The sequence below is a fragment of the Callithrix jacchus genome, chromosome Y, assembly GCF_049354715.1.
Source record: "Callithrix jacchus isolate 240 chromosome Y, calJac240_pri, whole genome shotgun sequence".
Lineage (NCBI taxonomy): Eukaryota > Metazoa > Chordata > Mammalia > Primates > Cebidae > Callithrix > Callithrix jacchus.
Window position 1 is genome coordinate 14,271,987 of NC_133525.1, and position 72,089 is coordinate 14,344,075.

The 72,089-nt window shown below is 40.5% G+C and overlaps 1 long non-coding RNA gene and 1 pseudogene across 3 annotated transcripts; one reads left to right on the forward strand and one right to left on the reverse strand.

Moving 5' to 3' along the window:
* Window positions 1-16,205: 16,205 nt before the first annotated feature.
* On the forward strand, window positions 16,206-54,876 carry LOC128931153 (uncharacterized). 3 transcript variants are annotated; one of them, XR_013531848.1, is made up of 9 exons: window positions 16,206-16,416; window positions 24,290-24,365; window positions 27,425-27,666; window positions 36,605-36,721; window positions 39,195-39,291; window positions 42,369-42,561; window positions 43,820-43,919; window positions 45,106-45,208; window positions 54,766-54,876. It is a non-coding gene; the product is annotated as an uncharacterized LOC128931153 (long non-coding RNA). The 3 variants fall into 3 exon arrangements; XR_013531847.1 differs by having other exon boundaries at window positions 27,478-27,666; XR_013531849.1 differs by lacking the exons at window positions 24,290-24,365; window positions 27,425-27,666.
* A 13,704-nt stretch (window positions 54,877-68,580) lies between these two features.
* Window positions 68,581-69,833, reverse strand: LOC128931150 (actin-related protein 3 pseudogene; annotated as a pseudogene).
* Between the last annotated feature and the right edge of the window lie 2,256 nt (window positions 69,834-72,089).

Genomic DNA, 72,089 nt, shown 5'->3' on the forward strand with positions numbered 1-72,089 from the left:
ACCACATAATTGGAAGTAAAGCACTGCTCAACAAAGGCAAAACAACTGAAATCATAACAAACAGCCTCTCAGACCATAGTGCAATCAAGTTAGAACTCAGAATTCAGAAACTGACCCAGAAACACACAGCTTCATGGAAACTGAACAACTGGCTCTTGAATGTTGACTGGGTAAACAACGAAATGAAAGCAGAAATAAAGAAGTTCTTCGAAACCAATGAGAACGAAGACACAATGTGCCAGAACCTCTGGGACACATTTAAAGCAGTCTCTAGAGGAAAGTATATAGCAATAAGTGCCCATATGAGGAGAATGGAGAGATCCAAAATTGACACCCTATCATCAAAATTGAAAGAGCTAGAGGAGCAAGATCAAAAAAACTCAAAACCCAGCAGAAGACAAGAAATTACTAAGATCAGAGCTGAGCTGAAGGAGATTGAGACACGAAAAACCCTTCAAAAAATCAATAAATCCAAGAGCTGGTTTTTTGGAAAGATCAACCAAATAGACAGACCACTAGCCAGACTGATTAAAAATAAAAGAGAGAACAACCAAATAGATGCAATAAAAAATGATAAAGGGGAAATCACCACAGATTCCACAGAAATTCAAACCATCATCAGAGAATATTACAAACCACTCTATGCACATAAACTAGTAAACCTGGAAGAAATGGATAAATTCCTGGACTCCTCTGTCCTGCCAAGCCTAAACCAGGAGGAAGCTGAAACTATGAATAGACCAATAACAAGGTCTGAAGTTGAGGCAGCAATTAAGAGCCTACCACACAAAAAAAGCCCAGGTCCAGACGGGTTCACAGCTGAATTCTACCAGACACACAAGGAGGAGCTGGTACCATTCCTTCTAAAACTATTTCAAACAATCCAAAAAGAGGGAATCCTTCCCAAATCATTTTATGAGACCAATATCATCCTGATACCAAAACCCGGCAGAGACCCAACAAGAAAAGAAAACTTCAGGCCAATATCCATGATGAACATAGATGCAAAAATCTTCAATAAAATATTGGCAAGCCGATTGCAACAGCCAATCAAAAAACTTATTCATCATGATCAAGTAGGATTCATCCCGGGATGCAAGGCTGGTTCAACATATGCAAGTCTATCGACGTAATTCACCACATAAACAGAACCAAAAACAAAAACCACATGATTATCTCAATTGATGCAGAGAAGGCATTTGACAAAATTCAACAGCCCTTTATGCTAAAAACCCTCAATAAACTTGGTATCGATGGAACGTATCTCAAAGTAATAAAAGCTATTTATGACAAACCAACAGCCAATATCATACTGAATGGGCAAAAACTGGAAGCATTCCCTTTGAAATCTGGCACTAGACAAGGATGCCCTCTCTCACCACTCCTATTCAATATAGTACTGGAAGTTCTAGCCAGAGCAATCAGGCAAGAAAAAGAAATAAAGGGTATTCAAATAGGAAAGGTGGAAGCCAAATTGTCTCTATTTGCAGACGACATGATAGTATACCTAGAAGACACCATTGCCTCAGCCCAAAAACTCCTGAAACTGATAAACAACTTCAGCAAAGTCTCAGGATATAAAATCAATGTGCAAAAATCACAAGCATTCGTCTACACCAATAACAGACTTAAAGAAAGCCAAATCAAGAGCGAACTGCCATTCGCAATTGCTACAAAAAGAATAAAATACCTTGGAATACAACTCACAAGGAACGTAAGGGACCTTTTCACGGAGAACTACAAACCACTGCTCAACGAAATCAGAGAGGACACAAACAGATGGAGAAACATTCCATGTTCATGGTTAGGAAGAATTAATATCGTGAAAATGGCTATACTGCCCAAAGTAATTTACAGAATCAACGCTATCCCCATCAAACTACCATTGACTTTCTTCACAGAACTGGAAAAAACCACCATGAACTTCATATGGAACCAAAAGAGAGCCCGCATAGCCAAGTCAATTCTAAGCAAAAGAACACAGCGGGGGGCATCACACTACCGGATTTCAAACTATACTACAAGGCTACAGTAATCAAAACAGCATGGTACTGGTACCAAAACAGAGATATAGACCAATGGAACAAAACAGAGGCACCGGAGGCAACACAACATACATACAACTATACAATCTTTGATAAACCTGACAAAAACAAGCAATGGGGCAAGGATTCCATGTTTAACAAATGGTGTTGGGAAAACTGGCTAGCCATGTGCAGAAAGCAGAAACTGGACCCCTTCCTGACACCTTACACTAAAATTAACTCTAGATGGATTAAAGACTTAAACATAAGACCTGGCACCATAAAAACCCTAGAAGGAAATCTAGGCAAAACTATCCAGGACATAGGAGTAGGCAAGGACTTCATGAACAAAACACCAAAAGCATTGGCAACAAAAGCCAAAATACACAAATGGGACCTAATGAAACTCCACAGCTTCTGCACGCAAAAGAAACAGTCACTAGAGTGGATCGGCAACCAACAGAATGGGAAAAAATTTTCGCAGTCTACCCTTCTGACAAAGGGTTGATATCCAGAATTTACAAAGAACTCAAACAGATTTACAGGAAAAAAACAAACAAGCCCATTCAAAAGTGGGCAAAGGATATGAACAGATACTTTACGAAAGAAGACATATATGAGGCCAACAGTCATATGAAAAAATGCTCATCGTCACTGGTCATCAGAGAGATGCAAATCAAAACCACATTGAGATACCATCTCACGCCAGTTAGAATGGCGATCATTAAAAAATCTGGAGACAACAGATGCTGGAGAGGATGTGGAGAAAAAGGAACACTTTTACACTGCTGGTGGGAGTGTAAATTAGTTCAACCATTGTGGAAGACGGTGTGGCGATTCCTCAAGGCCTTAGAAATAGAAATTCCATTTGACCCAGCAATCCCATTACTGGGTATATATCCAAAAGACTATAAATCGTTCTACTATAAGGACACATGTACACGAATGTTCATTGCAGCACTGTTTACAATAGCAAAGACCTGGAATCAACCCAAATGCCCATTGATAATAGACTGGATTGGAAAAATGTGGCACATATACACCATGGAATATTATGCAGCAATCAGAAATGATGAGTTCGTGTCGTTTGTAGGGACATGGATGAATCTGGAGAACATCATCCTCAGCAAACTGACACAAGAACAGAAAATGAAACACCGCATATTCTCACTCATAGGCGGGTGATGAAAAATGAGAACACATGGACACAGAAAGGGGAGTACTAAACCCTGGGGTCTATTGGGGGGAAAAGGGGAGGGCCAGTGGGAGGGGGAGGTGGGGAGGGATAGCCTGGGGAGAAATGCCAAATGTGGGTGAAGGGGAGAAGAAAAGCAAAGCACACTGCCATGTGTGTACCTACGCAACTGTCTTGCATGCTCTGCTCATGTACCCCAAAACCTATAATCCAATAAAAAATTTAAAAAAATAAAATAAAATAAAATAAAATAAAGTTAACGTAAGAATGACATTCCTACTAAATTTAAAACATGACAGGCCATGTAATAAACTGCCTTTGAATGTATGCTTTGTAAATGTAAACTTATAAAATATTTTTGGCCTAAAATCTTTTTAAATTAGTTTTCCCTTTGGAGATAAAGACTCACTGTGGCACTCAGGCTGGAGTGCAATGTTGAAATCTCAGCTCCCTGTAGTATCTGCCTCCTGGGTTCAACTGATTGTCCAGCCTCAGCCTCCCGAATAGTTGGAATTACTTCTGCACACAACCAAACCTGGCTAATTTTTGTATTAGTAGAAACAGGGATTCTCCATGTTGGCCAGAAAGGTCTCAAACTCCTGACCTTAAGGGATCCACCTTTCTGAGCCTCCCAAAGTGCTGGGATTACAGGCATGACCCATTGCACCTGGCCAACTTTAATTATTTATTTATTTTTGTTCTTGTTGTTTAGAAAGAATCTCATTCTGTCGTCCAGGCGGACTGAAGTGGAATAATCATAGCTCAAAGGATTTTCCCACCTCGGGTGAGTAGCTGGGACTATAAACATGCACAGCCATGCCAGACTAATTTTTATTTATTTTTTCTTTTTTTCAGAGAGATGAAGGTGTTCTGCTGTGTTGCCCAGTCTGGTCTCAAACCCCTGGACTCAGCAATTCTCTTGCCTTGGCCTCCAAAATGCTGGGATTACAGGTGTGAGAAACCACACCTGGACTTTTAACTGTTTATGTATCTCCTGTAGGTGTTGGTAAAAGATTTTGTTGTGTTAAGGCTAAGTTTTTAAATGGTTATATTTCTACAAATGAGTGTTTTTATTTTCCACTTTCTAAAATAATCATCCAAAAGATACCTAAATAAACATAGAAATAGTCTCACTGTTCCAGAGAATTTAGAATTTGTTTACATTAGCTATATGTCATTTCCTCATTTCCTCAGAGAATTCATCCTCTCTAATATTTAGACCTGAGAAAGTGGACACAGCAATCATATGGTCCATAGTGGAATGGTTGGTCTCCCCCTCGTTAGTTCTTACTTCTCAGATTTTCTGAGAAGACTGAATGCAATAATGTGGAAACATCCTTAGCATATAGAAGGCACTCCCTAAATATTGCTTCCTTCCCTTCCCCACTAACATGTGCTAGATACACAATTGAAACTTTTTAATCATGCCAAAGCTTGAAATTGGATTTTTTGAATAAATTCAGGCAGTCACAAATAGGAGTGCACATTCCTCCATTTACTTAATTCCCTAATAGGTAAATAAAGGTTGTTTTCCTTCTATTTCTTTTCAATAATTTTATTTTAAAGGTCAGTGGGAAGAAATGAAGCTCTTGATGAACAAAAGGAAAAAAAAAGGATGAGTCATTTGAAAAATTTTTATTCCCCTTCCAGATTCTTATCCCCCACCCTTCAGCTCCTAGTCTCACATCACTCCTCAATTTCTCCACCTCACTCCCCACCTCCCTGCCACCCGAAGCTGTATTTTTTCTCCAGGTTCATATCCAAGTCACATCTACCGCCAAAGAATAAACATTCACATAATATTTCAGAACAAGTTTTAGCACTATTCTATGAAAGTAATACCTTTCATTCCTCTGTTTAACAAATACAGATGAAGTCCACAGTTGAAATTGAGATCGTCATATGTGGATCCAGTCACAGATGGGATGGTGACTCATTTCTGGACTTAGTTCACAGTCACGGTGATGATTGTCATTCCTAAACCCAGCCAATAAAAAAATGTTGACACTCATGCCTGAGCTTAGGGCGATTGGTCAGATAGAGGGTCCATAATAGCCCGAAGGTCTCAGAGAAGATTTACATGCCCAAGCATAACATGTGAAGCCCTCAGGTAAAAAGAGTGTGTCATGAGAAAGCCCAGCACAGAGGTGAGATAGTCACCCTCATATGCAGACTTAGCAAATAAATGATAAGGAATTTCATCTCAAACCCCTAAATATACACAGCTTACTGTTGAGGTTCTGAGTGTCACACCCAAATGTAGTTGAAATTGGGAATTTTGACTCTCTCATGTACATATAATCCACAGGTAATATAGTGACTCTTGGACCAAGATTGAGCACCCCAGTGATGCTATGACTACCTTACCAGGCCAATATTTGCAGATGAAGTTAGGGCACTAACAGCAAGAGTTGACTCTCATATCTGAATTTTGGACATTTGCAAGATTGTAAGTTTTATCCCTGGACCTTCTCTCAGGGGTAATTGTGGTTTATACTTTTGCCTAGCACCTGATTTGTTTTGCTGTGCCTAAGCTACAGATATGTGGGTCACACATTTATGTGCTATGACTCTTCTGCCTGGGACCTGCCCTCAGGGGCAACTTTGATGTATGTCTCAGCTAGTCACCTAGGTAATGTAATTCTCTCTTGCCTGAGCCAAGAACAAAAAAATGCATTGTGACATATTTCAGAACCTAGAATGTAACCTAGGTGATTTAACTTTCCTCTCTTGCCAGGACCCTGATCTTGGTGGATATTGTGGCATTTTATTGGGACCAACACCTATATGATGTGACTTTTCTCTGTTGCCTGTGCCCTACTTAAACCAGGATTGTGACATATCACTGAGCAGAGGACCTGGAAGACATGACTGTTTTTCCTGCATGGTCTCTGTCCACAGGAGGGATTGTAATATACTCCTGGGCTAAGATTCAAGATGATCAGACTCTATTACTAGTGCCCTGTCCATAATGGACATTATGACATATCACTGGGCCCAGCACTCAGGTGATGTGACTCTCCTGCCTTGTCCCTGCAAACAGGTGGAATTGTGACATAATCACCAAAGTTCACAGCTTGATGATTACTCTTATACATAGGCACAGCCAATAGAGAGAAATTTTTATGTTTTCAACTAGGCTTAGGGCAACAAGTAAGGTCATGGGTCTTTTAGTTGTAGAAAGATCAGAAAATTATGACACTCATGTATATTCTATAAAGCACTTTCATGACACATAGAGTGTCATCACAGGACCTAGCACACATGTAAGATGATGACTCTCATAGGCACACCCAGATGATGGCTGGAATTTTCATCCTCACACATAAACAAATCTTCCACATGAGGTCCTGAATATCACACACATAGACAACAGTTGGAACTGTTACTGTCATATGAAGATCCAGGCACAGATGACATACTGACTTATTTCTAGATAAAACTTAAAGGAACCCTAATGACTCTGACACCTGTACTTAGCCAGTAGAAGATACATTGACTCGCATACCTAGGCTAAGGGCAACTGATAAGATGTATGGTCCATGTCAGCATGAAAGTCTCAGAACAGATTGTGACTCCCACACAGGTTTCAGCACATTTGTAGGATGTGACTCCTGTACCAGGACACAGTCACAGGTGGGATTGTGACTCTCATGCTCAGATTCAGACCTCTGTTGAGATTGTTACTGGCATAGTTGGGCCCAACTCACAGGAGGAATTGACTCTTGAGGAGGGACACGTTTGGGATTATGAATCTCATCCTTGGATGTTCCACAGGTGTGCTTGTTACATATACTAACTGATTTGACTATCTTGCCTGGGTACAGCTTACAAACTGCAGAGTAAAATACAACTGAGCCAAGGACCTGGGTAATGTGATTCTCTTGCATAGGCCTTGTCCTCATGGAGAATTTTGGCATATCTCTGGGCCCATCACCTAGGTGATGTGACTATCTTCTTCTGCCCACAGGGGAGTTGTCACATATCACAGGGCCCGTCACCTAGGTGAAGAGACTCTCCTCTTTGTCCTGGATCCCTGAACCAAGTGAGAATTGTGGCATATTGCTGGGGCCTGCACCCAAATGACACAACTCTCCTACCTGAGCAATGCCAAGAAGAGGCATTGTGACATATGTATGGCCCATCACCTAGGGGTTGTGACTCCCTCTCCTGCCTAGATCCTGTAAAAAATGTGTATTGGACACATTACTTGGCCTATCACCCAGGTGATGTCTAAGACCAGGTTTCAGCACATCTGTAGGATGTGACTCCTGTACCAGAACACAGTCACAGGTGGAAATGTGGCTCTTATGCATGGAGTAAGATTATTGTTGAGATTATTACTGGTGTACTTGGGTCCAACTCACACTCATATGCACAGTCAGCCCACAGTGACACTCAGATGAGTCACAGTAAGTGACTCTGTCTGGGTCTTGCCCAGAGGAGGCATTGTGACATATTGCTGAGCCCAAAACTCAGCTGATGTGACAAACCTGTAGGCCCTAGACACAGGAGGCATATTGATGTATTCCTGGTCCAGTATTTAGTTATGTGATTCTCATGCCTAGTTTATGCCTACAGTTTAAATTATGAAATATGCTTATGTTTAGCTCACAGGCATGATAGTAATTCTTACACATGGACCTAGCCAATGAGAGAGATTTTAATGTTCATAGACAGACTTAGGGCCACCTGTATAGTCTCAGGTCCCCTCCTTGTAGAAAGGTCACAGAGAACTATGACACTCCATAAAGTGCATATCCTATTAAGTTCTTGTGTGATACATATGGAGGGTCATAACAGGGCACAGAACACAGGTGAGACACAGTTATGAGGCTGTGACTCCCCTACCAGGACACAGGTAGATTTGAAGCTCTCATGCACAAATATAATCCAGCATTAAGACTGTGATCACATACTTGGACCCAACTCACAGAAATAGTGAACTCTGACACCTGGAGCTTGAGGGTATATGGTGTTGTGAATATCATCCCTGGACCCCCTCAAAGGTGTTTGTAACATATACAATTTTCAATACCTGGGAAATTACTCTTTCAGCAGTCTGCCTACTCTTGCCTCAGCAGTCTGCTTGGGCCAAGCCTACAGTTGGGACTGTGACATATACATGGGCTGAGTACATGGGTGATATAACATTCCTGCCTGGGCCTGCCTTCATGAGAAAGTGTTAAATATCTCTGGGCCAATCACCTGGTGATGTGACTCTTCTTTCTAGGCTCATTTACAGAAAGCATTCTGACATATCTCTGGGCCCATCACCTAGGATATGTGACTTTACACTCTTGGCAGGGGTTTGCCCATTGATGATTGTTATATATTACTGCACCCATCAACTAGGTGATATGACTCTCCTTTCTGAGTTAAACCATAATTAAAGGGGGCATTATGACATTTTGCTGTACCCAGCATCTAAGTGATGTGACTCCTCTTTTCTGCCTGGGCATTGTAACATATCACTGGGCCAAGCAGCCAGGTGATGTAACTCTCTCCCTGGGTCCTGCCCACAAGGAAAATATTAACATTTGTTTCCTCACATTCAGGTGATGTAAACTTCTGCATGGTCCCTCCCCATATGTGAGACTGTGCCATATACCAAGGCCCAACTCATAGGCATAATGCTTGTTCTTTTACCTGGACCAAGGCAATAGAAAATATTGACTCTTCCACCTAGGCTTAAGGAAATGGGCAATTTACTGGGTCTTTTGTCTTGTGGAAAGGTCACTGATTTCAACACTCATACATATTTTATAAAGTCCCTGAGTGGCATGGAGAGTGTTATAACAGGGCCCAGCAAAAAGGTGGGATTGTGACTCTTATAGGCACACACAGCTAATGGTAAGAATTATTACTTTTTCACGTGGACATAGCCCACTCACTATTGAGGTTCTGAATCTCACAGTCAGAGGCAGTCAAAAGTTGGAACTGTGACTCTCATATGTAAATCTCTTTCACAAATAAAGATGATGACTATCAGACAAATATTCAGCACACATGTGAGGCTGTTACTCTCCTACCAAGATAAAGTCTGCAGGTGGTCTTGGGGCTCTCACACATGAGTCCAATTCACCATTGAGATTCTGACTTGCATACTTGTTCCTAACTCACAGGTGTTCACTCTCATATCTGGTGTTGGAACCAGTGTGGAATTGTGAATCTAATCTCTGGACATTCCTGCAGGTGTGATTGTGACATAGACCTTTAGTCCAGCTCCTGATATTTGACTATTTTGCCTAAATAAAGCTTACAAATGGGACAGTGACATACATTTCACCCATATAAGTTGGGAATGTGACTCTTCTATCTTGGTCCTATTAGGGAAAATTTTGACATATCTCTGGGCCTATCACCTAGGTGACATTACCATCTTTTTCTACCTGGGTCATGTCCACAGGAAAACTTGTGGATGCATAATATAGCCTATCATTTAGATTACATGACTCTTCCCTTCTGCCTGGGCCTTACTTCCAGTAGGAAATGTGATATATCACTGGACCCTGCACCCAAATGATGTGACTCTCCTGCCTGGATCCTGCCTACAGTGGACATTGTGACTCTCACAGGTAAATTCAGCAAAAAATTGGGATTGTCACCTTTACCTTCAAACATAGGCACAGCCCACTGATGAGGTTATACATCTTACATGTAAATGAATACCAGGGTTGGAGTTGTGACTGTCAGATGTAGATTTGGTCACAGGTTAAACTGTAAGTCATTTTATGACACAACTCACAGGCACAGTGTTATTTCTTCTACCTGAATCTATCTAATAGAAAAGATGTCGGCTCTCCCTGTTAGGCTTAGGGCAATGGGTGTGGTTCTGGGTTTTCCACTTGCACAGAGGTCACAGAGAACTGCAACAATTATGCATACTATATAATGCCCTAGGGGGAAACAGGGAGTGTCATAACACAGCTCAATTTCATAAGAAACCGAGGTTGTTATTTGCATATGCACAACCAGCTGACAGAATTGTCACCCTCACACCTGGACAGATCCCACTGGTGAGGTTCTAACTTTGACTTGTGAACATAGTGCACAGTTGAAGTTGTGACTGTCACATGTGGGTGTGACCACAAGTAGGATTGTGACTCATTTCTGGACCGAGATTGCAGGCATGATGATGACTCCCACCTGGAGCAGCCAATAAATAAGATGTTGACTCTCATTCCTGGGCTTAGGATAATGATTGATATCATAATCACACGAAGTTCTCAGTGTAGGATTCCAATTTCAAGCATATTGTGCACAGCTCTCATATGGCACACACAGTGTCATAACAGGGCCAAAATTACAGAGAAAATTGTGATGCTTATATGTATACACAGCCATATGGACACAGATCACTCTTGAGGTTCTGAATCTCACACCCAGAGGCAAAGGAAAGAAATTTTGACATGCATACATGCATCTTGTCAAAAGGTAGAAGAGTGGCTCTTTAAGACCAAGAATTAGCAGCATGGTAAGTCTGTGCCTATTTCACAGGAACACTGTTTGCAGGTGGGAATGGAGCTCTCATGCACAGATCCTCTTCAGTGTTAAGACTGTGTCTTATGTACTTGAATGCAACTCATCAGAAGTGTTGACTCTCATACCTGCAGCTAAAAAATATGTGGGACACTGAATCTTATTCCTGGAACTTCCTGCAGGTATCATTGTGGCATATACTTTCACTGAGCGCTTAATTTATTTTACTATTTTGCTTGGATCCAGCCAATAGTTGGAATTGTGACATACACCTTGGTCAAATACTTACATGATGTAACTCTCCCACCTGGACCTTCCCCACAGAATGCATTGTGACATATCTTTGGCTTGTAACCTAAGTGATGTGACTCTAATTTCCTGCCTGATTCTGGCCTCCACTGAGAATGAGAATTGTGACATATTGCTGGGCACAGTACCTAGGTTATGTGACTCTTCTTTGCTGCTTGTACCTGCATTTAGAAGGGATTGTGACACATTTTTAGGCCAAGAACCTCAGTGATGGGACTCTCTTGCCTTAGCCCTGCCCTCAGGAAAATTTATGACACAACTCTGGTCTATTTCAGGAAAAATAATGACATTACCCCATGTCCTGCCTGGGCCAGTTCAAAGGGGTCATTGTGACATATCTCTAAGAACATCACAGTGATGTGACTTTCTCTTTTTCCAGGGTCCTGGTCCCAGTAGAAATTGTGACATAACACCAGGCCCATACTGTAGGTTACTCATGTAACTCTTCTAACTTGTCTGGTTTCTGCTTACAAGAAAGACTGTGTCATATGGCTGGGCCCATCACCTAGTAAATGTGATTCACTTTTTCTTCCTATGCCCTGTCATCAGTGATGATTGTGACAAATCTCTGTGTGAGACAAAATCTCTGATGGAAAAAATCAAGATTTTTTCTTGCCTGGGCCTTGCTAACAGAAAGCATTGTGACATATCACTAGGCTCAGCATCGAGGTAATGTGACTCTTATTGCTGCCTGGACCCTACTTACAGAAGAAATTGTGACATACAACTAAACCAAGAACTCAGATAATGTGACTCTCCTGCCTGTGCCCTTTATTTTCCTGCCTGATCCTGACCTCCATTGAGAATTACAGGTAAGGTCACATCACATAGGGGATTGTGAAATATCACTGGGCCTAGCACCAATGTGATGTGACTGACTCTTCTGTCTTGTCCCTGCCCACAGGTGAAATTAGGACATATACCTGGGCCCATATTTCAGGCATAATGATGACTCTTATACATGGACACAGCCAATAGGAGGTATTTTGACTCTCATAGCCAGACTTCAGGCCACAGGCAATGTCATGCCTCTTACTTGTATAGACTTCATAGAGAATTACAACACTCAGGCCTATTGTATAAAGCTCTAGACTGATACAGAGAGTTTTATAACAGGGCTCAGCTAACAGGTAAGATTGTGACTTTCATATGCAGACCCAGCTGACACAATCTTAATACTCACACATGAATAGAGCCTACTAATTACTTAATCTTACACACAGAAAACAGTTGCAAGTTGGAATTGTTACTCCTATATGTGGATCTGGTCACAGGTGGCTTGGTGACTCCTGAACCATCAGTCAGCAGACCTGTGAGGCTGTGACTCCGTGACTAGAACACAAAATCTGCAGGTGGGATTGGGGCTTTTCTGCACAGTTCTTATCCATTGTTGAGACTGTGACTTCTGTACTTCAACCCAACTCACAGGAGGAGTTGCCTCTCTCACCTGAAGCTAGGACTTGTGTGGGACTGTGAAACTCATTTCTGTACATTCATGAGTGTGATTCAAACATATACCTTTGCCTGGAACCTGAGTGATTTGACTCTTTCTGAGACCCAGCCCACAGATAAAGTTGTGACATAAACCTGGATTAATCACCTAAGTAATGCGAAACTTTTCCCTGGGCCCTGCCTATAAAGGGCATTTTTATTCATATCAGTGAGACCAGAAATCACCCAGGTTATGTGACTCCTCTGCCTAGACTCTGACTACAAAGGGCATTGTTACTTATCTCTGGGTCCATCACAAAGGTAATGTGACTTCCTTCTACTGCATTGGTCCTGCACTTAGAGTGCATTGTGACATACAGCTAGCTACTGAACCCAGGTAATGAGACACTCCTGCCTGGGTTCTTTCTACTGGAAGCATTATAGCACATCACTTAGCACAATATGTAGGTGATGTGATTCTGCTCTCTCACCTGTCCTCTGCCCACTGAAGTGATTGTGACCTATCACTGAGCCAAGAACCAAGGTGATGTCACTCTCCTGCCTTGGCTCTGCTCATGAAGGTCATTGTGACATATATCTAGGCCAATCATCTAGGTGAAGTGAGTGTCCTCTCTTACCTAAACTCTGTCTACAGGAAAGATTTTGATAACACTGGACCCAGTACCTTCTGCCAGAGTTCTGCACACAAGGAGGATTTTACATATCCCTGGACCAGCACACAGTTGATGTGCCTTTCCTGCTGTCTCTCTGTCCAGAGTTGGTATTGTGTCATGGGATCTGGGGCCAAATCACAGGCACAATGATGACTTTATTATTGTTACTATTTTGAGACACAGTCTCACTTCGTTGCCCAGGCTGGAGTGGAGTGGCATGATCTCAGGTCACCATACCCTCCACCTCCTAGGGTTCAAGTGATTTTCAGGCCCCAGCCTCCTGAGTAGATGGTATTTCAAGCACACAACATGTTTTTTTGTTTTGTTTTGTTCTGTTTTCTTTTTCCTAGAGACAGGGTTTTGCAATGTTGGGCAGACTAGTCTTGAACTCCTGACCTCAACTGTCCCACCTACCTGGGCCTTCCAAAGTGCTGGAATTACAAGTGTAGGCCACTATGACTGGCCAATGGTGACACTTATACCTGAAGCCAAGACAGGTATGGGATGGGAAATTATCAATGAAACTTTTTACAAATGTTATTGTGAAATATACATTTGTCCAACATGTGAGTGATTTGACAATTGACTCCAGATTGGGTCCAGCTTACAAATAAAATTGTGACACATACCTGGGCCAAGAATTTAGTACATATGACTTCTTTGAATGGGCCCTGCTCTCAGATAGTACCATCACACAGAACCCAGAACCTAGGTGATATACTTTTTTCTTCTACAAGGGCCTTGCTAACAGTAGGAATTGTGACATATTGCTGTCCCCAGCACATAGGAGGATGCCAAGAGAAACCAATTGGCACAGTGAAGCTCCTGCTACATCAGAACTGATACAGAAGCTGGCTCAAAATGGTACTGAGGACAAAAGGCCAAATGTCCTGCTATGGATCTTACATAGGCCCCTATCTCATGACTACCCTATGCACCCTCCCAGCTTCATCCGCCATGACCCTGCCACAGAACAGCCATTATTTTTTTTTTTTGAGACAGAGTTTTGCTCTTGTTGCCCAGTCTGGAATGCAGTGTCATGATCTTGAATCACTGCAACCTCTGCCTCCCAGGTTCAAGCGATTCTCTTGTCTTAGCCTCCCGAGTAGTTGGGAGTACAGGTGCATGCCACCACACCAGGCTAATTTTTGTATTTTTAGTAGAGATGTGGTTTCATCAAATTGGTCAAGCTGGTCTGGAAATAGTGACCTAAGGTAATCTGCCCACCTCAGCCTCCCAAAGTGCTGGGATTACCGTTAGTTTTTAAAGAGGGCACAGCTTGATGTCCAGGAATATAGAGAGGTCAGCCTAGACAATGAGTATGCAGTAAGTGCAATAAGCTTCTCTCATCACAGTGACCACAACGTCGCCAGGGGATGGATCCCTGAGGCTGGGTGAAGCCCTCTGCAACAATGTGTTTGTATGGTAGCTCCAGTCTGATCTCTCAAGGAGGTCGACAGGGTGGTCTCCAAATGCCAGGATTTGCAGAGGACTGACCAAGATAAAGAAAGTTCAGGCAGAGTCCTGGAGAACAAGCAGGGGATCACAGCCTTAGGCCTCCCAGGACCGTGTGCAGGTGAGTTTCCCCCAAAGTCATGACCCCTGTGATATTGAGGATAGGCCTGCCTGTGGGTCCATAGGCTGCTGTCTGAGCTGAGGATCATTGCCACAGAGAGCAGAACCCCACAGCCTCAGGGGCTGCCTGGAAGTGGGTGCTTCTGTGCCACTGTTGCATGTCTGGGTGCGTATGTCACTCTGTCTCCTCTCACCCTATCTGTCTTTCTCTGTCTGTGTGTGCATGTGCCTGTGTGTTTGTGTCTGCCGATGTCTGTGTGTGTGTTGGAAGAAATGTGACCTGTTAGCTAGAGGGTGGATGCTTGCATGATGACCTCTCTTTGGTAAGCTTTTTCTTTGGCATCTCTGCCTGGGTAATTTGGCTGGTTGTCAGTAATTTTCCCCACAGTTTAATTTGGGATTTGTGAAGACCTGGGTACCATGGGGACCTGCTTGTTTCATCTAGGTTGAGCAGCAGGAGAACATGGTGGCCTTTGCTTTCTAGGAGAGGTGGTGTTGCATTTCATCTGTACTTTCTGTCTCATTCTTGATGAACATCTGTTTCCTCTTCTCCTTGGTGGGATTGCCTGTCAGCCCTGAATCTTGTGGCTGCCACAGATGTCAGGAAGCCAAAGGGATTGGGTTTTGGCTGGGTGCAGGGGCAGTTGCCTCAGGGCTACCTAGTCAGTGGAGCAGTGGGAGTGGGGTGTACTTTGCAGAAACTTCTCTTCTCCTCCAGCAGGCATCCCTGAATGTGGCTTAGACTGCAGCACAGGTTCTCTCCTGGTTCCCAGGTGTGCTTGCTTTTTCTTGGGGAGTCTCCAGTGCCCTCTGGGTGCATGCCTAGACATCATTGACAATCTCGCCATCAGAGGCTGACTCCATCTTCTCTTGAGGGACACCAGTTCCACGTGTGGTCACATTTTCTCTACCTTGGACATGCCTCTGTTCCTGTTTGCACAGGTCCTAGACAGCAGTGTGGGGAATACAGAAGCCCCTGGGCTTTGCAGATTGGGCTGGCCATTGCTCCACCCAGCGAGGAGGAGGATGGAGGAAGTGAGTTCTTGGGTCAGTAAATTTTAAGCTGACATCTCTCATTGAGGCCCGTGGAATCTCTTTGTGCCCCAGTGAGTCCCTCCCCACCTCATCAGATTTTCACCCCATTACTGCTGACCCAGTGGGATCCTCCATCAGATCGGTAGAGGAGTCTGGAGATCCCAGCCAGCGCGCTGAAGCTCCTCCTCCACTGAAACCAAACCAGAAGGTGGCTCAAGGAGGCGCTGAAGACAGGAGGCCCAGGGGTCTGGGCCTGGATCTAGCATAGCCCCTTCTTTCACGCCTCACCCTGCCCTCCCCAGTCCTCATTCACCGCTGCCTTGCCTGCTGTATACTCCGCTGCCTCAGCACCGCGGCATTTTTGAAAGGGGCCACAGTCTGACTTCCAGAATTAACGCACCAGTTGGCCTAGCCAATGCACATGCGCGAGGGACACGCGGATTCGCGCGTCACAGTGACCCCCACCGTCTCCTGGGAGATGGGACACTGAGGCTTGGTAAAGCAGGTGAAGCAGGAGGCAACAGTGGGTCGGTGTCGAGGCTCCCACCTGACCTCTCCAGGGGGTCGACAGGAGGTTTCCTGGATGCCAGGAAAATGCCAGGGGTGGCGGAAAGTGACAGGGATGAAGAAACCTCAGGTGGAGTTTCAGAGAGCGGGATCTCAGCCTCAGTCAGGCCCAGACGGTGTGTGGGTGAGTCTCCCCAAAAGTCATTACCCCTGTGATCTTGAGGAGAGGCCTGCCTGTGCCCATTGGTGCTCGCTGACCTGAGGGTCATTCTCCCGGAGAGCACAGCCTGGAACCCGGCAGCCTCTGGGGATGCATGGGGGTGGGTGTTTCTGTGCCACTGCTGTATGTCTGTGTGTGTACGTCTCTCTTTCTCTCCTCTCTCTCTATTCCTGTTTCTCTCTCTCTCCCCGCGCCATCTCTTCCTGGGTCATTTGGCTGGTTGTCATTTTTCTGGCTGTTCAAATTTGGGTTTGTGAAAGCTTGGGCCACCTGGGGAGCTGCCTCAGACACGCAGGGGTTGAAATCTCCTCCCCCTTGTGAGCAACCTCTTTTTTAAGATCAAACTGGCACACCACACCTAGGGACAAAAGCCTCTCAAGAGCTCATTGTCCTCTTGCAGGAGGGATGCAGACTGAGGTCAAAGGAGGTGGTTCTAGATGGTTCTTACTCCTCCAACCCTTTTCTCTCATTGAGAAATGTTGCCCCACGGTGACACAGGCTTGGAGAAGAAGTCAGGAACAGGACGTGGCAAGCATCTCTGTTACTCAAATGCTGGCCTTTCAGGCCAGTCACCCTTTGGGCAGTCCTTCTTCCTGAATGCCATGGCGGTGGCATTGTGCTGTATCCTGCCTGGGATCTGGCCTCTGTTCGGTCCTCCCTCTTGCTGTCTGCCATGTATCTGAGGGGTCTAGATCCTCCTTGGTCTAACTCAATGTCTTCAAGAAATAACACTTTTGAGTTCATCAGGTTGAAACTTTTTAAAGATCTGTTTAATGACTGTTTTTTTCTCCAAACCTATTTCTATAGATTGGGTAGCCATGATGATCCTGGAGCTCTGGTCTTCATAAGTGTCTCAGATATGGAAGCTCCTTTGGTCTCCATGTCCCACCTGATGGTTGCCGGTTTTATTTAGGATGTGCAGTAGATGACCATGGTGGGCCTTTGCCTTCTTGGAAAGGGGGTGTTGCCAGTGGGGATTGCACATACTCCTGGACCCTGCTCCCAAATGATGTGACTCTCCTGCCTGGGCCCTGCCCACAGGAGATTTTCTGTCTCATTCTTGAAGCACATGTGCTTCCTCTGCTCCTGGGTGGGACTGCCCCCCACTATTTAATCTTTTGGGTGCCAAAGATGTCAGGGAGCCAAAGAGACTGTTCTAGTGGGGTGCAGGGGAGGTTACCTCAGGGCTACATAGTTGTTGCTTTGCTGGGGTGGGGTGTACTTTGCACAAACCTCTCTGCTCCTCTGGCAGGTATCGCTGAATGTGGCTTTAACTCTGGCACAGGCCCTCTCCTCATTCCCAGGTGTGCTTCAGTTTTCCTTGGCTTTCTTTGGTGGGGTCTCCACTGCCCCCTGGGCACATGCCTGGACATTATTGACCTCACTATCTCCATCTTTTCTTGTGGGAAGCCAGTGCCACGTGTGATCACATTTGCTTTACCTCAGACTCACCCTTATGCCTGTTTGCATGCGTCTCGGGAAGGAGTGTTGAGATGCGGGAGCACCTGGGCTTTGGAGACTGGGGCAGGCCATTTCTCTGCCATGGGAGGAGGAAGGAAGAAGTGGGCTCATGGATCAGTGAATTTTCAGCTGACACCATGTCTTGAGTTACGTGGAATCTTTCTGTTCTCCAGTGAGGTCCTCCCCACCTCACCATATTGTAACACCATCCCTTTTGACCCAGTGGAATCCAAAATTGGATCCTTAGAAGAGTCTGCAGATCCCAGCCAGCACCTTGAAGCTCCTTCTCCACCAGAAACCAAACCGGCAGATGGCTCAAGGAGGTCCTTAGCACAGGACTCTTAGTTGTCCAGCCCTGGGTCTTGCACAGTCTTTTTTCCCCTACCTTCCCTTATCACCCCATCCCCACTTGGGCCATCATATTTCTCACAGTGTCACCATGCTGGAGTGCTGTGGTGTGACCTTAGCTCTCTGTAACCTCATCTCCTGGGTTTAAGTGACTTTCATGCCTCAGTCTCCCCAAGTAGCTGGGATTACAGGTACACACCACCACACCCAGCTAATATTTTGCATTTTTAGTGGAGGCAGGGTTTCACCAGGATGGGAGGATGGTCTCAATCTCCTGACCTCATGATTCACCCACCTCATCCTCACAAAGTGCTGGGATTACAAGTGTGATCCACCATGCCAGGTCACCACTGCCATTTTTAAAAAAGGTTGTATCCCGACTTTCAGGAGTGGAGTGTGAGTAGTACTAGCCAATGTTCAGGCACAAGCCAGTCTCCTCTTAGCGACCCCCACTGTTGCCCTGAGGGATGGGTTCCTGAGACTTGTGGAAGCAGGAGCCCTCCATCACAGTGAGTCATTGTCGAGTCTCCAGCCTGACCTGAGATGTGGTCTGTTTTCTGGGATCTGCCAACAGAGGGCATGGTGACATATTTCTAAGTCTAACACACAAATGCTATGACACTTTTGACTGAGTCTTGCCTACTAGGAGAATTGTGACATATTCATTCACCCAGTACCTATGTCTTGTTAGTCTCCTTCTTACCTAGGCCCAGCCCACAAGGGCAATTGTGACATTTTACTGCACTGAGCACCCAGGTGATGTTATTCTTCTGCCTAAGTTCTGAAAGAATTTTGACTTACTCTTGGTTCAGCACCCAGGTGATGCAACATGTTTTTCAGTCCACACCCACAGGTGTGATCTTGACATATACCTTTACCTAGCACCTGAATAATTTGCCTCCTTTGCCTGAGCTAATCTCACATATAGAATTGTGACATACACCTAACACAAGCACCTAGGAGATGTAACACTTCCTCTTTTGTGCTGACCTCAAAGGAAATTGTGATATCTAGCTGGGCCCATCACTTTGTGATGTGGCCCATTTCTTTTCCCTGGGCACTGCCCCAGTGGGGATTGTACATATTGCTGGATCCCGCTTCCACATGATGTGACACTCCTGCCTGGGCCCTGCCCACAGGAGGCATTGTACCATATTTCTGATTTTATATCTTAGTTTGTGTAACTCTCCTCTTGTGCCCAAGTGCTGCCCTTAGGTGGGACTGTAACATATGCCTGGATGATGCACCGGAGTGATGTGACACTTTTGCCTGAGCCCTGCCCTGAGGGGATATTTTTACATACTGCTGAACTCAGCACCTAGGTAATGTGACTCCTATCCTGCCTGATCGTCATCACATGGGAAGTTGTGACATATCCATGGTACCAGCTGCAAAGTGAGGTGATTCTCCTCTTCTGCCCGGGTCCCACTTACAGAGGGTATTGTAACATTTTCACCTGGCTCAGCACCAAAGGGATATGACTCTTCTACCTGACCCTTTCCCACAGGAGATAAAATTATGTATTTCTAGACAAGCACCCAGGTGATGTGACTCTTCTGCCTTGTCACTGTTCACAAGCAGGATTGTGACCTATGTTTGGATCCAGCTCACAGGCATGATGACACATTTTATATCTGGACCTAGCCAACGAGAAAGATGTTGACACTTATCCCGCAAAACAGGGAATCAAATAAGATTGTGGTTCTGTACCAGAATAAAGGCCTCCGAGTGAACTTCAGCTCTCATGCATATTGTATAAAGTCCTCCAGGGGCCCAGAGTGTCACAATAGGGTCCAGCATAGGTCATGAATCTCAAAACTGAAGACAGAAGTTAGAATTGTGACTCTAATGTGTAAATGCAGTCCACAGATTGGCTGCACTTTCAGACCAGAATTAAGCACACCTGTTAGGCTGTGGTTTTTCTACCAAGACACAATTTGCAGGTGTGATTGGAGATCCCCTACATGAATGAAGTCAACCATTAAGATTGTGATGCATGTATTGAGACCCAACTCGCTGGAGATATTGACTTATACCTGAAGATGAGACAAGTCCCAAATTATAAATCTTATTTTTGGATTTTCCTAAAGGTGTAACTGTGACATATACCTTTGCCTTACATCTGAGTGATTTGACTCACATTTGTAGGCCCCGGATGCATGCAGACTGAATTGTTACACATACATGGGCCAAGCACTTAGGTGATGTAAGTCTTCTGCTAGAACAGGGCCCTGCTCTGAGGGAGGATTTTAACATATTGCTGGACTCAGCACCTAGATGACATGGCTCTTCTTCCTGGTCTCTGCTCAGAGTTAAAATTGTGACATGTCTCTAAGCCTAAAACACAGGTACGGTAATGACTCTCATGACTGGACCAAGACAATGTGAGAGATTTTTACTCATCCAGGGTCTTCTACTTGTACAAAGTTCACAGAAAATTATGACACCCACAGATGTTATATAAAGCACTTAGGTTGTACAGTGAGTGTCATAACAGGACCCAACACAGGATAAGAATGTTACACTCCTACATACACCCAGCTGATGGGATTGTCACCCTCACACATGGACAGAGCCCACTGTTCAGACCCTGAATCTTACCTGTAGGCACAGTCTACAGCCGGAATTATGCCTGCCATATGTGCATCCAGCCACAAATATGATGGTGACAAATAATATTTCTGAACTCAGCTCACAGGCATGGTAATGACTTTCATACCTGAACCAGTCAAAAAGGAAATACCGACTCTCATGCCTGCCTTTAAGGCAATGAATAGTACCATGGGATTATACCACCACAAAAGTCTCAGAGCATATTGAAACTCTGAAACTCTCAAACTTTCTGGTACAGAGAGTGTGTTAACATGGCCTAGCACACAGGTGAGATTGTTACCCTTGTATGTACACTCAGCAAACAGAAAGAATTGTCACCCTCTCACATCAACATGCCCCACTGCTGAGGTTCTCAATGTCACATCTGAAGGAAGTTGAAAGTGGAATTGTGACTCTCATATGTTGATCTGATCCACAGGTAGAATAGTGACTTTCAAACCAAGATTCAACACAACTGTGAGAATATGGCTACCACACTGGGACACTGTTTTCAGCTGGAGTTGAGGCTGGATCAACTCCACCACTGAGATTCCGTCTTACATACTTGGGCACAACTCACAAAAGACATTTGCACTCCTATCTGAAGCCTGGAAATTTGCAGGATTGTGAATCTCATTCCTAGACATACCTGCAGGTGTAATAGTACAATGTACCTTTGCCAAGCATCTGATTGACTTTACTCTCTTGTGGAAGCCTAGCCATCAACTGTGAGTTAAGCTTCTGACATATACCTGGGCCAAGCCCCTGGGTGATGCGACCCTCCTGCCTACACTTTTCCCACAGTGGATTTTGTCACATGTCTCTTGGCCCATCAACATAAGTAATGTGACTCACTTTCCTTCCTATGCTCTGCCTGCACTGTGGATTTTGACATATCATTGGGCCCACTACTTTGGAATATGACTCTCCTTGATTTACTGGTTCTTGTTAACAGAAAAAAATGTGACATATTACTGATCCCAGCACCTAAATAGGGTGACTCTTTTTGGCTGGCTGTGCCCTGCTTCCATAAAAACTTTGAAATAATACTGGGCCCAGCACCCAGGTAATGTAATTCTCCGGCCTGTGTCCTGCCTACACTGGGCATTCTGATATATCACTGAGTCTAACATCCAGGTGATGTAACATGTTTGGGGGACCTGCCAACACAGACGTTTGTGAAAAAACTCTGGCCCAGCACCCAGATAATGTGACCCTCTTGTCTCTCCATGCACAGGTAGAATTGTAACTTATACCTAGGCCCAGCACACAGGCATGATAATGTCTCTCAGATGTGGAGTCACCCAATTGGAGAGATTTTGACTCTCATAGGTAGGTTTAGGGCAGAAGGTAGAATTCTGGTCAGCTACTTTTAGAAAGGTTACAGAAGGCTCTGACAAACACACATACATTGTGAAGCCCTTGGGTTGTACAGAGAGTATCATAATACAAATCAGAACACAGGTGCTATTGTGACTCTCATAAGCATAACCTGTAGAAAGTTAGGATTGTCACCATTATACATAAATGGAGCCCACTAGTGAGCTCATGAATCTCACATGCAGATTAAGTCCACAGTTGCAATTGTGGCTACCATATGTAAATCTGGTCACAGATAGAATGGTGACTCAATTCTGGACTTAGTTCACAGGCACAATTGTGACTCTAATACCTGGACCTATCTAATAGAAGAGATGTTGACTTTAGTAGCTAGGCTTAGGGTGACAGGTAATGTCCTGGGTTTCTTTCTTGTACAAAGGTTGCAGAGTCCTACAACACTCAAGCATATTGTATAATGCCTGCAGGTGGCAAAGAAAGTTTTGAAACAGGGTCTATCACACAGATAAAATTGTGACTCTTGTCTGCACACTCATGACAGGATAATCACCCTCCTACATAAACACAGCTCATTTTTGAGGTTCTGAATATAACACCTGGAAAAAAATGAAAGTTGAAACTGTGACTCTCATATGGATTTCAGACCATAGGTAAGATGATGACTTTTGTATCAAGATTAAACACCCCTGTGAAGCTGTGTCTTTCCTATTAAAACACTGTTGGCACATGAGGATGAGGCTTTCTTGCACAGATCCAGTTGAGATTATGACTTGGGTACATGGACAGAACTCATAAGAGGTGTTGACTGTTGTATTTGGAGCCAGCCCAATTGCACTTTTGTGAATCTGATCTCTGGATCTTTCGGTGGGTGTAATTTTGACATATGCCTTTGCCCAGTACCTGATTAATTTTACTCTTCTTCCTGGGTCTAGTAAGGTATTTGGATTGTGACACTTACCTAGGCCAAGCACTTCAGTGATATGACTTTTCTGCCTGGGTCATTCTCTCAGAGGGAATTTTAAAATATTTACACAGAAATCACCTCTGTGATGTGACATTCCTCTCCTGCCTGGGTTTAGCCCACAAGGGGGATTGTGACATATTTATTGTCCCATCACATAGCTAATATGATCCATCTCTCTTGCCTTGGACCTGCTTACCTGGGGGATTGTGACATATTACTGGGCCCAGCACCTAGTAGATGTGGCTGTCCTTTCTTGACTGTTCCTTTTTGCCTAGGATTGTCACCTTCACATATGAGTGCAGTCCACAGTTGGAACTGTGACTGACAGCAGGCTGAATGGTGACTAATATCTGGAACCAGGTCACAAGCATGGTGTTGACTGTTGTACCTAGACCAAGCCAAAAGAAAATGTTGACTATGGCTAGGCTTGGGGCAATGGATATTGTCCTGGGTTTTCTGCCTAGAAATATCAGAGGACTATTAAATGCTAGCATATGGTATATTTCTCTTAGGTGGTACAGAATATCTCAAAATAAGGCTCACCACACAATTTAAATTGTGACTCACATGCAGGTCTGGTCAAAAGTTAAGTTTGTCACCCTCACATATGGACAATGCCCACTGCTGAGGCCCTGAATCTGTCATAAATGCAGTTCACAGTTGAAATTTTGACTGTTGTATATGAATTTATTCACAAGCAAGGTGATAACTAATTCCTGGACCCCGTTCACAAGGACAGTGATGAATTTTATACCTGGACACAGCCAATAAAGGAGATGTTGTCTCTTTCTGGGCTTAGTGAAATAAATAAAATTGTGGGTCCATGTAAGCATGTGGGTCTCAGAGAGTATTGTGACTTTTACACATACCTTACAATGCCTTCAGTTGGTACAAAGAGTGTCATAACAGGGCTCAAAGCACAGGTGAGATAGTTACTTATGTATGCACAACCAGCCAACCATATTTTCACCTCTAGAAATGAACACTGTCTACTCTTGTGGTTCTAGGAATTTCACATCCAAAGACAGTCAAAAGCTGGCATTGTTACTATCATGTGTGAACTCTGTACAAAGATAGGATGGTGACTCTTGGGCCAAGATTTGGCACTCCTGTGATCTTTTGACTCTTTTACAGTGTCTGCAAGTGGGGTGTCATGTATGGATCCAGTTCATTGTTGAGGTTGTTACTTGCCTTTTGGACAAAACTCCCAGTAAGTATTGACTCTGAACCTGGAGCTGGGAAAGGTGTAGGATTGTAAATTTTATCTCTTGACTTTTACACAGGTGTAGTTGTAACATATTCCTTTACTCAAACCCTGATTGGTTTTACTTTTTTGCTGAGGTCCAGGCTACACATTAGATTGTGAACTATACCTGGGTTGAGGGCCTAGATTATGTGACATTTCTGCCTGGGCTCTGTCTGCCCTCAGTGGATATTGTGACATGCCAGTCACCTAAGTGATATGACTCTCCCTTCCTTTTTAAGCCAGTCCAGAGAGATTACTGTGAGATATCTTTGGGCCATTACCTATGTGATGTGACCATTTGTGTGTGTGTGTGTGTCCTGGAGTAGTTTACAGGAAAAATAGTGACATGTTATGGGGCTCACCACCTAGGTGATGTGACTGTCTTCTGCCTGGAACATGTTTACAGACTAGATTGTTGACATATTGCTTTACCTAGCACCCAGGAGATGTAAATTTTATTGCCAGGGTCCTGCCCACAGAAAAAATACTGACATATCACTGGCCCAGTACCTAGTTTATGTGACTCTCCCTACTGGTTCCTGCCCACAGGAGAGATTGTCACATGTAATTGGGTCCAGCTCACAGTTTTGAGAAAACACCATCTCTACTGAAAATACAAAAAAATTAACCAAGCATGATGGCGATTGACTGTTATTCCAACTACTCAGGAGGCTGAGACAGAATCGCTTGAATCTGGGAGGTGGAGGTTGCAATGAGCCAAAATTGCACCATTACACTCCAGCCCGGGTGACAGTGCTAGACTCAATCTCAAAAAAAGAAAAAAAAATTTAAATTGCACTGAATTTCTGACAGCAGAAACCTATCTGGTTACATTTTTTAAAATTATAAAATAATAATAGCCATCATCAACTTAAAGTATAACTAGGGTTAAGAATACCCACCATTTTACCATCACCACCAACAACTAAACTCTGTTATAGCTAACAAGCTAATTCAGTAAAGTTGCAAGATACCTTAACAGGAAAATCAGTGGGATTTTAATACAATAACAACACAAAATCTGAAAAGGGATTAAGAAAACAATTTCATTTACAATGTTATCAAGTAGAATAAAATACTTAATTTATTAAATAGAATAAGCTTAACCAAGAATATTAAAGATTTGCATGCTGAAAACTACCAAATGTTGATGAAAAAAAATAAATATTAGAAAATTGGAAATATATCCTGTGTTCATTGATTCTAAAAATTAATATTGTTAAAATATCTACTACACAAAGTAATCTACAGATTAAATATTTTTAATCAAAATTTGAATATGTTAAGATAATGTAGAACAATTGTAAAATTAGTATGGAGTCATAAAAAGACCCCAAATAGCCAAATAATAAGAAGAACAAAAAGACTGAAAGCCTCAAACTTTCTGCTTTCAAACTGTATTACAAAGTAATAGTCATCAAAATAGTATAGAACCTATATAAAAACAAACGGAACAGAACAGAGAACCCAGAAATAAACTCACACATACACAGTCACCTGATTTCACAAAATTAGGAAAAGATAGACACATCAAGAAATAGTGTAGAAAAAACTAGATATGCACATACAAAAAGCAAACCTTTCTCATATCATCACAAAAATGACTTTAAAATGAAGACTTAAACATAAGAATTGAAATCATGAATCCCCTAAAAATTAAATAGGGAAAAAGCTGTTCGACACTGGACATGGCAATGATTTTTTGGATTCTACACATAGAACACAAGCAACAAAAGCAAAAATAAAAAAGTGAAACTATATCAAAGTAAAAAGTTTCTGCACACTAAAGAAAAAAATCAGCAAAATATAAAGGCAATATATTGGATGGAATAACATATTTGTAAACCATACATAGAATAATATGTTACTATCCAAAATATATGTAATATGAATCAATACAAAACACACAGTAGAACAAAACAAAAACCTATTTCCTTATTAATTGGGCAGAACATCTAAATAGTCATTTTTCCAAAGACATACAAATGGCCCATAGATATATAAAAAGATGCCCAACATCACGAACCATCAGAGTAATTGAAATCAAAGTCAGCTTGAGATGTCACCTTATTGTGGGGTTAAGGAGAATTATTATCAAAACATACAAAGATAAAAAGTGTTAGGGTGCAGAGGAAAGAGAATATTTTTACACTGTTGCTGAGCATGTCCACTGGTGCAGCCATAATTAAAAAAACAGTATAGAGTTTCATTAACATTTTTAAACTGTAAGCACCACTAATCTCAATTCAGAATATATAGCCAAAGGACATGAAATTAGTACCGGTAAGGACATCTGCACTCCTCTAATACAAATAAATTAATAAACCATGTGAGAAAGATAATTTCACCTTTAATATTGAAAGTCTTATTTACAACAATATTTATAAACCTTGAAGAGATTATGCTAAGTGAAATAAGTGAAATGAAGAAAGAAAAATACTGCACAATCTCATTTGTGTGTGGAATCCTAAAAAAAAAAGAAAGAAAAGAGATAGACTACAAAGGTAGTTTCCATGGGCTAGGGCGTGGGGAAACCTGGGGAGATATTCATCAAAGGGTGCACATCTTCAGTTATATAATTAAAAAACTGCTGGAGGTGTAATGTGCAGAATAGTGACTATAGTTAATAATAATTGTACTTCAGACTTGTTACAAAAATTGATCTTATGTTCTCTCACCACACACATAGAAAAGTATAAAGCAACTGTGTGAAGGCATAGATATGTTTACTAGCTTTATTGAGATAATTTAAAGATGTATACACATCTAAGCACTCTATTGTACACCCTAAATATATACACTTTTCAATATACAAATCATAGCTCAATAAATATGGAATAAAAATAAGAGTAATCAGTACGTAATATCCAGCCACAGGTAAGCTTTCTTTACAACCCTCTTGGCCACTGTTTCTGGCTTAACCTAAGAACAGCAGAGTGCTTCAGGCCCCTTGACTACTCTGACGCTCCTCCCACTGTTCCTATAGCTGGGGAAGATGTAATCTTTCCAAGGATTTTTTTCAGTTTTCAGGTCACACAGATAGGACATAAGGTGTCCCCTTGATCATTGTCCACAGCCCCGTTTGGCTCCAGAAAATATGTGCCAGGGCATCCTGAAGAGGACCACAGTAGCCAGCCTGGGCAAGACTGCCTTTCACCGCATGCACTCCCATCGTTCTGGCTCCACAGGCATCCTTTATGGCCATAGCATCGTCCCTCTTCACATTATCAGTAAAGGCTATGTCACTGCAGAAGATACTGAGGAGGTAAATGAAAAAAAATTGGCCTCTGTGTATTAGAGTAATTGCCACTAGATCACCTGTTTGCAGACAGGATCACTTTTTATCATTACCGTTGTAAAATCTGTGGTATAATTAGATGAGAAAATAATCTGAAGCATACTCTTTGAATCCCTGAAGTTGGTGTCAGTAAGTTTTATTCAGAAATTTACTTTAACCATGACTTACATGTTATGTCCTTGTAGATCACGGCAGTCAAAATTGAACAATTGTTAATGGAAATTGTTTAGCTCAAAATTAAGTGCGACCTTTGTGTCCTTGAGCATGGACAGGAAGTAAAACTTGGAGAGCCTGTGTTACCCTTTCACATTCGCCTTGGCAGTGATAGCTGTGATGGCTGTGAACTGCAGCAGGTTAGAGCTCACCTTTGTTTTGATAAGAAAAACAAATTGCTTATTGGTTCAACACAAAGTAAGGAGAAAAAAGAGTTGGAAATAAGAAAATAATTAAAGAAAGTACAAGTAAAATATGGTTCTCAAAATACATATTTTGAGATAGATGAATAGACATTGAACCATCTAAAATATACAGATGGAGCTGGAAAACGTAGGGAGTAGATCAGAAGTGAAGAAACGTTCCCAAGAGATGACTCTCCTGCATCTGTTTATTCTGAAATTACTGACAGCAACAAAGGTCAGAAAATGTTGAAGTAGATTGTTTGGAAAAAAGATGGCCTGGGGAAGGATGGGAACTTCAATCAGCTTTAGCTTCAAGAGGCACAGCTTGGGGACAGGCATCCAACTTCAGCTGAAGATGTTTGCCTTCTTCAAAGCAAAAACAAACTTGGACAAAGCATGGGAGAGGTTTGCTGAAAATTTTCCAGAAACTAAACCTTAAAAAGATGACACAGGGACCAAGCCCTGATTAAAGGCGACTCTAGAGAGAAGGTTAATTGTAGAAAAAATTTCAAGCTTTTTAAAAAACAGTTTGGAAACTCTTATTTATTTTATATTATGCAGAATTTCCTTCACAAAACAGTCTGTGGTAAAGGGAAACTATCACAGTTTACCACTCCCTGATTCAGAAATGTGTAATAAAGTTTTGTTTGCAGCTTTTAAAATCATTTTTTAAACCAATAAATAGTGACTGAATCAAGTTTTAAACTAAGTGGACTAAAGTTCACAAGGTACAGATGAGTTTAATCAAACTTCATGATTGTATCTTGTTATTTACAACATCCATATAAGCAAAAAACCATATGAGCAAAACTCATGTGCCGACTATTGACTTAAATGTACATTTGTCTTCATCTCCCTATATTCACAGTAAGATGCACAGCAAAAGAAGCATCAAAAGTTTCTAAAAATAAATCTGACTTTATGCATCATTGTTTATGGCTTTTAGAACCTAGTTAAAGAACCTCTTGTACTTGAAATAGCATAAATGGTATTACTGAAGAACTAATGAATAGGTGACATATTGTAGAAAATTAGTTATTGTTGTTTTCTGTGAAGATTCTGTTTATTTGTGCTATATATTCAACATTTATATTTGGTTTGTTTCATAGCTAACAAGATATTTGATATGAACAACTGGGTACAGTGTTGAAATGGTGTCCTGACATTTGCAGATTCCATAAATGTTATCACAAGTAATAGAGTTGTGCCAGAGAAATCTGATATCTAGTACAGAAGAAATACTTAGGACCTCAAGTTTAAGATATTTATTGAAAATGTCCTCAACTGCAATAGTAACATTATCACATTAAAAAAACATTTTCAATAAATTCTGGATTAAACAAAAATTCAAATTATACATTTTATGGAGTTAGGGAAGTGCTAATAAAGTAGAACGGCAATTGAAGCCAAAAGATCTGAATTCATATGAATAGTTTTACCCATGTTTATTATATGTTAAAGAAAACAATAATTCATACTATATACTATTTACTGCAGTGAAGTATTTTAGAAATTTGTACATAGTACGTAATTAATTTTCCAATGATAAAAAAGTAAACACATTTTACAAAGTATTACAATGTGGTTTCTTTTTATTTATTTATTTATTTATTTTAATTTTTTATTGGATTTTAGGTTTTGGGGTACATGAGCAGAGCATGCAAGACAGTTGCGTAGGAACACACATGGCAGTGTGCTTTTCTTTCCTTCTCCCCTTCACCCACATTTGGCATTTCTCCCCAGGCTATCCCTCCCCAGCTCCCCCTCCCACTGGCCCTCCCTTTTCCCCCCAATAGACCCCAGTGTTTAGTACTCCCCTTTCTGTGTCCATGTGTTCTCATTTTTTATCACCCGCCTATGAGTGAGAATATGTGGTGTTTCATTTTCTGTTCTTGTGTCAGTTTGCTGAGGATGACGTTCTCCAGATCCATCCATGTCCCTACAAATGACACGAACTCATCATTTCTGATTGCTGCATAATATTCCATGGTGTATATGTGCCACATTTTTCCAATCCAGTCTATTATCAATGGGCATTTGGGTTGATTCCAGGTCTTTGCTATTGTAAACAGTGCTGCAATGAACATTCGTGTACATGTGTCCTTATAGTAGAACGATTTATAGTCTTTTGGATATATACCCAGTAATGGGATTGCTGGGTCAAATGGAATTTCTATTTCTAAGGCCTTGAGGAATCGCCACACTGTGTTCCACAATGGTTGAACTAATTTACACTCCCACCAACAGTGTAGAAGTGTTCCTTTTTCTCCACATCCTCTCCAGCATCTGTTGTCTCCAGATTTTTTAATGATCGCCATTCTAACTGGCGTGAGATGGTATCTCAATGTGGTTTTGATTTGCATCTCTCTGATGACCAGTGACGATGAGCATTTTTTCATATGATTGTTGGCCTCATATATGTCTTCTTTCGTAAAGTGTCTGTTCATATCCTTTGCCCACTTTTGAATGGGCTTGTTTGTTTTTTTCCTGTAAATCCGTTTGAGTTCTTTGTAAACTCTGGATATCAGCCCTTTGTCAGATGGGTAAACTGCAAAAATGTTTTCCCATTCTGTTGGTTGCCGATCCACTCTAGTGACTGTTTCTTTTGCCGTGCAGAAGCTGTGGAGTTTCCTTAGGTCCCATTTGTCTATTTTGGTTTTTGTTGCCAATGCTTTTGGTGTTTTGTTCATGAAGTCCTTGCCTACTCCTATGTCCTGGATAGTTTTGCCTAGATTTCCTTCTAGGGTTTTTACGGTGCCAGGTCTTATGTTTAAGTCTTTAATCCATCTGGAGTTAGTTTTAGTGTAAGGTGTCAGGAAGGGGTCCAGTTTCTACTTTCTGCACATGGCTAGCCAGTTTTCCCAACACCATTTGTTAAACAGGGAATCCTTTCCCCCTTGCTTGTTTTTGTCAGGTTTATCAAAGATTGTATAGTTGTAGATATGTTGTGTTGCCTCCGGTGCCTCTGTTTTGTTCCATTGGTCTATATCTCTGTTTTGGTACCAGTACCATGCTGTTTTGATTACTGTAGCCTTGTAGTATAGTTTGAAATCGGTAGTGTGATGCCCCCCGCTGTGTTCTTTTTGCTTAGAATTGACTTGGCTATGCGGGCTCTCTTTTGCTTCCATATGAAGTTCATGGTGGTTTTTTCCAGTTCTGTGAAGAAAGTCGATGGTAGCTTGATGGGGATAGCGTTGATTCTGTAAATTACTTTGGGCAGTATAGCCATTTTCACGATATTAATTCTTCCTAACCATGAACATGGAATGTTTCTCCATCTGTTTGTGTCCTCTCTGATTTCGTTGAGCAGTGGTTTGTAGTTCTCCTTGAATAGGTCCCTTACGTTCCTTGTGAGTTGTATTTCTAGGTATTTTATTCTTTTTGTAGCAATTGTGAATAGCAGTTCGTTCTTGATTTGGCTTTCTTTAAGTCTGTTATTGGTGTAGACGAATGCTTGTGATTTTTGCACATTGATTTTATATCCTGAGACTTTGCTGAAGTTGTTTATCAGTTTCAGGAGTTTTTGGGCTGAGGTGATGGGGTCTTCTAGGTATACTATCATGTCGTCTGCAAATAGAGACAATTTGGCTTCCTCCTTTCCTATTTGAATACCCTTTATTTCTTTTTCTTGCCTGATTGCTCTGGCTAGAACTTCCAGAACTATATTGAATAGGAGTGGTGAAAGAGGGCATCCTTGTCTAGTGCCAGATTTCAAAGGGAATGCTTCCAGTTTTTGCTCATTCAGTATGATATTGGCTGTTGGTTTGTCATAAATAGCTTTTATTACTTTGAGATACGTTCCATCGATACCGAGTTTATTGACGGTTTTTAGCATAAAGGGCTGTTGAATTTTGTCAAATGCCTTCTCTGCGTCAATTGAGATAATCATGTGTTTTTTGTTTTTGGTTCTGTTTATGTGGTGAATTACGTTGATAGACTTGCGTATGTTGAACCAGCCTTGCATCCCCGGGATGAATCCTACTTGATCATGGTGAATAAGTTTTTTGATTTGCTGTTGCATTCAGCTTGCCAATATTTTATTGAAGATTTTTGCATCTATGTTCATCATGGATATTGGCCTGAAGTTTTCTTTTCTTGTTGGGGTCTGCCGGGTTTTGGTATCAGGATGATGTTGGTCTCATAAAACGATTTGGGAAGTATTCCCTCTTTTTGGATTGTTTGAAATAGTTTTAAAAGGAATGGTACCAGCTCCTCTTTGTGTGTCTGGTAGAATTTGGCTGTGAACCCGTCTGGACCTGGGCTTTTTTTGTGTGGTAGGCTCTTAATTGCTGCCTCGACTTCTGCCCTTGGTATTGGTCTATTCATAGTTTCAGCTTCCTCCTGGTTTAGGCTTGGGAGGATGCAGGAGTCCAGGAATTTATCCATTTATTCCAGGTTTACTAGTTTATGTGCATAGAGTGGTTTGTAATATTCTCTGATGATGGTTTGAATTTCTGTGGAATCTGTGGTGATTTCCCCTTTATCAATTTTTATTGCATCTATTTGGTTGTTCTCTCTTTTATTTTTAATCAATCTGGCTAGTGGTCTGTCTATTTTGTTGATCTTTTCAAAAAACCAGCTCTTGGATTTATTGATTTTTTGAAGAATTTTTTGTGTCTCAATCTCCTTCAGTTCAGCTCTGATCTTAGTTATTTCTTGTCTTCTGCTGGGTTTTGAGTTTTTTTTATCTTGCTCCTCTAGCTCTTTCAATTTTGAGGATAGGGTGTTAATTTTGGATCTCTCCATTCTCCTCATATGGGCTCTTATTGCTATATACTTTCCTCTAGAGACTGCTTTAAATGTGTCCCAGAGGTTCTGGCATGTTGTGTCTTCGTTCTCATTGGTTTCAAAGAACTTCTTTATTTCTGACTTCATTTTATTGTTTACCCAGTAAACGTTCAAGAGCCAGTTGTTCAGTTTCCATGAAGCTGTGCGGTTCTGAGTCGGTTTCTGTATTCTGAGTTCTAACTTGATTGCACTATGGTCTGAGAGGCTTTTTGTTATGATTTCAGTTGTTTTGCATTTGTTGAGCAGTGCTTTACTTCCAATTATGTGGTCAATTTTAGAGTAGGTGTGATGTGGTGCTGAGAAGAATGTGTATTCTGTGGATTTGGGGTGGAGAGTTCTGTAAATGTCTATCAGGTTTGCTTGCTCCAGGTCTGAGTTCAAGCCCTGGATAGCCTTGTTGATTTTCTGTCTGGTTGATCTGTCTAATATTGACAGTGGAGTGTTAAAGTCTCCCACTATTATTGTGTGGGAGTCTAAGTCTCTTTGTAAGTCATTAAGAACTTGCCTTATGTATCTTGGTGCTCCTGCATTGGGTCTATATATGTTTAGGATCGTTAGCTCTTCTTGTTTTATCAATACTTTTACCATTATGTAATGGCCTTCTTTGTCTCTTTTGATCTTTGTTGCTTTAAAGTCTATTTTATCAGAGATGAGAATTGCAACTCCTGCTTTTTTTTTTTTGCTCTCCATTTGCTTGGTAAATCTTCCTCCATCCCTTTATTTTGAGCCTTTGTGTATCCTTGCAGGTGAGATGGGTTTCCTGGATACAGCACACTGATGGGTTTTGGATTTTTATCCAATTTGCCAGTCTGTGTCTTTTGATTGGTGCATTTAGTCCATTTACATGTAAGGTTAATATTGTTATGTGTGAATTTGATACTGCCATTTTGATGCTAAGTGGCTGTTTTGCCTGTTAGTTGTTGTAGATTCTTCATTATGTTGATGCTCTTTAGCATTCAGTGTGATTTTTGAATGGCTGGTACTGGTTGTTCCTTTCTATGTGTAGTGCCTCTTTTAGGAGCTCTTGTAAAGCAGGCCTGGTGGTGACAAAATCTCTGAGTACTTGCTTGTTCGCAAAGGATTTTATTTTTCCTTCACTTCTGAAGCTCAGTTTGGCTGGATATGAAATTCTGGGTTGAAAGTTCTTTTCTTTAAGAATGTTGAATATTGGCCCCCACTCTCTTCTGGCTTGTAGTGTTTCTGCCGAGAGATCTGCTGTGAGTCTGATGGGCTTCCCTTTGTGGGTAACTCGACCTTTCTCTCTGGCTGCCCTTAGTGTTTTCTCCTTTATTTCAACCTTGTTGAATCTGAAGATTATGTGCCTTGGCGTTGCTCTTCTTGCAGAATATCTTTGTGGTGTTCTCTGTATTTCCTGCATTTGAGTGTTGGCCTGTCTTGCTAGGAGGGGGAAGTTTTCCTGGATGATGTCCTGAAGAGTATTTTCCAGCTTGGATTCATTCTCTTCGTCCCCTTCTGGTACACCTATCAAACGTAGGTTAGGTCTGTTCTCATAGTCCCACATTTCTTGGAGACTTTGTTCATTCCTTTTTGCGTTGTTTTCTCTGATCTTGGTTTCTCGTTTAATTTCATTGAGTTGTCTTCGACTTCAGATATTCTTTCTTCTGCTTAGTCAATTCGGCTATTGAAACTTGTGCATGCTTCGCGAAGTTCTCGTATTGTGTTTTTCAGCTCCTTTAATTCATTCATATTCCTCTCTAAGGTATCCATTCTTGTTATCATTTTCGCATGTCTTTTTTTAAGTTCCTTAGTTTCTTTGCATTGATTTAATATGTGTTCTTTTTGCTCACAAAATTTCTCATTATCCACCTTCTGAAGTCTAATTCCGTCATTTCGTCACAGTCATTCTCCATCCAGCTTTGTTCCCTTACTGGTGAGGAGTTTCGGTCCTTTCTAGGAGGCAAGGTGTTCTGGTTTTGGGTGTTTTCCTCCTTTTCTCGCTGGTTTCTTCCCATCTTTGTGGGTTTATCCGCTTGTCGTCTGCGTAGTTGCTGACTTTTCGATTGGGTCTCTGAGTGGACACCCAGATTGTTGATGATGAAGTATTTCTGTTACTTGGTTTTCCTTCTACCAGCCTAGCCCCTTCGCTGTACGACTGCTGAGGTCCACTCCAGGCCCTGCTTGTCTGGGGTACACCTCTAGCAGCTGTGGCACAGTGAGGGATGCTACCCGTTTCTTTTTCTGCTATCTTTGTCCCAGGATGATGCCTGCCTAATGTCAGTCTTTTGGATATAGAGGGGTCAGGGAGCTGCTTGAGGAGACAGTCTGTTCTTTTTAGGAGCTCTATTTCTGAGCTGTGAGCTCTGTTGTTCATTCAGGGCTGTTAGGCTGCTATGTTTGATTCTGCTGCAACAAAGCTCATTTAAAAAACCCTTTTTTTCTCAAATGCTCTGTGTTGGGGGGTTTGGCTTTATTTTTCGACGTCCGTTGAGGTGTCCTGCCCAGCTAGGAGGCAGACTAGCCACTGTTTGCCTGCCTAGTCTCCGCCCTGCTGTTGTGTGATTCGCCCTGTTCCTGCAGGCTCTGCTGTGGTCTCCGCCACACCCTGCGGTGGAGTCTCTTTGTTGTAGAGTGTTGCCTCGGCAGCGGCAGGCTGCGTCAGCAGTCGGTGTGTATCTCAGTGGGGACGGGTTGCCTCGGTAATGGGAGGCTGCGTCTGCAGTGGGCGTGTATCTCAGTAGGGACGGGTTGCCTTGGCAACGGCTGGCTGCGTCAGCAGTGGGCGTGTATCTCAGTTGGGGCGGGTTGCCTCGGTAGTGGTGGACGCCCCTCCCTCACAGAGAGTCTCGGACCGTCTGCTCGGGATAGTTTGACATCGCGGTTTTGTTCATCCTACTGGGTACCCCAAACGCTCTGTCCCTGCAATCCCCTGGGCTGGCCTACTGTCCAAGTCTCATTCAGTCTCAAGTCCAGCCCTCTCAAGTCTCAGGTTTCCGGTTCAACAGGGCACCCGGACAAGCGCGCCCTGTGGGGATTGCTGGGTAGGGCCGGCCACCACCACCCTGGCTGCCGGCTTCTCCAGGCAGACTTACTGCCTGGCGTCCCGTGTCTTTTTTATACTTGGGAGTTTCTCCGTTCTGTGGGCAACAAAGATCAGTCTGGAAATGCAACTCCGACTCACCTGTTTGTGGATTCAACAAGAGCTCCAGTCCTGGGTTGTTCTCACAGCGCCATCTTGAGGCCTCTCTTAGTGAACTTTTTTCATTTTCTTCCATGAGTGAAAACATAGTTTAGTTTTCTTTTGCTTCTTATGGCAATACTGGTAATTCATATTTTTCTAAGAGATTAACTATGTCACTGATATTTAAAATTTACTGATATAAAATCATATATAATAATTTTTAAATAATTTTTCTTTGTGTGTATAGTTGTTTACATTCTGAGTATTACATTTTTGTTTTCATTTTTATGATTAGACTTGTGAAAGATTTAACTTTTCATTAATTTTTCCAGAGAATTGAATTTATCAGTGCTGTTGGGTTTTTTTTTATTGTGGTAGAGTGTTTTCTGATTCATTATTTTTAGCTTTAATATTCATTCCTTCTTCATTTTTAAAATTTACTCTTCTGCTATAATTTTTAAGTATGGTCCAGGGACCTCTAGTGGTGCCCCAAGACATTTTCAAAAGATCCATGGGGTCAAAGCTATTTTCACAATACTAAGGCTTTACTCACCTTTTTTCACCCTTATTCTCTCACAAGTGTACTGTGTAGTTTTCCAGAGGCTAAATGACATGTGACACCGAAGCCAACTAAATATCAAAGAAGATATGAGTATCCACCTGCAAAATTGGATAGAATCCAATTTCATCTATTAAGGTAGGTACTGACAAAGTTTGCAAAAATGTAAAACAATACCACACTTCTCACTACATTATTTTTTAATTTTGGAAAATACTGTCATTTTTACATTTTTACCAAAAAAAATGTTACTTGTAATTATACGTATTAGTTTATTATTGCTATTTTTAATGAACTGATAATTTTAAAAAGTTCTTAGTTTGCTTTATAGTGCAGTAAAATGCTCTTCAGGCTGGGAGCAGTGGCTCACACCTGTAATCTCAACACTTTGAAAGACTGAGGCAGGCAGATCACTTGAGGTCAGGAGTTGGAGACCAACCTGGCCACCATGGTAAAACCCCATCTCTACTAAAAAATACAAAAATTAGCCTAGCATAGTGGTGCACGTCTGTAGTCTCAGCTACTTGGGAGACTGAATTGCTTGAATCCAGGAAGTGGAGGTTGCAGTGAGTCAAGATCACACCACTGCACTTCCACCTGAGAAACAGATTGATACTCCAACTCAACAAAAGAAAAAAGCTATTGAAGATCTTTAATAATTTTAAAGAATGTATAGGGATTCTGAGACCGAAACGTTTTGAGAATCACTGTTCTATTGCATATTGAATATCCAGTTTATTTATTTTCATTATTTCTTTTTTGATAATGAACATGCTTATTTTTATAAATTTACACAAATTCTTTTTTGTCTATAGACAGCCTCTAATTCTTTTTTGGATTTGAGAGATAAAATATGTATTCTCTGAAGTTTGTAAGTTAAAAACCTAAACTGGGAAAAATGTTAACCAGAAAGACATCTGATTACACCTAACTCTCTGCACCTTATTATAACAGAAACAGAGGCTCTTAGAACTCTAGTTTTACAAACTATGTAGCTCTTGAATTTACTTCAGACAATAAAGGAGCTGTACGTGCCTTCGTTTATCAAGAGTACTCCATTGATCAAGACAATTCAAAGCTCATCTGAGATTCATCTGACATTAAAATAAAATCACTAAACTATATCAGATCGAATGTTAGGATCTGTGATTCTGGGCTAGTAATTTATTGGGAGAATCTGAAAGAAAAGTTACAGAGAAAAATTGTGTGTGTTTTTTGTGTTATGGGCATAATTATATAATACCACTTAAATCCTTATTAAAAAGAAATTACAAGTGTGATTTTCTTGTCAAAAGCGTTGACTAGGTAAAACATTATGTTAAGAAAGATAGAAATGAAGGGAGCCTTAGCAAAATAAATATTGATAATAATGCAAATTCAAGTCTTAATAGTTGAGACTGTGGGCTGTGAGAAAGAAAAATGTGGAGACAGTTGCAGATGGATCGTCTCTTAATCCAAGGAAGACTACATCGGGATTACAAATTAATTATTTAAATTGATAAATACGTTTAAAGAAGTTTTTCAACTTGTCAGTGAGCTTGCAGATTAAAATGTTTCTCAGTAGATCATATGGCATATGAGAAAATAGTAAGTGCTATCTAGAAAAATAAAGTGGAATGGAGGATAAGTAAAGGGGTCAGTTTTTAATAGGATAGTTAGGGATAATATCACTGAGAAGGTGACCTTTGAGCAAAACTTGGAGGGGAGTGAGAAAGTCACTTGCATATCTAAGGGGAAGACAACAAGTGTAAAGGTCCTGATACAGGCTCATGTCTGGTATATTTTGGGGAGATGGAATTTATACATATGAAACTGAGGTGGAGGCAATACAAAAAAGTGTAATAAAACAAATATATACAGATATAGATTTTGAGACAGGCTCTCAATCGCTCAGGTTGAAATGCAGTGGTGTGATCATGGCTCGTTGCAGCCTGGCTGAAGTGAAATGAGCACAGTTCACTTCAGCCTTGCTGCAGTGAGCTCAGATGCCTGGACTCAGGTGATCACCCCACTTCAGCCTCTAGAGTAGCTGGAGCTATAGGCACATGCACCACACCCAGCTACTTTTCTCTTTTTGGAGAAACAGGGGGTTTCATCATGTTGCCCAGACTGATCTTGAACTTCTGAGCTCAAGCAAGCCACCGGTCTCAGCCTCCCAAAGTGCTGAAATTATAGGCGTAAGCCATCGTGCTTGGCTTAATTCTATAAATTAAATATATAAGTGCTTAGTAATGGGAATAACATTCATGACATTGAGGTCTGTTTTTTCACAAAATATCTTATGGGAGGTGAGTTTAGATCCAGGTTTTCCAGGAAATTATTAAATGATTTGGTAAGATGGAAGGCATTCTAGATGGAACAATGTGTTAGTTAATATAGGTTTACCTATGTTCCAGGCACATGGTAAGCCTTATACATATTTCAGCTGTTAATATTAGGGATCAAATGTAGTTTATGTGAGAAATGTATATAGACTTAGCTGGCAGGGTTTAGCTGGCAAGAAGGATTCGCTTTAGGTATAATTTGGCTACTATTTTTAACTATTAAAATAGATCTTTGAAGTTATCATTACAAGTAAAACAGAATTTCTTTTCTCTTTTTTACATTCTAGATACCAAAATAATTTCCCTTTCTCACCTTGAAATGACCTGAGCTAACAGAAGAAATTTTCCTGCATTGCTTATGAGGATCATACATAAATCAAAATGGTGAGACTATGGGAAACCTGATAAAAAGATGACTGAACCATATCAAGTACAAGTAATGATAAGATATCCTATGTGAATTTAAGGTTATAAATTATAACTTACACACTTAATAGTATGATAACCTGTTCGTTTAAATAGCGTAAGTCACTTCAATGTAATTTTAAAATGTACATAAATATATGTTGTATTTTTCTGCATAATTTATTGTACATACAAAATTATTTCTGTATTGGTGCCCTTTATTTTCCTGATCTAGGTGGTCTTCTTCCCACCTTTTTATTTTCCTAAAACTTTTTCTTCTCAGCTATGCTTTATGCACCACCGTATAAACATACTCTAGCCTCCCATTTAAAAGAGAAAGTAAAATAATCTGCCTTGGTCTTATGACTCTTTTATACCCAATCTCTTTCTCTTCAGATAAGCTTCTTGAAGAAGTAGTCTACACTAGGTGTTTTTACTTTCTTACCTCCCATTTCTCAACACAATTACTTTGGCTTTTTTCCTTAGCTTATCATTCACTAGTAACTCTAACTGTGAAATCTGTGTGATACTTTTCTATTGTTTTGACTCCACACTGCATAATGCTCGTGAGCTCTACTTCCTTGATATGTTTGTGTTCTGTTTTTTCTTTCTTAATATTATACTGTATTTTCCCATGATATCAAGAACTATTTTACATATTTCATTAAACTTTCATTACAAAAGTATACATGCTTCTTATAGGGAATTTGGAAAATGTAGAAAGCTATTTGAAGATCTTACTACTCAGAGAGAGCCACTGTTAACATGGTGTGTTTTATTCCCTTTCTTGTGTGTGTGTACATCACTTATATACACATATATAAGCATAAACTAGATTTACATATACATATCTATTATATTTATATCATAAATATAACATATATGTACATAGGTACAGGTATCATATATTTTATGTAACTATATATGTTATATATTACAGTAATTTTTCTTTTTTTATTTTATTATTTATTTTTTTAAATTACATTTTAGGTTTTGGGATACATGTGAAGAACATGCAAGATAGTTGCATAGGTACACACGTGGCAGTGTGATTTTCTGCCTTCCTCCCCTTTACCTATATCTGGCATTTCTCCCCATGCTATCTCTCCCCAACTCCCTATCCCCCACTGTTTCTCCCCTATTCCAGCCAACAGGCCCCAGTGTGTAGTGCTCCCCTCCCTGTGTCCATGTGTTCTCATTGTTCAACACCCACCCATGAGTGAGAACATGCAGTATTTCATTTTCTGTTATTGTGTCAGTTTGCTGAGAATGATGTTCTCTTAAAAAATGGGAACTATATTCTGAATACAGTTTTGTATTATTTTACATTTTCTTAAATATTTGCTCTTATCACTAAAAATTCATCATTCATAACTTTACAGTTATAAAGTTTTAGCACATGATATCATAAATTATTCAGTCATTCCTTGATATTTGTTTGCCTTCTCACTGTTGCAATACTTTCTTCCCTAATTTTTAAACTCCACTTACTTGTTGCCTTCCTGTCTCTTTGTGTCTTCATCATTTTGTCCCTGCTTGCCTCTCCAGTTTCATCTCTTCCTGAGCTTTCTATGCCCCATAATAACCAAAGTGCCCTACCTGGAATTTTCTAATGGTAATCAATTGTTTTCTACTTTTCATACCTCTACTTATGTTACTTCTTCTGCCTAGAATGCTCTTCCTTTCAATTATCATCAGATTGGCAAAGCCATCTTTAAGATTCAGTTCAGTGCCTACCTCTGATTTAAATCTTTCCATGTATACCCATATGCCTAGTCACTAAGGAGAATCAACTACATGCTACTCAGGACCCCATTATAAAGCATGTATAACCCAGTTATACATATCTGTTAATAGATTTGCTAACCTTACTCTACTGTGAGCTCTCTGACTGTAGGGAAGAAGTATTTTATAGTGCTTAAGAGTGCACTTCCTCTAGTCATATGAACTGAATTCAGGTTTTGGCTCTGTTTACCATTTCTTAGCTTTATGATATAGGGAAATTTATCCTTTTAAAGCCTCAGTTTACTCATCTATAAAATATGGATACTAATTGTACTTACCTTACAGGGTTGATGTGAGGATTGAAGTAGTTAATATAAGTAAAGAATTTACCTATGTTCCAGGCACATAAGTCCTATATATATTTTAGTCATTATTATTAGGAATGACGTTTGATTCATCTCTTCATTCCAGTGCCTAACATAATGTCTGGAGTAGAGAACCAGTAAATGTTTAATGAATAAAGGAATGAATTGCCCAAAATGTATATTCATCATTAAGAGAAAGGGTCTGAGAAAATAACATCATTATTTAAGAAGAAATTAAGAATTAGAAACCACATTAATGATTGCCTTTTAGGCAGAGCTGAAGTTGTCACTGTATTTTAATACTGGGAAAAACTCCATCAGATACTTTCTACCTCAACAGATTTCTGTATTTTAACTATACTCAGAGTCAGCAATAATGCACATTTGTTCTAACATTCCCCTTTCTGATAGCATTATTTCTCAAATAGTGTCTCAGAAATTATTTCCATGTCTTATGTACCAGCCTTGTGTATTGCTATAAATAAATTAATGTAACCAGGGTATTGATGGCATTGTGCCCACTCAATTATATGTTTATCTAAAGTTCTCAAATATGAATATCAAAGCCATTTAACAGTTCAGATAACCAAGAATGATGTCAAAATTTTAAGGTAAAACTTGTAACATGAAATTTGTCTCATTGATTTGACAAATGTGTTGTGGGATCACTCTTTAAGGCACCATGCTAAATATTATGGAAGAATCAAATATAAATAAGATTTGGCCTGTGTCCTCAGAGCTTCCTTCACACAGTAATTTAGTAGCACATTTAGTACTCCCATGGATCTGGTGGCTGTCTCTTCTTTAGATTACCAATATTAGCAGATTTGACAACTGAATCATTATTAATAATTAAAAATTAAATGTTATTTTCCATCACTCTAAATGATCACAGATAATATGTTATATACCATCTGTATACATAAAAGTGACAGATATGTATATGCTTTTACTCTTTTTTTCTAGACCTGTTTGGAGGTTGCTGACAGTTCAGGCATGGTGTCGGTGATTATGTGGAATGCCCCATGTCCTGAGTGGTTTAAAATTTTGCGAGTTGGTTTAGTTTTTCTGCTTCAGGATTATTCTGTTAAAAAGAATTATCCATTTAGAATACAGCCTGTCCTCATGGATCCACAGATCAAACTAATTTCTACAATGAGTTAAGTATTCAATAAATTTGTTGTCTTATGGCTATTTTATTTATATAAATTTGCAATATACCATATTAGAAATAAGACCATAAAAATTACTGAAACTGTTAGAACCTAACGAAGCTTTAAATTTATTTGTTCATAGAATTTTCAAGCAATCACATAACCTAATAAATATACCTGTTTATTATTTCATTATTAAAAAAATTATCTGAGATATTTATTGTTGATTGAAGAATGAGCTCCACTTGGGTTGTACTTATTTTGTTTTCTTTTACTTTTGGTCACCTAATACTAACTTAACAATGAATATATTTTGCATTTACTACTAGTTTCTATCTCAAAAGGACTTCCGTTAACTTTTGTATTGAAATAATTTCAAACTTACATAAACGTTAAAAGAATGGTAGAGAGATCTCTCATATACCCGTTATCCATATTCAACAATTACTAACATTTACTTTTGCTTTATCATTGTATCTCTCTCTTCACATATATACATATCTATACACACACACGCACACACACACACACACCCATACACACACCATACATACACACGTATGTATATATATTCCCTGTGATCCAGTAAGAGAAAGTAGCAGCCATCATACATACCCCTTTAAGCCTAAACACTTCACTAGTATTTCAGTGTATATTTTCTAATAAGAAGAGTATTCTATTACATAATCTGAGTACAATTACCAAAATCAGGAAATTTAAAATTGATACAATACTAATATCTAACCTATAATCAGTATTCAAATTTTGCCAATTTCTGCAATCTTAAAAGGGCTTTTCTTAATTAGTACTGATATCTTGACATCTTAAATATTTTGAACCATTAAAATTAAAGTATTAAATAATTGTTTTTAGATATGAACATGATTTTATTCATTTTCATTTTTAAGAATTATAGATTACATTGCTTCAGTTTAAATACTGTTTTTGGTTTATAATAGCTTTATTCTGAACCTGAATTTCTGTGTATTCTAAATTTCTCAGCTAATGCACTCAGCTTAATTACTTAGAGAATATTCAGATAAAGGTATCAATTGTTGATTGTTTTCTTAAGTATGTGTTAATTTGCAAAAATCTTATATGATTATTTATTAAAATCTTAAGCATTTTGTAGACATTGGTCAGATCTCCCTAAATGAAGAAGTTATTACCTAGATAGTCTGGTACACATAGTCTATTATCTCATTAGTTTTTGCTATAGAAATGTGAGGAACTGAACTGATAGAGATATTGTGATTTATTAAGAAAACACAATAAAAGATGGTGAGAGGATGCTAATTTACAACATGCCACCTCTGCTATATAGAATTGTAGGACCAGATTTTCATCATGAAAACTCTCTAAGGTATGAGAAACAATTTATTCTTTCAAGTAAGTAACTGAAGATACAGAAATTATTTTTTAAATGATAGCCTTGGTGAGAATATATTTACAATGTACATTTTGCTATTTAAAAACAGTTTTACTTCTTATTAATGTTATCAGCAGTCTCTATTTTCTTCCTCATATTTTTGATATGTAACAGGACTTTGCCTTATTTTTCAGAAAACAATAGACTATGTAAAGCACTAAGTAGTAAATATTTTGACTTTCCAGGCTATATGGTCTCTGTTTCAACTTCTCAGCTCTGTCTTTGTAGACTGAAGGCAGCCATATGTATGTAAAGGAATGGCTATGGCAATATTCCAATAAACATTTATTTACAAAAAGATGTAGTCATCTACAGCCTGTAGTTTGCCTAGACTGCATGTATCAGTAGATTGCAACTCTGGCTGTATATTGGAATCATTTGGGGAGTTTTAAAGAGCCACTGATGCCCCATACTCAAAGATTCTGATGTAATTACTCTGAGAATGGGACCAAGGCATTGCTATGGGTTTTAAATTTTCCAGCTGATCCCAAAGGTATAGCCAAGGTTGGGAGCTATGCCTTTATGATTTTTAAAAATTACCTATATAAAACTAATGAGTTTTTTATCCTAGCATTTTCTTCATTTTTAATTGGCAAATAATAATTAAACATATTTATAGGGTCTAGTGTAACATTTTGATCTATGTATATACATCATAGAAAAACTCAATCAAATATCCATCACCTTACTAACTTACCACTTTTCTGTGGTGAGAACATTAAAAATCTACTAGTCATTTTGAAATATATAATACATTATTATTAACTGTACTCACCATCCAAGGTGATAGATTCCTAAGACTTATTCCTTTAATTTGACTAAAATTGTACCCTTTGATCAAGATCTAGCTTTTTCCTATCACTGTCCACTTGAGACACCCTCCCCACCCCACCTCTGGTAACCTCCTTTTTACTCTCTGTTTCTATGAGATTGACTTTTTTAGATTCTTGAAGAATGTTATGCCAATTGAAATAAGCCAGGCACAGAAAGACAAATACTGTAAGATCTAACTCATAAGTGGAATCTAAAAAGCTGATCCTATAGAAACAGAGTAGAAAGGTGACTGTCTTATTTATTTATTTATTTATTTATTTATTTATTTATTTATTTATTGAGACAGAGTCTTGCTGTATCACCCAAACTTAAAGTGCAGTGGTACAATCTCGGCTCACTGCAACCTCCAGCTCCTGGGTTCCAGCGATTCTCCTGCCTCAGCCTCTCAGGTAACTGGAATTACAGGCACACACAACCACGCCCAGCTAAGTTTTATATTTTTGGGGGAGACAGGGTTTCACCATTTTGGCCAGGCTGGGCTTGATCTCCTCACCTCAAGTACTCTACCTGCTTTGGCCTCTCAAAATGCTAGAATTACAGGCATGAGCCACCACGCGAGGCCAGAACATGATTAAGTATCTTTTAATGAAAAAAAAGGACAGTTCTATAAATCACGTTAGACACAAAAGATGCAAAAAGTCAGTAATATACAGTTCTACTTTTAAAAGTTAGTCTAATGAGATCACACCTATGTAAGATAAACAAATTATAGTAAAATAAAAGACTAATGACAGTAAACCATATTAAAAATGTAATAATGTAACAAAGTAATAATGTAAAAAAAGGAAAAAGAAATGAATAAAAATGTAATTGAAGAAAGAATGAACAGTGAAGTAGGAAAATGTGCTGCATGGGAGAAAGTGTTAAGCAACGATTAGGAAAAATACCAGTGTAACCGGGCACGGTGGCTCATGCCTGTAATCCCAGCACTTTAGGAGGCCGAGGTGGGTGGACCACAAGGTCAATAGATCAAGTCAATCCTTGTCAACATGGTGCCACCCCGTCTCTACTTAAAATACAAAATATTAGCTGGGCATGGTGGTGCGTGCCTGTAATCCCAGCTACTCAGGAGGCTGAGGTAGAAGAATTGCCTGAACCCAAGAGGTGGAGGTTGTGGTGAGCCGAGATCATGCCATTGCACTCCAGCCTGGGCAACAAGAGCGAAACTCTATCTCAAAAGAAGGGGGGAGAGGTAACCAGTGTGAGAAGGAAGGTATTGGGAAGTAAGCACTTTTCAGACAGAGGCCACAGCCCATTAAAGTCCCTGGAGCAGGACTGCTTCTGGTGGATTGCAGGAAAAGCAAGGAGGTCCCTGTGGCTTGAGGAGAATAAGGAGTGGGAGAGAGGGAGGAGGTGAGGAGAACAGGTTGGGCAGGGCCTGGGAGCCTTGAGATGGTGGGGGATGTTAAGCAATATATCTTTTAATATAAGTGTTATTGGAAATCAAGAAGCAGGAAATAAACAGTCCAATTTGAGTTTTTGGGTTTTTGAGATGGGGTCTCACTCTGCAACCCAGGTGGGAGTGCAGTGGCATGATCTCAGCTCACTGCAACCTCTGCCTCCCAGACTCAAGTGACTCTTGTGGCTCAGCCTACTGAGTAGCTGGTATTCCAGGCACCAGCCACAATGCCTGGCTAATTTTTGTAATTATAGTAGAGACAGGATTTCACCATAATGGCCAGGCTGGTCTGGAACTACAGACCTCTAGTGGATCAACCTGCCTCATCCTCTAATTCACATTTTAATAAAAAGATATTGGTTGGGGTTTGTGGCTCACACCTGTAATTCCAGCACTTTGGGAGGCCGAGGCAAGTGGATCACCTGAGGTTGGGAGTTTGAGACCAGATTGCACCAAACTGGAGAAATCCTGTTTCTACTAAATACACAAAATTAGCTGGGTATGGTGGCCCATGCCTGAAATCCCAGCAATTTGGAAGGCTTAGGCAGCAAGATCGCTTGAACCTAGGAGGCAGAGGCTGCAGTGAGCCAAGATCCTGCCACTGAACTTGAACCTGGGCAATGAGAGTAAAACTCTGTCTGAAAACAAAGAAATATAACAAAAACAAACAAACAAACAAAAACCTGGGCATGGTGACAGGCACCTGTGGTGCCAGTTACTAAGACTGAGGCAGCCGAATCACTTGAACCTGGAAGGTGAAGGTTTCAGTTGGGTGAAATCACCCACTGCTCTCCTGCCTGGGAGACAGCAATATTTTGTCTCTAACAAAATGAAAAGCAAAACAAAAGCAAACACTTCTGGGCTCATGTGATCCTCCTACCTTAGCCTGTGAAATTGCTGGGATTATAAACATGGGCCACCATGCCCAGCCTGGGCCAACATCTTAATAGAAAGGGGTAACTAGTGTGAGAAGGAAGGTATTTGGGGGTAAGCACTTTCCGGACAGAGGACACAGCCCATGCAAAGGCCCTGGGGCAGGAGCGTGTGGCATATTGGAGGAACAGCAAAAAGGTTCGTGTGGCTTGAGCAGAGTGAGGAGTGAACAAAAGGGAGCAGGGAAGAAGGATGGGTTGAGCAGGGCCTGTGGGCCTTGGGGAAGTGGGGGAAGTTTAGAAGTTTACCTTTTTTTTTTTTTTAATTTTTTATTGGATATTAGGTTTTGGGGTACATGAGCAGAGCATGCAAGACAGTTGCGTAGGTACACACATGGCAGTGTGCTTTGCTTTTCTTCTCCCCTTCACCCACATTTGGCATTTCTCCCCAGGCTATCCCTCCCCACCTCCCCCTCCCACTGGCCCTCCCCTTTTCCCCCCAATAGACCCCAGTGTTTAGTACTCCCCTTTCTGTGTCCGTGTGTTCTCATTTTTCATCACCCACCTATGAGTGAGAATATGCGGTGTTTCATTTTCTGTTCTTGTGTCAGTTTGCTGAGGATGATGTTCTCCAGATTCATCCATGTCCCTACAAACGACACAAACTCATCATTTCTGATTGCTGCATAATATTCCATGGTGTATATGTGCCACATTTTTCCAATCCAGTCTATTATCAATGGGCATTTGGGTTGATTGAAGGTCTTTGCTATTGTAAACAGTGCTGCAATGAACATTCATGTAAATGTGTCCTTATAGTAGAACGATTTATAGTCTTTTGGATATATACCCAGTAATGGGATTGCTGGGTCAAATGGAATTTCTATTTCTAAGGCCTTGAGGAATCGCCACACTGTGTTCCACAATGGTTGAACTAATTTACACTCCCACCAACAGTGTAGAAGTGTTCCTTTTTCTCCACATCCTCTCCAGCATCTGTTGTCTCCAGATTTTTTAATGATCGCCATTCTAACTGGCGTGAGATGGTATCTCAATGTGATTTTGATTTGCATCTCTCTGATGACCAGTGACGATGAGCATTTTTTCATATGATTGTTGGCCTCATATATGTCTTCTTTTGTAAAGTGTCTGTTCATATCCTTTGCCCACTTTTGAATGGGCTTGTTTGTTTTTTTCCTGTAAATCTGTTTGAGTTCTTTGTAAATCCTGATATCAGCCCTTTGTCAGATGGGTAGACTGCGAAAATTTTTTCCCATTCTGTTGGTTGCCTATCCACTCTAGTGACTGTTTCTTTTGCCGTGCAGAAGCTGTGGAGTTTCCTTAGGTCCCATTTGTCTATTTTGGCTTTTGTTGCCAATGCTTTTGGTGTTTTGTTCATGAAGTCCTTGCCTACTCCTATGTCCTGGATAGTTTTGCCTAGATTTCCTTCTAGGGTTTTTATGGTGCCAGGTCTTATGTTTAAGTCTTTAATCCATCTGGAGTTAATTTTAGTGTAAGGTGTCAGGAAGGGGTCCAGTTTCTGCTTTCTGCACATGGCTAGCCAGTTTTCCCAACACCATTTGTTAAACATGGAATCCTTGCCCCATTGCTTGTTTTTGTCAGGTTTATCAAAGATTGTATAGTTGTATGTATGTTGTGTTGCCTCCGGTGCCTCTGTTTTGTTCCATTGGTCTATATCTCTGTTTTGGTACCAGTACCATGCTGTTTTGATTACTGTAGACTTATAGTATCGTTTGAAATCCGGTAGTGTGATGCCCCCCACTGTGTTCTTTTTGCTTAGAATTGACTTGGCTATGCGGGCTCTCTTTTGGTTCCATATGAAGTTCATGGTGGTTTTTTCCAGTTCTGTGAAGAAAGTCAGTGGTAGCTTGATGGGGATAGCGTTGATTCTGTAAATTACTTTGGGCAGTATAGCCATTTTCACGATATTAATTCTTCCTAACCATGAACATGGAATGTTTCTCCATCTGTTTGTGTCCTCTCTGATTTCTTTGAGCAGTGATTTGTAGTTCTCCTTGAAGAGGTCTCTTACGTTCTTTGTGAGTTGTATTCCAAGGTATTTTATTCTTTTTGTAGCAATCGCGAATGGCAGTTCGCTCTTGATTTGGCTTTCTTTAAGTCTGTTGTTGGTGTAGACGAATGCTTGTGATTTTTGCACATTGATTTTATATCCTGAGACTTTGCTGAAGTTGCTTATCAGTTTCAGGAGTTTTTGGGCTGAGGCGATGGGGTCTTCTAAGTATACTATCATGTCGTCTGCAAATAGAGACAATTTGGCTTCCACATTTCCAATTTGAATACCATTTATTTCTTTTTCTTTCCTGATTGCTCTGGCTAGAACTTCAAGTACTATATTGAATAGGAGTAGTGAGAGAGGGCATCCTTGTCTAGTGCCAGATTTCAAAGGGAATGCTTCCAATTTTTGCTCATTCAGTATGATATTGGCTGTTGGTTTGTCATAAATAGCTTTTATTACTTTGAGATACGTTCCATAGATGCCGAGTTTATTGAGGGTTTTTAGCATAAAGGGCTGTTGAATTTTGTCAAATGCCTTCTCTGCGTCGATTGAGATAATCATGTGGTTTTTGTTTTTGGTTCTGTTTATGTGGTGAATTACGTTGATAGACTTGCGTATGTTGAACCAGCCTTGCATCACTGGGATGAATCCTACTTGATCATGATGAATAAGTTTTTTGATTTGCTGTTGCAATCAGCTTGCCAATATTCTATTGAAGATTTTTGCATCTATGTTCATTATGGATATTGGCCTGAAGTTTTCTTTTCTCGTTGGGTCTCTGCCGGGTTTTGGTATCAGGATGATGTTGGTCTCATAAAATGATTTGGGAAGGATTCCCTCTTTTTGGATTGTTTGAAATAGTTTTAGAAGGAATGGTACCAGCTCCTCCTTGTGTGTCTGGTAGAATTCGGCTGTGAACCCGTCTGGACCTGGGCTTTTTTTGTGTGGTAGGCTCTTAATTGCTGCCTCAACTTCAGACCTTGTTATTGGTCTATTCATAGTTTCAGCTTCCTCCTGGTTTAGGCTGGGAGGACGCAGGAGTCCAGGAATTTATCCATTTCTTCCAGGTTTACTAGTTTATGTGCATAGAGTTGTTTGTAATATTCTCTGATGATGGTTTGAATTTCTGTGGAATCTGTGGTGGTTTCTCCTTTATCATTTTTTATTGTATCTATTTGGTTTTTCTCTCTTTTCTTTTTAATCAATCTGGCTAGTGGTCTGTCTATTTTGTTGATCTTTTCAAAGAACCAGCTCTTGGATTTATTGATTTTCTGGAGGGTTTTTCATGTCTCAATCTCCTTCAGCTCAGCTCTGATCTTAGTTATTTCTTGTCTTCTGCTGGGTTTTGAGTTTTTTTGATCTTGCTCCTCTAGCTCTTTCAATTTTGACGATAGGGTGTCAATTTTGGATCTCTCCATTCTCCTCATATGGGCACTTATTGCTATATACTTTCCTCTAGAGACTGCTTTAAATGTGTCCCAGAGGTTCTGGCACGTTGTGTCTTCGTTCTCATTGGTTTCGAAGAACTTCTTTATTTCTGCCTTCATTTCGTTGTTTACCCAGTCAACATTCAAGAGCCAGTTGTTCAGTTTCCATGAAGCTGTGCGGTTCTGGGTCGGTTTCTGAATTCTGAGTTCTAACTTGATTGCACTATGGTCTGAGAGGCTGTTTGTTATGATTTCAGTTGTTTTGCACTTGTTGAGCAGTGCTTTACTTTCAATTATGTGGTCAATTTTTGAGTAGGTGTGATGTGGTGCTGAGAAGAATGTGTATTCTGTGGATTTGGGGTGGAGAGTTCTGTAAATGTCTATCAGGTTTGCTTGCTCCAGGTCTGAGTTCAAGCCCTGGATATCCTTGTTGATTTTCTGTCTGGTTGATCTGTCTAGTATTTACAGTGGAGTGTTAAAGTCTCCCACTATTATTGTGTGGGAGTCTAAGTCCTTTTGTAAGTCATTAAGAACTTGCCTTATGTATCTGGGTGCTCCTGCATTGGGTCCATATATGTTTAGGATCGTTAGCTCTTCTTGTTGTATCGATCCTTTTACCATTATGTAATGGCCTTCTTTGTCTCTTTTGATCTTTGTTGCTTTAAAGTCTATTCTATCAGAGATGAGAATTGCAACTCCTGCTTTTTTTTGCTTTCCATTAGCTTGGTAAATCTTCCTCCATCCCTTTATTTTGAGCCTTTGTGTATCCTTGCAGGTGAGATGGGTTTCCTGGATACAGCACACTGATGGGTTTTGGATTTTTATCCAATTTGCCAGTCTGTGTCTTTTGATTGGTGCATTTAGTCCATTTACCTTTAGGTTTAAGATTGTTATGTGTGAATTTGATACTGCCATTTTGATGCTAAGTGGCTGTTTTGCCTGTTAGTTGTTGTAGATTCTTCATTATGTTGAAGCTCTTTAGCATTCAGTGTGATTTTGGAATGGCTGGTACTGGTTGATCCTTTCTATGTGTAGTGCCTCTTTTAGGAGCTCTTGTAAAGCAGGCCTGGTGGTGACAAAATCTCTGAGTACTTGCTTGTTCGCAAAGGATTTTATTTTTCCTTCACTTCTGAAGCTCAGTTTGGCTGGATATGAAATTCTGGGTTGAAAGTTCTTTTCTTTAAGAATGTTGAATATTGGCCCCCACTCTCTTCTGGCTTGTAGTGTTTCTGCCGAGAGATCTGCTGTGAGTCTGATGGGCTTCCCTTTGTCGGTGACCCGACCTTTCTCTCTGGCTGCCCTTAGTATTCTCTTTTTTATTTCAACCCTATTGAATCTGACGATTATGTGCCTTGGGGTTGCTCTTCTTGCGGAATATCTTTGTGGTTTTCTCTGTATTTCCTGAAATTGAGTGTTGGCCTGTCTCGCTAGGTGGGGGAAATTTTCCTGGATGATGTCCTGAAGAGTATTTTCCAGCTTGGATTCATTCTCTTCGTCCCCTTCTGGTACACCTATCAAACGTAGGTTAGGTCTTTTCACATAGTCCCACATTTCTTGGAGACTTTGTTCATTCCTCTTTGCGCTTTTTTCTCTGATCTTGGTTTCTCATTCTATTTCATTGAGTTGGTCTTCGACTTCAGATATTCTTTCTTCTGCTTGGTCAATTCGGCTATTGAAACTTGTGTTTGCTTCGCGAATTTCTCATATTGTGTTTTTCAGCTCCTTTAATTCATTCATATTCCTCTCTAAGGTATCCATTCTTGTTATCATTTCCTCGAATCTTTTTTCAAATCTTTTTTCAAGGTTCTTAGTTTTTTTGCATTGATTTAATACATGATCTTTTAGCTCACCAAAGTTTCTCATTATCCATCTTTTGAAGTCTAATTCCGTCATTTCGTCACAGTCATTCTCCGTCCAGCTTTGTTCCCTTGCTGGTGAGGAGTTTTGGACCTTTCTAGGAGGCGAGGTGTTCTGGTTTCGGGTGTTTTCCTCCTTTTTGCGCTGGTTTCTTCCCATCTTTGTTGGTTTGTCCGCTGGTTGTCTGCGTAGTTGCTGACTTTTCGATTGGGTCTCTGAGTGGACACCCAGAATGTTGAGGATGAAGTATTTCTGTTGCTTGGTTTTCCTTCTACCAGTCTAGCCCCTTCTCTGTATGACTGCTGAGGTCCGCTCCAGACCCTGCTTGTCTGGGGTGCACCTCTAGTAGCTGTGGCACAGTGAGGGATGCTACCAGTTTCTTTTCCTGCTCTCTTTGTCCCAGGATGATGCCTGCCTAATGTCAGTCTTTTGGATATAGAGGGGTCAGGTAGCTGCTTGAGGAGACAGTTTGTACTTTATAGGGGTTTAATTGCTGAGCTGTGCGCTCTGTTGTTCTTTCAGGGCTGTTAGGTTGCTATGTTTGATTCTGCTGCAACAGAGCTCATTAAAAAAAACCCTTTTTTTTCTCAAATCCTCTGTGTTGAGGGGTTTGGGCTTTATTTTTGGATGTTCGATGAGGTGTCCTGTTCAGCTAGAAGGCAGACTAGCCACTGTTTGGTTGCCGAGGCTTCGCCCTGCTGTTGTGTGATTCTCCCTGTTTTTGCAGGCTCTGCTGTGGTCTCTGCCATGCCCTGCGGCGGAGTCTCTTCATTGTAGCGTGTTGCCTCAGCAACGGCAGGCTGCGTCAGCAGTGGGCGTGTATCTCAGTAGGGACAGGTTGCCTCGGCAATGGCTGGCTGCGTCAGCAGTGGGCGTGTATCTCAGTTGGGGCGGGTTGCCTCGGTAGTGGTGGACGCCCCTCTCCCACAGAGCATCTCGGACCATCTGCTCGGGATAGTTTGAAATCGCGGTTTTGTTCGTCACACTGGGTATCCCAAACGATCTGTCCCTGCAATCCCCTGGGCTGGGCTACTGTCCAAGTCTCGTTCAGTCTCAAGTGCAGCCCTCTCAAGTCTCAGGTTGCCTGTTCAACAAGGCACCCGGACAAGCGCGCCCTGTAGGGATTGCTGGGTAGGGCCGGCCACCGCAGACTTACTTCCTGGCGTCCCGTGTCTTTTTATACTTGGGAGTTTCCCCGTTCTGTGGGCAACAAAGATCAGTCTGGAAATGCAGCTTTAACTCACCGTTTGTGGATTCAACACGAGCTCCAATCCTGGGTTGTTCTCACAGTGCCATCTTGAGTCGGTTTTTTTGAGAAGTTTATCTTTTAATGTAGGTGTGATAGAAAATCAGGAAGCAGGGAATAAACTGCCCAATTTGAGTTTTTTTTTTTTTTTTTTTTTTGAGATCGAGTCTCACTCTGGCACCCAGGAGGGAGTGCAGTGGCGTGATCTCAGCTCACTGCAACTTTTGCCTTCCAGATTCAAGTGACCCTTCAGGATCAGCCTCCTGAGTAGCTGGTATTACAGGCGCCTGCCACCATTCCCGGCCTATTTTTGTAATTGTCGTAGAGACAGAATTGCATCATGATGACCAGTCTGTTCTAGAATTTCTGACCTCTAGTTGATCAACCTGTCCCAGCCTTTAATTTACATTTTAATAAAAAAATATTGTTTGGGGTTGGTGGCTCACATCTGTAATTCCAGCACTTTGGGTGGCTGAGGCAGGTGAATCACCCGAGGTTGGGAGTTTGAGACCAACCTAAGTTGGAGAAATCCCATTTCTACTAAATATACAAAATTATCTGGGCATGATGTTGCATGCCTGTAATCACAGTCATTTGTTAGGCTGAGGCAGTAGAATTGCTTGAACATGGGAAGCGGTGGTTGCAGTGAGACTAGACCCTGCCACTGAACACCAACTTTGGCAACTAGAGTAAAACCCTGTCTGAAAAAAAAAACCTAGGCATGATGGCAGGAACCTGTAGTCTCAGCTACTCAGAAAGCTGAGGCATGAGAATCTCTTGAACCTGGAAAGTGGAGGTGTCAGTGGGCTGAAATCAACCACTGCACTCCTGTCTTGGTGCAGAGCAAGATTATGTCTCAAACAAAACAAAAAGCAAAACAAAAGCAAACACTTCTGGGCTCATGTAATCCTCCTACCTCAGCCTGTGAAATTGCTGGAATTATAAGCAAGTGCCACCATGCCCAACCTGGGCCAAGATGTTAATAGAAAGTGGTAACCAGTGTGAGAAGTAAGGTATTGTGGGCTAAGCACTTTCTAGACAGAGGGCACAGCACATAAGAGTGAGAATCTGCATTTTTAGCACCCGGAATTGTTTTTCTCTCCACAGGACAAGGTGACAACGGGTCTCCCTGTACAGGCAGTCAAAGAAATTTGAGGAAAACACATTGTAGCAAGATGATGATGTATTCCGTGAAAACAATAAAGTGACTAAGATCCGTTAGCATGTTGTGCTTGGCTTCCGTGAAGGTCCTCAGCGGCATAACTGGACATCCGTCTCGGGATTGGGCTTTGCACCAGAAAGTTTCTGAGATACTCTCTCCATCAGATCCACCCCCGGGGGAGGCCAGTTGCGGGTGTGGCCACCTCTGCGGCTGGCTGGGCAGGCCGCTTTGTCTTTGTTCACATCTTTTCCGGCCAGCAGCGCTGAGAAGCAGGGTTTGGAGACCAAGGCAGGGCCCCTTGGTGGGTGGACCAGGTCGAAGCGGGGCAGTGAGCTCATAGAGCCGGGCAACGTTCTGCTGACACCCTCCCGGAGGGTCTCAGGCATCTTTCTGAGGTCCACCGACCCCCGCCACACATCACCAGACTGAATCTCCAGCCCCGCGGGACCCAATCGCTGCCCACGCCATCCGATCCGGAATCCAGTGGGAAGAGCAGACCCTAGTGCCCACCTCACGGTATCAAGCACCTTCCCATCCAGCTGACCCAAACAGGAAAGTCGGCTCAGGGAGCCACTGAGGTCAGGACGGTCGGGCTCCTGCTCAGCTTGTGGCAGGCAGCCTCCTTCCCTGGAACCGCCTGGGACACGCCACCAGCATTTTCTGGTGCCACTGAGGCTCCCCTGCCACAGAGTGCCCACGTTGCCGCTGGCCAGCCAGGCACGCCAATGTGCATGTGCAAGTGGCGCATCACAAGCGCTAGCGTCCATCCGCGGCTCGCATCACAGTGACAGTCCCTGTGGCCTGGGGAACGGCCGTCTCAGGGGCTTGGCAGAACAGCGGCCTTCAGTGGAAGTGCCTGGACCTTAGGCGATGGCCCCCCTCTCCCCGAGATCGTCGCCAGGGTCTCGCGATTTCAGGAGTCCAGCAGGGCGGGACCAGGCTGAGAAAAGCTGCAGCGGAGCTTCAGGGATGCGCAGGGCGATCCCCAAGGATCCCCACGGTGCTTCAGGCCTGCTCAGACACTGTGGGGGGTGCGTCTCCTTAAAAGCTGTCCCTGCTGGGATTTCCAGGTACCACCAGCCTGTGTGCCCTGGGGCTGCTCTCTTCCGGAGAAGCTTCCCAGGAGAGAGCAGAACTCCTCAGCCTCAGGAGCTGCTTGCAACTCTTGGATGACTGCGCGAGCACATGTGTGTGTATGTGTGTGTGTGTGTGTGTGTGTGTGTATCTGTGTGCATCTGCAGGGGTCCCTGGGCTTCCAGACCAAGGCAGAGCCCCTTGGTGGGTGGCCCAGGTTGAAGTGGGGCAGTGAGCTCATGGAGCCATGGAATGTTCAGTTGTTGGAGGAACAGCAAAGAGGTCCCTTTGGCTGGAGCAGGGTGGGGGGGAGAGAGAGGGAGGAGGGGAGGGAGGAGGGAAGTAAGGCCTGTTGGGCAGGGCCTGCAGGCCTTTGGGAGGTGAGGGAAGTTGAGCAGTTTATCTTTTAATGTAAGTGTGCTGGGAAATAAGGAAGCAGGGGAGAAACAATCCAATTTAATTTTTGGTGTTTTTTTTTTTGAGGAGTCTCATTCTGTCACTCAGGTGGGAGTGCACAGGTGTGATCTCAGCTCACTGCAACCTCCACCTCCCAGATTCAAGTGATTCTTGTGGCTCAGCCTCCTGAGTAGCTGGTATTATTGGCTCCCACCACCATGCCCAGCTAACTTTTGTAATTGTAATTGAGAAAAGGTTTCACCATAATGGCCAGGCAGGTCTGGAACTACTGACCTCAAGTGGATCTACCTGTCTCTGCCTCCAATTTAGGATTTAATGAAAAGATATTGGTCGGGGTTGGTGGCTCATGGCTTTAATCCCAGCACTTTGGTAGGCTGAGGCAGGTGGATCTCCTGAGGTTGTGAGTTCCAGACCAGCCTGACCAAGATGGAGAAATCCCGTTACTATTAAATATACAAAATTAGCTGGGCATGGTGGTGTATGCCTGTAATCTTAGCCATTTGGGAAGGTGAGGCACGGTAATCAGTTGAACCTGGGAAGCAAAGTTTGCAGTGAGCCAAGATCATGCCACTGAACTCCAAACTGGGCAACAAAAGTAAAACATTGTCTCAAAAAACAAAAAAAAATAATGGGCATGGTGGCAGGCACCTGTGGTTCCAGCTACTCAGAAGGCTGAGGCAGTAGAATCGCTTGAACCTGAAAGGTGGAGGTTTCAGTTAGCTGAAGTCACTCACTTAACTCCTGCCTGGGTGACAGAGCAAGATTCTGTCTCAAACAAAACAAAAGCAAACAATTCTGGGCTCATATGATCCTCCTACCTCAGCCTGCGAAATTGCTGGGGTTATCAGCATGTACTCCCATGCCCAGCCTGGCTCAAGATCTTAATAATAAGGGGTAACCAGTGTGAGAAGAAAGGTATTGGGGGTTAATCACTTTCTAGACAGAGGGAACAGACCATGTAAAGTTTCTGGGGCAGGACTATTTCTGGCAGGTTGGAGGAACAGCAAGGAGGTCCCTGTGGCTTGAGGAGAGTAAGGAGTGGGAGAGAGGGAGGAGGTAAGGAGGACGGGTTGGGCAGGACCTGCGGGCCTTGGGGAAGTGGGGTATGTTAAGCAGTTTATCTTTTAATGTAAGTGTGATGGGAAATAAGGAAGCAGGGAAGAAACAGTCCAATTTGAGTTTTTGGGTTTTTTTTTGAGACTGGGTCTCACTCTGTAACCCAGGTGGGAGTACAGTGACATGATTTCAGCTCATTGCAACCTCTGCCTCCCAGACTCAAGTGACTCTTGTGGCTCAGCCTACTGAGTAGCTGGTATTCCAGGCACCAGCCACCATGCCTGGCTAATTTCTGTAATTATAGTAGAGACAGGATTTCACCATAATGGCCAGGCTGGCCTGGAACTACAGACCTCTAGTGGATAAAACTGCCTCAGTTTTCAATTTATGCTTTAATTATAAGATATTGGTCAGCGTTGGTGGCTCACACCTCTAATCCCAGCACTTTGGGAGGGGGAGTCAAGTGGATCACCTGAGGTTGGGAGTTCGAGACCAGACTGACCAAGATGGAGAAATCCAGTTTCTACTAAATATACAAAATTAGCTGGGCATGGTGGCCCATGTCTGTAATCCCAGCAATTTGGAAGGCTGAGGCAGCAGGATCACTTGAACCTGGGAGGCGGAGGCTGCAGTGAGCCAAGATACTGCCACTGAACACAAACCTGGGCAATGAGAGTAAAACTCTGTCTGAAAACAAAACAGAAAACAAACAACAACAACAAAAAAAAAACTGGGCATGGTGGCAGGCACCTGCAGTCACAGCTACTCAGAAGGCTGAGGCAGCCGAATCACTTGAACCTGGAAGGTGGAGGTTTCACTTGGCTGAAATCACCCACTGCACTCTTGCCTGGGTGACAGAGCAATATTCTGTCTCAAACAAAATGAAAAGCAAAACAAAAGCAAACCCTTCTGGGCTCATGTGATCCTCCTACCTCAGCCTGCGAAATTGCTGGGATTATAAACACTGGCCACCATGCCCAGCCTTGGCCAATGTCTTAATGGAAAGGGGTAACCTGTGTGAGAAGGATGGTATTTGGGGGTAAGCACTTTCCGGACAGAGGACACAGCCCATGCATAGGCCCTGGGGCAGGAGTGTGTGTGTCGTGTTGGAGGAACAGCAAGGAGGTCCGTGTGGCTTGAGCAGAATGAGGAATGAGAGAGAGGGAGCAGGAAAGGACGATGGGTTGGGCAGGGCCTGTGGGCCTTGGGGAGGTGGGGGAAGTTAAGCAGTTTATTTTTTAATGTATGTGTGATGCGAAAACTGGAAGAAGGGAATAAACTGTACAATTTGAGTTTGGGGTTTGTTTTTTTTTTTTGAGATGGAGTCTCACTCTGGCACCCAGGAGGGAGTGCAGTGGCATGATCTTGGCTCACTGCAACCTTTGCCTCCCAGATTCAAGTGACCCTTCAGGCTCAGCCTCCTGAGTAGCTGGTATTACAGGCACCTGCCACCATTCCTGGCTAATTTTTGGAATTGTAGTATAGACAAGATTTCACCATAATGGCCAGGCTGGCCTTGAACTACAGACTTCTAGTGGATCAACCTGTTGAAATTGTATCTTGTGGAACCTTATAGAGACTTGTTGAATGGGTGTATAATCATGTGCACAATAAAATCAAGGCTGAGGTCATCTCAAGTTGAGATGAGGAACTTGTTGGTAACTGAGGAAAAGGTGACTCTTACTTTAGCAAAGAGACTAGCAGCATTCTTCCCCTGCACTACAGATTTGTGGAAGTTTGAACTTGATAGAGATGACTTAGTATATCCGGCAGAAGAAATTTGTAAGGAGCAAAGCATTCAAGAGATAACTTGGGTGCTATTAAAGGCATTAGGATTTATAAGGGAAGCAGAGCATAAAAGCTTGAAAAATTTGCAGCTTGGCAATATGATAAAAAGAAACCCCCTTTTCTGAGAAGAAATTCAAGCTTGCTGCAGAAATTTGCATAAGTAATGAGTGGAATATTAATCCCAAAGACAAAAAGGAAAATGTCCCCAGGGCCTGTCAGAGGCCTTCACAGCAGCTCTTTCCATCACAGGCCTAGAGGCCTCGGAGGAAAAAAAAAGTTTTGTGGACCAGGCCCAGGTGCCCCTCTGCTCTTTGTAGCCTAGGGAATTGGTTCCCTGTATCTCAGCCACTCCAGCTGTGGTTGAAAGGGGCAAATGTACAGCTCAGGCTATGGCTTCAGAGGGGGCATGCCTCAAACCTTAGCAGCTTTTTTATGGTGCTAAGCCTGCCAGTGCACCAAAGTCAAGAAGTGGGGTTTGGGAACCTCTGTTTAGATTTCAGAGGATAGATAGAAACACCTGAATGTCCAGGCAGAAGTTTGCTGTGGGGGCAGGGCTCTCATGGAGAACCGCTGATAGGGCAGTGCAGTAGGGAAATGTGGAGTCAGAGTCCCCACCAAGAGTCCCTACTAGAGCATTGCCAAGTGGAGCTGTGAGAAGAGGGCCACTGTCCTCCAGACTCCAGAATGGTAGATCCAGTGACAGCTTATACCATGCACCTGGAAAAGCCACAGACACTCAATGCCAGTCCATGAAAGCAGCTGAGAAGGAGGCTGTAACCTGCAAAGCCACAATGGTAGAACTGCCCAAGAACATGAGAACTCACCTCTTCTAGATATAACACACGGAGTCAAAGGAGATCATTTTGGAGCTTTGCAATTTGACTAACCTGTTGGATTTCAGACTTGTATGGGGCCTGTAGCCCCTTTGTTTTGGCCAATTTCTTCCATTTGGAATGCCCGTATTTACTGAATGCCTGTACCCCAATTGTACCTAGGAAGTAATTATCTTGCTTTAGATTTTACAGGCTTATAGGCAGAAGGGACTTGCCTTATCTTAAATGAGACCTTGGACTGCGGACTTTTGAGTTAATGCTGAAATGAGTTAAGACTTGGAGGGACTATTGGAAAGGCATGATTGGTTTTGAAATGTGAAGACATGAGATTTGGGAGTCACCAGAGGCAGAATGATAGGTTTTGCTTGTGGTCCCTGATTACCCATGAAGAACACTAAAAATACTATTTTGTTTATTTCATCCAACATTTCTCAAGAACCATATTTCTCTTACTCCTATTTTTTTTACATTGTTATTGGCATTTGGCACATGCTTAGAAAATTTGACAAACTGAAATTTTACATAAAGTTATCTTAATAGAACAATACTTCACCTTAAAAAATAAATATGAGTATTGGTTTTACTAATGCAATAGCTAAATCATTTTTGCGAACACTACAATGTCAAATATGAGTTCATGTTTTAAATTCAGTTCAAGTCTTGCTTTCTGATTACTTCCTGGATTTCTAACCATTTATTTTCATTCTCTGTTAAAAAATAATAATAATAAGGATCAAAACATGTGCTTTTCTTCCTGGAAGACTCCAGAAAACCTGTTTTAAAAAGTGATTCACTCCTAAGCAGCAAATCCATTTAATACTTTCCAAAATAGTATCACCAACCAAGCAGTAAAATTACATTTCAACCATGCTCAAACAAATGTAGCATAATCAATTAGGTGTTCAAACATCTAAACACAATTTCCAAGCTCATAATTGAATACAGAAATTGATCTTCAAACTTAAAATAAAGATGGTAACATTTTCATGCTTATAAAGTACATAATAAAGCACTCATGAATAGGGGCAAAACTACAGCAATTTTAAAGAGACATATTTACTTTCAATCTTTACATTTATAATTTAGCTATGTGTTAACTGAACATACAGATCATACAGATCAATAATCTTATGTAATGATTTATAAAGCCACAAACATATACTGGGTATGTAACAATATTATAGAATTCTTTAGTCTATGTCACCATTTCAAAAATATGTTGCATTAAATATCAGGGATAAAAATTAATTGTCAAAGACAACTATAACAATTTTAATAAATGTATGAGTGTCATTGATATTCAGTTACCAATGCAAAAAAATCAAGTACACTGCTTATTTGGGACAATTAAATTTATGTTTCCAAAATACTTATTTATTGAGGCTTATATAGTAGTCAATAACTTTTTTGAGGAACTTGGAATTAAAGGATGAATAAGATATTGTTTCAGCGTTGGGCGTGGTGGCTCACGCCTGTAATTCCAGCACTTTGGGAGGCTGAGCAGGATAGATTACAAGGTCAAGCGATCGATACCATGATGGTCAACATGGTGAAACCCTGTCTCTACTAAAAATACAAAAAATTAGCTGGTCACGGTGGCACGTGCCTGTAATCCCAGCTACTCAGGAGGCTGAGGCAGGAGAATTGCCTGAACCCAGGAGGTGGAGGTTGCGGAGAGCCGAGATCACGCCATTGCACTCCAGCCTGGGTAACGAGCGAAACTCCGTCTCAAAAAAAAAAGATATTGTTTCAACTATGGGTAGCTCAAAACAGATCAGTCACACTCACACTCTACTGTACTAAATGAGTTAGTAGTGCCTAGAACAAGATAAACATAATGTAGTGTCCGATAATCACCTCGTTTTATTGTCATAGTTTTATTATGGTATGTCTTCCCTTTTGTGAAAGCGTATCTGTTTGTCTGTCACAGTTTGTGACACATAAGCGTTTAGTAATAATCAAGAGGCCATTGGTATTGATTTAGCTCATATAAGTTTACCTATAATAGTTGATAAAAAATATTTTCAAAATTAGTTTTTATAATATCAAATATAAAAGGAATTATGTAACTTTGCATAGGATATATGATAAAGACTATATAATAATACAAAATAGAATATCTAGCAACGATGCTTGCTTGTTTTGTTGGTTGTTTATTTAGACATCCAGTTTGTCCCAGCGATGGTAAGAAAAAATAATCGTCTTTGTCATGCTTGTGTAGTGCTCACAGGGAAGCTCAGTTGTTACACCTGCCTCACTGAGGCTGATGCCTACATAGTTATGAGGAAGGAAGGAACAAACATCAAAATTGTTTGTTGATAGAGGATTGTAAAAGTTATTTTGGAACACATCCTCAGGGTTTTTGTTTCATTATGTTACAATGAAATGGAAAGATCATGTATTATCCCATTTCTTTTTGACATTTAAAGTGGGATTCATGGTTATGTTTATTAAAGTAAAATTTTAAAAGCATAACTTCATTTGCATTGTAATTTTTAAAACAAAATTTGAATGTTGGAATGGGACATTTATTAAAGCATTGTGAAATGTTAATGTTCAAAGGAAATAACTAGTTATGTTATGAGAGCCCAACACTAATTTAAATATAAATGATAGTGAATGTCATTAACAAGTGGGATTTTTAAATGTTATTTTAACCTGGTTGGCATTTATGAAAACAAAGAAGGTATAAAGAAAGCTTTATTGTATTATAAACAAGAAAGATGATCGGTTTTTTTAAAGTGCTTAAGTAAGTCTTTTATCAGATATTCCCAGTAGCTCAGATAATCTTTTGTAAGAAAATTTGAATCAACAGCTTATATAAGAAGCTTATGAATTGAAATAAAGAAATTCACTTAATCTTGACAACAGAAAATTGACATGTTTCTTTTGTTAACACAATCATCATTAAGAATTTACCAGTCTAGGCTGGGTGCAGTGGCTCACACCTGTAATCTCAGCATTTTGGGAAGCCAAGGCAGGCATTGAGACCAGTCTGACTAAAATGGTGAAACCCTGTCTGTACTAAAACTACAAAATTAGCCAGGTGTGGTGGTGCATGCCTGTAATACCAGCTACTTGGGAGGCTGAGGCAGGAGAATCACTTTAACCCAGGAGACAAAGGTTGTGGTGAGCTGAGATCTCTCTATGGGTCACTCATCCTAGATGACAGAGCTGGGTGACAGAGCAAAGCTCTGTCTCAAAAAAGAAATTTTACCAGCATGCCATAGCAGTCCACAAAAAAATAAAAAAAGAAATATGCAACTATGTCACCAATTTTCCAAGAAACATGGAAAGTCATCCTTAAACTTCAAATTTCAGGGTTTTAAAAATATGAGAGTATTATAGCTAACTTATTCATACTTGCACACATGAGGGGAACACACATTAAGCTATTTTTTTCTGAGAAACCTGTGATATTATTCTTAACTCCATACATTTCAAAAAGATATTTTTCTCATTAATTGAATTAACCACTTCAGGTCAACAAGAAAGTGTTTATAAATTGAAATAGTTTTTTATATAAAGCAATATAAATGCTTTGTTTTGTCTTTTATTGTTTTTTATCATATTTATAGTTTTTGTACCAATATTGCTCAATGAAAATAGTACCATTTTATAACTACAAATTTTATGCCCATCTATCCCTCAACCATAGTCCTATTTGAGAAAAATATTGTTATTTTGGGGAGAAGCAGTGCTTTAAATAATGTACAACTCAAGTTATCTTATTTCTCTTCTGAATTGATTCTAATAGCTCAGGTTAACGCTGTCACCTCTTTCCAGTGGCTCCTTTACCAGATAGGTTAGGTATGTTAGTCTAAACCTGTACTTATCTTATTTCTTGTGAAACATATGGAATTTAAATTTCACAACTCATAAAACCTTATAAAACAGAAAATAGGCCAATATAATATTTCCCAATAAATTTTTAACTGCAATAGGAGATGTACATATACCTTTTTGTTTCAATAAGTCAAGGAAAAAATTCACAGTAGAGACACATTTGACCAAAAATCATTGAAAAACATGGGATTATGTACAAAATACAATTTCTCAGCCAATTGGATATAAAGATCAGAATTGTGTGGGAAAGGAATTCTCAGATAGAAGACTAAACATTAAAACATATTTGACCATTGTAAATTAGCAATATTGGAAGAGTGCTCACATTGATCTATTTTCTCTCCTTTGACATTTACAGAAAACCCCAAAACATTGCCATCTGTTTTACAATGGGGGCAATGTGGATTCACAGCTATATGTATTTCAACAGAAGACAATTTCTGGTGTCAACTTTAATATGCTCTTGATAATGAATATAATTATTAATAACTTGTTGCTAGTGAATAAAAATGATGACATCAAGAAAATAGTTTGTCAATACTTGAATCTGAAGTGAATTCTTCAAAGTTAACCAGTTATTCACTTTCTGGTTAGATTAGATAATATCTTTGTTATCCAACACTTATCAATATGTCATTTTTAAAAAATGGTGTTAACACACACTACTTTATACCATCCTTTTTAAAGTGACATACTAATAAGTGTTGCTCTAGGTTTCTATTTCAAAAACATAAAGGAGTCAATGTTTACCTGAAATATTCGTCAGAATCACCTATTATGGCTTAAACAAAACACATGTTTTCTGGGCTTGCTTTAAAGCCCTGATGAATTATGTTCAATAGCTTAAAAGCAAACAACCAACCAACCTCAATTCATGATTCTAAAATACAACTTCTACTGTATGCTTTAGAATGATATCATCATTATGCAGACTGAAAAATATTAATGACCCAGTAGTATTAATTCACTTATTGGAATAAAATCATAGACAACTGAAGTAATCAGTAAGGCACAGATTTAACCATATTACTTTTAAAAAATTTTTTAAACCATAGCTAACTTCTCAAAAAACAATAAGCATAATAAGAATTGGAACTTTTCCTTACCTTGACCATCACTATATTCATCCACCTAAAAGAATACATGGTACATAGTAGGCTCTATAAAATTTTGTTCATAATCACTCAAAACTGGAAACAACTCAAATTTTCTTTAATGGGAGAATAAGTAAATAGTGGCAAATTCATACAATGCAATACTTTTGGAGACAAAGAATGAATGAACTATTGATATATAAAACAGCTTTTATGAATCACAGAAGCACCATGTTAAGTGAAAGAAACCAGACTCAAAAGGATACACATTGTATGATTCCATTTCCATGAAATTCTCACAAAAACAAAACCATTACACATCAGTGGTGTCAGAAAACATGGAGCGAGGTTTGACTACACATGGATAGCATGAAGGAATACTTTGTAGTGATGACATTAGTCTGTATACCGATTGTGGTGGAGGTTATGTGAATTTATATGTATGTTAAATGTACAGAACTTTACACCAAAAATAGTCAAGTAAACTGTATGTTATTCTTTAAAATATTGTATAACATTTTGGAAGTATATTTTACCATAAAATCCATGTAAATATATAGATTATCTATTTGTCTACAAAGTCCAAAATTACACACACAGAATATTAGTTTTAATCTGAAGAATGGTGAACTCTACAAACATAGAGTTACCATGACCTAGAAACTTTACTAGAATTATTCTTCTGACGTTCGTATTCCAAAATCAGTGACTACTTGTTAGCAGTTTTGAGGTGGCAAAAGAAGGAAACAGGCATGGTGTAATTTTCATTTTATATTAACTCCCAAGCTTTGTTTTCTTACAGCTTTGTACATTGCTTTCATTACATTTACAATTAGAACTAATATATTTTATAGTCCATATGATAGCATTTGCAGTTTTCTGATATTTTGACTGAGTAATCAAGAGTAGAGATTATTCGATTCAATGCCACAAATATCGAGTGCTGACTACCTCTTGTTGTAATCACTTGTACATATCAGAGATCATTTGAATAAGTCATTTTTTCAATCATTCATTTAACAAATATTCAGTTATCAGTTAATACGTATTATGCACTGTTTGTTAGTCATAAGATAATCAATAGGTATCAAAATAAGCAATATCACTGCCATCCTGGTGTTCACACCCTACTGAGGAATAAACAATAAAAATCTATAAGAATTTTAAAAAGTCATAAAGGGGGAAATAAAGAATTAATATCCTGTTGATACATAACAAGGAACATAAATTTGGTTTACAGATCACAAAAGGTCTTGGAATACAGGAATCTTTCTAGGTTATTAATTTTAAAAAGTATTTAATACACATATATTCTAATTTGTGCCAAACAGTGTTGTAATTATTAAACCACATCATACTTATATCCAACCTATGAGATAAGATAAAAATATTTTTATTTCTTTTTGGGGCCTGAGGGAAATAAGGTGCAGAATTTACCTGTTATTCTATAGTCATAATAGAAGAGGCAGGCATTAATCTCAGGAAGTCTAGCTCCAGTGACAGTTTGTTACCATTGCACTATGCTGCTGTTGCTTTCAGATGTTCTTACCTTAGGCAATGAATAATAGCATGTTTGGAAGTTTTAAAATTTGTGTCATTACAATTTTCCAAATCTGCAACATATCAGCACAGTGCTAAGTTAGGTCAGTAATAACAGAACATTAGACTAGTTTTGGTTAAAGTGAGAGACATACTGAACACAAAGCTCATGAAAGGGCCATGACATTTGTTCAGAATGCTGTATTTTGGAGAGCTAAAGTCAATTTTACCACAAACTTCCAGATTATTATTTTATCAGCCTAGCTTTCTACCTATCTTATATCCTTTTATATCTTGTGTGTGACACATATGTGACTTCACAATTATTCTTGAATATATAATACTTTGCCCCAATTTGGAGCCATTACAGAAAAATCATCTTCATAGCAGTGGAAAAGATACAAAGAGAACAGTAATCAGAAGACTGACTACCTTTGTTACCTGCTGTATTTTCTCCATGAGTCCTATCTTAAACCTTCTGAAGTGCCTCTGGCGTTTGTCATAAACTTTTCTACATTAACAGGTGGACTGTTTCACCTTCTGCAAAACACTTAGCATGGATATTGCCCCCTGCACTGTCCATTAACACTTGGGTATCATATTGTGCAAATGTGTGAACATGGATGTAGAACTAATAAAACCTATATTGCTAAAGATTTGTCATTGAACCTTATGGCATTGGTGCTTAAATAGAGAGATGGTATTTCCAGGAAATTACACTGATATGAATTGTAAGCTCGATTTCCAGTGACTTCCCTCCAAGGGTGGTTTATTTCTTTGTTTCTGCTCCTTATTGCATTTTACCACTTTTTTGGTTTCACTTCTGGCCTTTGCAATAGGTTCTCTCTGATGAGATTGCCATCATGTTCCTGTGCAAGTTTTATCCTTAGGTATTTCCTTTGGTAACCATATAATTTTTTTGAAGTTTAGTGGCTCAATGGAATAATGTACCTAAATAAAAAGCACTGCACTAACCCACTTATATCTACAATAGGGGTGTTTGTGTATGTCTATGTGCACATGCATGGGTCCTTACTTTTCCAATCCTTTATGGTATAGTTAAAAATATTACACATTATCTATATTTAAACTGTAGTCTTCAGCATAAAAATATGTTCCATCTTCTGAATTAGACCCGATGAAATATCCATTCTCTGTCCATATCTGAACAAGTTGACTTAAAAAAAAACCTAGAAAATATGGAGGCTGATATATCACCTTTATTACCAATAAAGACCAGGTTGAAAGACATTGTTTATATCTGTCAGCCACCATACATAATTAGAACATTTTATTTATTTTATTTTTTTTAAAGAAATTTGTGCCTTTTTTGAATGTTGTTAGGCTTTAAATATGCCAGTTTTGATAATCAAATTATTGTTGTTGTTTTGTTTTTTATAAGAAATTACACTAAGAACTGCAATACTGGTCCAACACTCTTGTCTTTACTCTTCTTTTAAAGCAAGGAACAGAATGCGAGAAATCAGAAAACACTAGCAGGCATCAGTTAATCCAAGATACTAGCCCTTAGTTCCAAAAGCACTTGCAAAGAAAACCTTTGGGGGAAAAGGGTGGAAGGGGATGGAAGCACTCCATAATAACTGGAATTCCATGGGTGTGTATGCCAAGTCTCATGAGGCTATTCTTTGAATTTATCCTTTACTTGGTCATGGTTTTTTTTCCTCAAATACAATTTTTCTTTGACTTTTTTCCTCAAAGTATAAAAAGTATGTAATATAAACAAGCTCTTGCATTGCACGCTTAGAAGTGTGCAATTCAAGCATTATAGAGCTATCTACACATGGATAAATCCCATCAAATCTTGGATAATTTATTAATATACAAAATATCAGGGCACAGAAAGAACTAAAACCCACTTCTTTTTGTTACATATAAGATTCAAATATTAAATCTAAAGAAAAGCACAATGACTTTCACTCTCTTATACATCTGCATGTTGATAAACTTATTAAAATATTCCTGTATAATCATGTTTGGTCTTACTATTTCATATCAGGTTTAAAACCTCAAAACCAGCCATCCAGACAAAACAGGTAATCAGAAGGATTGTCTCTTTCCCACCTTTCTAACCCCAATAATTATGAAGTCAATTTTATGACATGACTCCAAACACTGGATTGTGACGACAAATGCTAGGTCCAATTTTTTATAATCCTTTTTGGTGTGGCATAATTGGTAGAACTCAGGTGTGGAAGCCAGAACTAATCCTCCAAACCAAACTGCATATTTCTGCATGTGGTGTGTAATGATTTGTACATCAATAGGTTATGGCTTTAATTTACCACCACTAAATTCCTCACTTAATTTCAGCCGGGCATCTACAGTTCTTTTTAAATCTCTTTGCAAGTGATGTGCAAATTCCCTGAACATGGTTGAACCTCCAGAGAGGACAATATTTTTGTAGAGATGATGTCTGACATCAACAGGACAATTCTAAATTACTTCATCTACAACTTCTGAGATAGGTTGTGTAAAGTCTGGATTAGAAAACTCTGGATGAAAAAAGATTTCAGGTCCAAAAAATCTCTCATAACCAACATCAACTGAAAATTCTTTCTTTGAGATAGCATTGATTCCAGTATACGGTTTAATCCGTTTTGACCCATCTGTATCATACTTGTTAAATTCTTTCACTAAATCTGGGCAGACGTAACTATAGCACTCCTTTACTGCCTTGCCAGTTTCCAAAGATTGTTCTGGAGGGATTCCTACTTATTGGTCTCTCAGCAGTTCCTGATTAAAATATGTTATATCTCATCCTGTGATTGGAATGTGTTTAATATAACCCTTCACATACCCTTCAGCCACAGGAATGACATGAGTGACACCATCTCCACTATCTATTACCATACCAGTCAATGTCCGTTCTCCTACTTTTCTTGAGGTCCAAGATGTAGCTAAGGCAAGAACAGCCTGCACAGCAATGTACAAGCCTGGAACATTGAAAGATTCAAACATTATTTCAGCAGTATATTCCCTGTTTTCTGGAGTATTCAATGGAAGTTCAGTCAAGAGAAAATAATAGTCTTCAGGTTTTTCCCTTAAATATTTAACGATCACTTGCTCCATAAACCTTTCCATCAAGTCCCAATATTCAACTGTACCATGGCAGATTGGCCACTTTGTTGCATATGTAGGTTTTTCTATTGCTTCATCACCATTGAAGAAGTCTAGGTCATCAACACCTTTCATCACCCTCCTTTGAGCTTGATCACCCACTTTTACCGACTCCTTAATAGCAATACAAGAAGGGATGTTAAACTGCAGTTCTGTATTTCCAGCATATCCTAGTTTTGCATACCCCGTGCCACAGTCCACTACACAAGCCGGCAGCCATCTCGCCATCTTCCTCCTTGCCCGCTGTTGCTGCCGCCACTGTCTGCTCCATGTTGCTCGGGGCCAGAGATTGGCGGCGGGAGACAGGGGCTATCTGACCATTCACAGCCGGGCTGCCCTCACCATCCGGGGGGTAGCTGGGAAGCCGAAGCAGCAGCAAGAAAACAGCAGGCTCGGTCTGCGGCTATCACTTCCACAACCCAGGCAGGCAGTCCAATTAGAGCAATTTATTACTCAGTAATAGGCAGTCTTCCCTGGTGAGACTTCTTGATATGGAGAGTTACCCCGGTGAGACTTACCACATGGAGGATCCAGGGAGAAAACACTGAGCAGATTTCCTCTAAAAAGGAAGAACAAAAATAGCTGAGCTCATCATACCGAAATATTTTTTGCTGATTTTTCAATCAGGTAAGTGACTGGTTTTCTGCCAGCATTCATGAGACTGTTTCCCAAACATCACTTCTTTCAGATCTTCTGGGACTCTGGTAAGTTTTTCACATTTTGTTTCCAGCACTCTCAGTAATGGATCAGAACTGTATTTAATTAAGTTCATGCCCTGGCAAAGCTGCATTCAAACCTTCTAGTGTTTTCTTCTCACATTGTTCAACATGTAAGATACATGGTGCACAGAAGTCTATGTACACATATTTAAGAAAAAAGGTAAAAAGCTCTTCTGCAAGTGTATGTTGTCATAATGCATGCACTTCTGTGGATTATTAAATTTGTCTATAGTGCCTGAATTCACAAAACATGTTATCTGAAGGATGGGAAGTTATAGAAACATAAAATGCAAGTCCACCAAGTTTTGTGTCTGTGACTGAACACAATTTGAAATAGAAGTTACCACATTTTCCATGTTAGGCAGCTATAGAGGGTGGGTACAGGCATTATCCAGAACTTACCCCATACGATACAGTCATTTTTCTTGCAGTTGTAAGAAACAGCTTACATAAAATGGAGAATAAAAGGCCACATTAAGATGAAATCTATAAAGACACTTCAACAACTGAATGCAAACAACATATAGATGAGCCAAATTTGAATATAAATTTATCTTCATATAAATTTCCTAAGAAGAAATGGAAGTTAAAATAGTAAATCTATTTGAAAACTAAAATGCAAAGATCAAAGGAATAGAAGTCTAAGATCATTTACTTTAAAACTTGAATATCCAAAGCCCCATATCAACAATCTTAAATTGAATAAAATCAAGACAATAGTGCCCAATTTCTTGTCTAGCCTACACTGCCAGGGGTTTCTTGATGCCTGAATAGAATTGAGGCTACCAACAGTGTCACTAGCCTGGGCTCCTTCTCCTAATAATAGATATAGTTCTTTTGAAACCTGAGAGTTGTATTAATTTAATTGCAAATTCTGAGTTGCCCTCCCTTTTGGAGTCTGAAACTTTAAAAGGACATACTAGATTGTCAAAGCAGTGGGCCAACACTTGTGTAATTTAGAAGTCATTTCAATCCTTACATCCTAAGATAATTATCTCAGGAAAAGATATGTTTACAAAAATCCAGTATTCAGTATTTTTAAAAATCATAGCACAGACTAAGTGGTATTAATTACAACAGAAGGCCAGATGGTCTGCACTTGCTATTCAGAATCCAAGACTTATAAAAGAAAATGAACCAGAAAATCCTAAAGGAAGATGTTAATTTGGGTATTTGAATATACGTATTGGATTCTTATTGTTACCATAACCAGTTAACAAACTTAGTGGCTTAACACAACACAGCTTTATTATCTTATTAATCTGGTTGCCTATGGTCTAAAATAGGTCTTATAGTCCTCAAATGAAGGTCTCAGTAGGGCTGTGTTCCTTCTGGAGGTTCTAGAGGAGACTTTGTTATTCCCCTTTTTTAGCTTCTATAGCCTGACCACATTCCTTGGCTCATGGCCCCCTACTATCTTCAAAGATTGCATCCCCATCACTCTGACCTCTATTTCTGCTATTACTTCTCCATATGACTTTGATTTTCCAGCCTCCCTCTTGGTGGACCCAATTAAACCTTGTGATATTTTGGATCCACCCTGATAATCCAGGTTAATCTCCCGTATCAAGATTCTAACATAATCACATCTGCAAAGTCCCTTTGTTATGTCAAGCAACATATCCACAGTCTCCAGAGTTCAGGATGTCAAGAAACATATTCACAGTTTCCAGGACATCTTTAGAGGTCATTGTTCTGCCTGCTTCAATATTTCTTATCTCATCAAAAAGATCTGTGATTGGTGTCCTGTCCCACAGGATGTTAT